This window comes from Panthera tigris, chromosome C1 (genome assembly GCF_018350195.1).
Source record: "Panthera tigris isolate Pti1 chromosome C1, P.tigris_Pti1_mat1.1, whole genome shotgun sequence".
Classification (NCBI taxonomy): domain Eukaryota; kingdom Metazoa; phylum Chordata; class Mammalia; order Carnivora; family Felidae; genus Panthera; species Panthera tigris.
In genome coordinates this window covers 15,708,598-15,777,585 of record NC_056667.1, presented here as the reverse complement: position 1 = coordinate 15,777,585, position 68,988 = coordinate 15,708,598, and the positions used below count along the sequence as shown (strand labels likewise).

At 56.9% G+C, this 68,988-nt stretch overlaps 1 protein-coding gene across 4 annotated transcripts; it reads left to right on the top strand.

Moving 5' to 3' along the window:
* The first annotated feature begins 38,676 nt into the window (after positions 1-38,676).
* On the top strand, positions 38,677-61,711 carry LOC102950376 (RAP1 GTPase activating protein). 4 transcript variants are annotated; one of them, XR_006221232.1, is made up of 24 exons: positions 38,677-38,744; positions 40,869-40,904; positions 41,998-42,045; positions 42,975-43,013; positions 43,479-43,664; positions 45,806-45,909; positions 46,171-46,249; positions 46,608-46,661; positions 47,743-47,826; positions 48,033-48,133; positions 48,267-48,396; positions 49,435-49,590; positions 50,027-50,098; positions 50,742-50,828; positions 51,276-51,413; positions 53,275-53,406; positions 55,188-55,265; positions 56,172-56,281; positions 57,216-57,329; positions 58,873-58,996; positions 59,991-60,093; positions 60,408-60,542; positions 60,820-60,861; positions 61,265-61,350. XR_006221232.1 is itself a non-coding variant. In XM_042996552.1 (24 exons), exons 2-23 carry the CDS (start codon positions 40,887-40,889, stop codon positions 60,826-60,828), a joined length of 2,070 nt encoding a protein of 689 aa, XP_042852486.1. In that variant the 5' UTR covers positions 38,678-38,744; positions 40,869-40,886; the 3' UTR covers positions 60,829-60,861; positions 61,265-61,350. The 4 variants fall into 4 exon arrangements, 3 of the variants coding, with proteins under 3 accessions (XP_042852485.1, XP_042852486.1, XP_042852484.1); XM_042996552.1 differs by having other exon boundaries at positions 38,678-38,744; positions 60,439-60,542; XM_042996551.1 differs by lacking the exon at positions 60,820-60,861 and having other exon boundaries at positions 61,265-61,335.
* Positions 61,712-68,988: the final 7,277 nt, after the last annotated feature.

Below are 68,988 nucleotides of genomic sequence, written 5' to 3'. Positions count from 1 at the left end.
AGAGGCACAGGGGTGCTCGTGGAGAGGCACCCCAAAACAGGGAGGTCCCACTGGAAGAAAGGAGCCAAACCTATGATGCACCTGCCGTGTGCTGGTACGACGGCAGGAACCTCATTGGCACACTTGGTAAGCATTTATTGAGCAGGGGGGGTGTCCTAGGGGACTGGGACGGGCCCCAGGGACAACAGAGATGAGCTGGGTGTGGCATCATTCGGTCCCTCCCACAGCCCAGTGTGGTGTTACTGTGGCCACATTTCAGATGAGGAGGTAAGGCTCACAGAGGTAAAGTGCTGTGCCCACTCCACTAGTAAATACCTCTGCCAACATGAGCCACCCTCCCCCGGGGAAGCCCTGTGGAAGTCGAGGGCCTGAGGTCAAATTCTGACTGCCACTGAATAGCTGTACAACTTAGGGCAAGTCATTCCCTCTCTCTGGGCCTCCATTTCTTTATCTGTAAAGTACAGATCACCCACTCTGTTTGCCTGATGGGGTTGTTCCAAAGGTTAAGGAGACTAATATAGGCAAGTACCCAAGGCAGTGCCCAGCTCATGGTAGGTATTTGTTGGCGACTGAAAGGAGATGGGCTGGGCGTTGTCAGGAACCCAAGTCTGGTCTCTGCCGTGTGGCTTTGGACAAGTCACTTACTCTCTCTGTGCCTCCTTTCTTTCTCCATGGGACAGGGATGGTGAGCCCTTGTTTGCCTGCCTACCTGGGAGCGTTGTTTGTGCAGATCAGACATGATGGCTGGGAGCTGCTTTGAAAATCACAGAGCCGCACTCAGAGATAGGAATGCACAGAAAAACAAACGCCAGAAAAACGTGAAGAAAGATCTATTTTAAAAAACTTCAAATATTTTACTACAGCAAGAAAAAACAAGCCTTTTCTTCAATGTTTTGGGATAGTGGGAATTTTTCCCGTAACTTCACATTGCCAAGGCAGTTGGCATTGCAATCACGGGAGATGGGTGGTCTCCCCACCTGGGGGAGTCAGTGCCTGGCACACAGTAGTCAGTCAGTGGTAATGGCAGCTATTAATGGAATTAGGAGTTGCATAGTGATGGGGGTGGGGGTGTTCCTGGGGCGTGACTGGCTACGGTGTGAGAGGTGGACATCAGGTTTGGCGGAGTGGAAGGTGTGTGTAGGGATGAGCTGGAGTCTGGGTATGGAGGGCCTTGAATGCCAGACTGAGCAGTTTGCATTTCCCTGAAAGCCAGCGGGGAAACCATCAGAGGGGCTGGCCGAACCTTCCGTGGGCAGGCCGTGGGTACCTGCTCACCAGTCAAGAAGGAGGAACTAGCCTGGCACCATTCTCTGCCCTGTCCACTGTGTAAGAACGGCTCCACTGCCTGGTTCCCTGCGTCTCATTTTCCTCGTGTGTGCCAGGGAGCATCGTCCATCCCCGGGACAGGCGAGAGGACCAAGGCACCGACTGCTCAGGGAGCTAGGGCATTGCCATCTGTGCTGGAAGTCAGCAGACCCATGTTCCTCCTCTGATCCCACCCCACTAGCTGAGTGATCTCAGGCAAGTCACTGACCCCTTCAGGCCCCCCTTTCCATCTGTAGAATGGGCGGATGCAGTTTCTGCCTTTCTAATGTGGCTCCAATGAGACTTGAGCGGGTGACCGTGCTATATGAGGCTCGGGTGTGTTGTGTCTCTTGGGGGAATTGTGCTGTTTCTTGCAACTACCTGTTCCTCAGGCTCCCCTGAGGATTTGGGGCAGCTGGGATTTGGGGTATACAGTGGGTGAGGACAGACTCCTGAGCCACCAGAGAGGCAGTGACCTGCTCAAGGCCACAGGAGCCACCTGCCTGTCACAGCCAGGCTGTTGTGGGGAATGGAACGGAGACGCATGTAGGTCCAGCCCTCTGTTCTGCTCCTGAGTTGTGGCCCCAGGTCTGTGAGGGAAAGATACCCCGAACCCCTGCTCAGAGGACAGCCTTCTCCAAGGTCCTGATCCTCTAAGTTAGGGCTTTCTGGGTGGGATGGAGGCGGCTGATGGAAGGTGACCTTGGGAACTTTTCTCTTGTGCTGCCTGCACGCTCAGTGCCAGAACTGCTGAGGCAGACCTGATCCCTCCGTTCGCAAAACTAGGGTGTGTCATCTACCTGCAAGGTACTGCGAGGACAAGGCCAGCCTCGCACCCTCCTGCCCCTTCCTGATCTTGGAGGTCCAAAGAGAGGCCATCCGCTCCTGGCAAACTGCTGTGGGCTCCAGCCTCATCCCGTTCACCACCTGCTTCCACCTGAGATATTGGGGCTTTTCCAGGTGCATACGGGTGCCCTCTCAGCCCCTCCTCCAGGGCTTCAAGCTCCCAGAAACAAGACTGGACAGAGTCCCTGGGGCAGAGCCTTCACCTCTCCTAGTCACCAGGCAGGCCCCCAGACCTCCCTGGCTGGGGAGGTCTGGCCCTTTGTGGTCTTCTGATGGGCAGAGAAACCTGGGACCTGTCCCCTACCCCTGCCCTCATGCTACATTGTCGGGGCCTGCCCTGTGTCAGCCAGGGTGGGAACTAGCTGACTGGCTCAGGGATTCCAGGAAGGTTCTGGCAAGGGAGAAGCAGAATAGAGGCCGAGTGACAGAACACGGGTGGGGGGGAGGCATTAATTGAGCACTTACAGATGTGGGGCTCAATGCTGAGCACTTTTCATGGATCTCATTTAATCCTCAGAGTAACCGTTATTGGGTCCACTGAGGCTCAGAGAAGTTAAATAGCCTGCCCAAGGTCACTCAGCTGGTGTGTGGCTGGAGCTGAGATTTGAATTAAGGGCTGTCTGACTCCACTCGTAACCACTTTGGCCTACTGCATGTAGAATTAGATGGGGCTAGGGGAAGGGTGCAGTAGAGAGGGGAAGGGATAGTTCTGGGATAGTTCTGGGCAGAGGCAGGGATGGGGTACAGACTCGGGCTGTCCCCACACTTTGAGAACATGGCCCTGAACCTCCCAGGTCCTCCTCCCTCTTTTTCCCTTTCCCTGTGGCCTGTAGCTGAGGCTCAGCACCCAGGCTGGGTTGGGAGAAGGGATGAATGAATGGGGAGATTTGTTTGCAGAGGCTCCTGGGGATGTACAATCCCGCAGACCCTGGCTTCTCCTGGCCTGTGTCTGCATGAATTCCCAGCTTGGAAACAGAAATCCTCAGCATCAGAGCTGGAGAGGAGCCCATGGGATCAGCTGGTCCAACCCCCTTGTTTTACAGATAATAATTATTATGATTATGCCTGATGGTAGCAATTCACAAAGGGCTTTCACATCTGGGTTGCCTCTTATGCACGCCAGAGCCCTTGAGGCCCGAGGAACTCGGTGGTGGTTGTTATTCACCTCCTTGCTTGGCGGCTGAGGAAACTGAGGTTTAGAGCAGCCAAGAGATGGGCCCGGGAGCACAGAGCTAGCTATGCTACTGGACTCCAAACCCAGATCTCTTCTCCCCCGTTGCACCATCCTGGGACCCCTGAGGCCCAGAGCCCACCTGGTATCCCTCCAGGACCACCTCTGCGTTAGGGGCAGGGCAGGGGGCTGTGTCTTGGGGGGCTGGTTCCGTTCTGAGAAGTGTGGAAGTGGGCATAGGGCAGGTATCAGGGGAAGCTCTGGGTCTCCCAGTGATGCCCGTCTTTCTCCCTGTCTTGGGAACACACTTTCCTTCTCCATTCTGAGAGTGATAGACTGAGGGGCAGAGCTGTTCCCTGGAGGCCTCTTGCCCGACACGCCAGGCTGCCCCAGAAAATCAGACTGAGAAGGTGCCTTGGAGAGCCCTCATTATACAGAGAAGGAAACCGGGCCCAGAGGGATGGGGACCTGCCCATCATCACACTGAGCCAGTGATCCAGTGGCAGAGCTGGGCCTAGGACCGGGGTCTCATGACTCAGTATATGGCTGTGCTAACACATGGCCAGTACCAGTACTAAAGACGGGCCCTAATTATTGAATGTCTACTGTGTGCCAGGGCTGAGCACTTGACGCTGAATCCTAAGAACAAGCCTATGAAGTACTATTATTATCATTACCATCCCTTTTACAGATGAAGAAACTGAGGTTCCAAGAAATTTATGAAAATGGTCAGAAGTCACAAACCAGAAAGTGACAGAGGTGAGGGTTCCAGCATAGGTCCGTCTGACTCGAACCCATGCCAGTGTTAACCCCTATGTGTAATGTGATAGGAATAAACTAGGTTTTATCTTTCTCTTTGTTCATAGCCAAACTGGGACATCATTCGTTCATTCATTCATTGCGCATTTATGGAGCACCTACCATGCTAAGGAAACCAGGGAGCTCATCCGGAGTCTGAGACGGGGAATTGAGAGTCACAGATGAGGCAGTGAGATTGTAGGTCTCCAAACATTCCTAAACTCCCCGCCTCCACGGCTGCCTCTTCCCCCTCCTCCTGCCCCCAATCCAGCCACAGACTGTGCATTTTTCAACCTCTTTCCTTGTCCTGCAGCTTGCCTATGGTGTAGTTGCAGCCTGCTTTACGCTGTGGAAATGGGGGCATGACTCAGCAGGGGCTTCTGGATTTTGCACATCCCAAAGAAGACTGCTGACAATGGCATTGGCAACCACTAGCGTGCAAGCCTTCTGTGGGCATAAGGCACTGGGCTAAGTTCATTCTCTGCGCACATCACCTCTTTTAAGGCTCACCACTGCTCTGTGAGCTACCAGCTAGTGTATCTCCATTTTCCGGATGTGGGAACTGAGGCTTAGAGTCACACAGCTCAGGGATGAGCTGGAGCTCTGCTCTGTCCGGGTCTCATGCCTGAACCCTTACCTCGTGGCTCACTCTGCCCTGTTCTGTGTCCAGGCTCTGTGCTCAGGCTGTGTGGTTTTGCATTTAGAAACCTGGTTCTTGGAAGGCAGGGCTTCAGCCAAGCAGTAAGTGTATATTAAACACCTACCGTGTGCCTTAGGGAAGTGCTTTGTGAGGCCAAATTTTGTAAGGATGGGGAGATAGGAGTTCCTCTGTGAGGGGTCAGGAGTCCGGTGCAACCGCCCCATCCCAGTCCTGAAGTACAGGAGGCTTTCAGGCCTCCAAGTCAGGGCAAGGCAGCATGTGCTGTTTGAAGGGTTTTCTTCTTGGCAGAGTGTCCCTGAGAGCGACTCACAGCAGAGTTAAGACCTCAGAGGGTCTTCACAATCACTTCTACTTCTACTACCCCTGGGGCAAGCTGCTTAGCCCCTCAGGGCCTCAGTTTCCTGCTCTGTGAACAGGGCGTGATAATTGCATCTAATTTGCAGGGTGATCATTAGAACTGAACCAACCGGAGTGCGTGGTACAGGGCCTCGGGAGCTAGTCGTTGCTCTTACTGAGCTGGGGCATATGCGTGTGTGATGGTGGCTGAGGTCTTCAGGGGATGTCAGAAGCTGGCTCTGCTCTGTTTACAAGCCTCAGTTTCCCCATCGGTCATGGTTGCCGTATAACTCTTGCATGGTCTGCATCATGGGGCTTTTGTGGGGATCAAAGAGGTCCCAGAGCGCGTAGGTGCGGCCCTGTGATCTGCACATCGAGAGAACGGGTCCCGGGGAGAGGGGGCGGCGGGAACATGGTGGGCGGCGGCGGTACAGGTGCAGCCATTGTGGCGCGCAGGTGTGCCATTGTGGGTCGGGAGAGGCGCGGCAGTTCGCTCTGGGGAGAAGGGAGACGGCAGGCTCTAAGACCACCTCCGCACAAGAGAAAGAGTGAGGAGTGCGGGGGGCTGGTGGTGGCAAATGCACAGCCGAGAAAACAAGACGGTCCTTCCGGGCGCCCTCAGGGTCTCCACTCGCCCCAGGAGAGACGCCCGGGGCGCTGTCCCGGGGCGCTGTCCCTGGTGCTGGAGCCCGGCTGGCCCTCACCCTGAAGTTCCTGTGATGGCCAGCTGAGGGCGTCCGGGACCGCGGCGGACTCCTCAGGCCCGATTCAGAACACTATTTACAAGCGCATTCTTTACTTTCCTAACGGCATTCCTAGATAATAAGCCTACCTACACACCCACTTCAAAAGCCAAACAATATAATGCCCTAAGTGAAGTAAAAGCCCTCTACTTCCATAGCTAAATACCCTGGCATGATCACACCCCAGGACCTAATGGAGTAACCAAATGCTTGCACCTGTGTGATATGTATGTGTAACCTTTACATTTAAGGGCAGAAAAATATTATAACTATACCTGATTTCTAGTTCAGAGTGGCTTCCAGTAGTTGCATCTTTGGAAGACTCAGTATGTATTAAACCCACACTAAAAAATACTCGCATGTAAACCAGAGTTAGGTTCTAGGAAGGGATAAACAGGCCTTTCATCCACGTGAATGTCTGCAAGGATATTTGATGCATGGCAGGTCTTCTTCAGGTGGGACTCTCCTGACAAAGCTCTCCTGGCCTCTACCCACTGAACGACAGTGGTCCCTAGTAATTGCTAAAGAGCAAAACCACCCTCATGTATTTCTTTAATGCCCTTTAGGGGGCAGAACCACCCCTGTTGAGAACCACTGTCATGGTGAGGACCTTGGCCAGGTGAAGAGGGGTTCACAGAATCCCAGAGAGGCTGGGTGGGAAGGGCTGGCACTTTAGGGAATTGTCAGGGCATCCTGTCCCCCACCTTATTTTTTTTCTATTTTTTTAAAAGTTATTTATTTTTGAGAGACAGAGGGAGAGACAGAGCACGAGTGAGGAAGGAGCAGAGAGAGGGAGACACAGAATCCGAAGCAGGCTCCAGACTCTGAGCTGTCAGCACAGAGCCTGATGCGGGGCTTGAACTCACGAACCGTGAGATCATGACCTGAGCTGAAGTCGGCGTTTAACCGACAGAGCCACCCAGGCGGCTTTCCTGTCCCCCATCTTAAAGATGCACCAGCGGAGGCTCCAAGTGGGAAGGGTTTTGTGCTAGGACACATGAGTGACCAACAGAGCTCGGCGGGGGGAGGGGGAGGCTGCAACCCACGTCTCCTGCCCCCAGTACAGGGTTTGGTCAGCCCAGCTGGCCTGGGTGGAGCTCTGGGCATCTAGCAGTCTTCCTTCCAGTTCAGCCTACCTGAAAATGGGCAGAGAGGGCCATGCCATTAGCAGGGGGGCAGGAGAGGGAGGCTGGCTGGATTCCAGCTTATAATATGTGAGAGGGGCCTCGGCCTCCCCTGTCCTTGGGGATGCAGCAGTTGCATGGACCACCCCCGTCCACCTCCCCCAAAGCCATCCTCTCTCCAACCTCTATTTCTTCCAATAGTTAGCTGGCCACACCGTGTGTGTGTGTGTGTGTGTGTGTGTGTGTGTGTGATATGTGTATGCACATGTGTCTGTATGTGTATGTTGTGTGAGCATAGTGTACTCTAAGTGCGTGTGCATGTATCTGTTGTCATTGGTGTGTGTTCACAAACACACAGATGTGTATACAGATGCAGCCACAGTCAGTAGGTGAGTGCACACTGATTTGGGGCCTGTGTGTAAGCTCAATTTGACCTTTGTGTATATGTATGGAGGTGCTTTGCGATGTAGGGACTGACGTTTATGTAAGCATGTCTGCATGCATTTGATCTTGATATGATCTCTATAGGTGCACGCTAGACGTCTCTGGGCACAGTACAAGGGCGAGTGTACGTGTGGCCTGGTGGAATTTCTGTGCAGGTGTGCATGCAGCCGTGCCACCAGCATTGTCTGTCTCGTCCATCCCCTATCACTAGTGCCTGAACAGCGTCAGTAACACAGTAAGTGCTCAGTGTGTATTTGTGGAGTGACTGAAGGGAGAAAGAATTACCCTCATGGTTGTGTTTGTTTCCAGAAGGGCTTTGCTCTCAGGGACCCTCCAGGCACACAGTCCATATGGTGAACAGAGACACATCCTCAATGGTGGGGGTCTGAGTGGAGGCATTTATTCTGGTCATTCTGGCCAGGCCAGGCCAGATTGTCCTGGTCTCTGGTGGGGACACTTTGAGTTCTCAGGAACCCACTGAATGAGACAGAGGTCCCAGAGCCAGGACAGGGCATGGCTAGGTCAATAACCTCACTAGGAAGCTGCTCTCCAAGCAGCTTCCTCCCTTCACAGGGCCTTGGGACTGCCCCAGGAGACTCCTCTGGGAATTCAGGGTTTATAGCATCTTGGGATTGGGTAGGTGTGGCTTGGCCAGAAAAGCCATGAGCTAAGGATAATGATGCCTTGAATCCATGGAATTCTCTAAAGGCAAGTACATTTTTCCATTATTATGTCTTTAACCCATCAAAATGAGTGTGGGTGTTTTAACAGATGAGCAAACTGAGGCCCAGGGAGGAAAGCTGATTAGTGTGGAGTGACACAGGAGGCTGCATGGCTGGGCAGGAAGCCCAGGACCGCCCTGTCTCCTGCCCAGGAGGTTCCAGGCAGATATCCTGAATGGGAAACAAGAATTGACCCCACCAGCTCCATCTGGAGGCTGGGCTGGAGATCTTCCCAGGAGTCTGCCCCTCCCTATGCCCTTACATTTCCCTGCTGAGGATTGAGAAGGGGGAGTTGGAGGCAGGTAGGTGGGACTCCCAGAGTTCAATCAGGGGTGAACTTGGAAAGGGAACTCTGCACCCTTCCCTCCTCCTTCGCACAGTCTGGCACCTGTTTGAACAACTTGGGTACAAATCTAGGAGGCCCAGAAGAGGAAGCTTCCACCAAGGGAGGGCCTGAACCCTGGGGGGAAGCCTGGCTCTGGTTTCTAGGCGAGAGGCTGGAGGGAAAAGAAGAAGGGAGCTCTGTCCGACCTCAGAGATGGCAAGGACTTCCCAGGGCCAGTCAGGGAGCACTGGGTCCGTGCTGACCTGAGAGTATTGAGTTCTCAGTGGAGGCCAGGTGTCTGGGGGGAGCGGGGGGGGGGGGGCGTTAAATAATGTGTTTGAGGTCACACAGCTAGGAAGCGTCAGAGCCTGGTCCAGCGCCTCAGCGCCCACGCCCTCACTGCACTGCCTCTGTGTATGTCTGTGTGTCTGTCTGTCTTGGAGGTTATTTCACTTGCCCACACATAGATCTGCCCCATTCTTTCCAACAGCTGCATGGTATAAGTGGACCTTAATTTATTTATCTGGTTCCCTCTGGAAGGTCATTAGTTTGTTTTGGAACTCCTACTAATAAATCTTCGCTAACTCTACAAAAATGATGACTTCGTGTAGTTCAGCCTAATGAAAAACGAGGCTGCAGCCGGTGTTTTATTTAACCAACACATGCTTTTCAAAGACTCTCTGCAGTGCTTTAGAGCTATCAATGTAGTTAATCCTTGGCAAAACCCTTTGAAATGGGTACTGTTATTTTTGTCATAAACCCCATTTGCAGATGAAGAAACTGAGGCACAGAAAGATTAAGTGACTTGCCCAAGGTCACCCAGCTGACAGGTGGGAGAGCTGGGATTTGAACCCTGGGAGAGTTGATGAAGATCTAAGCACCTGCCTCCCTGTCCCTTTGTCCTTGGCCATTCCTCTTCAGGCTTACACGGTGTGATGTGGCAAAGGGGTAAGTTCTCGGAAGTGGTCTTGCAGTTTAAAAAAGTGCATTTAAATTCTGCTGTTGCTGGAGGGACCAGAAGCTGGCCAGGGAGTGTCCTGTGCGTCCCTGGCTGAGGGAACGTGACCCCCACCCCCACCCCACCCCCAGCTCTTGCCAATGAGGCAGCTGCAGCTGGTCAGAACCCAAGAGGCTGGAGCCCACACTGGGCTCTTTGTCTTCGGTGGGAATCCTGCAGCCCCCACAACCCCTCTCAAGGGCCCACTGTCCCAGCACCAGCAGGGCCTCCCGGGGGCCAGGCCCGGCTGGGAAACTTGGCACATTGGACATTGCTTGGCCACCCTGCCAACTGGAGATGCAGAGTCCACTCAGAAATCATTCCCACTGAAAAGACAGACTGATGAGGCTGAGGGCCATGTCCAAGGGGGTACAGCAGCCTGGAAAGGCCTGGAGTCTTGGGCCCCAGTTCTGGCGCTGTGTATACCCCACCATGGCCCAGGCCCAGCTCCTGGTCCCCGTCTCTCCCAGCGCTCTGGGCACCCCTGCTGCTGCTACCGCTTAGGAAGAGAAGACTTCCTCCTCTTTAGGCCAGCCTCTGTTCTCCTAGGGGCTTGCCCCTCGGGAGCCCTGCTGGACTGCCCTGTGGGGAGTGGGCTTCCTACACTGGCCTGGGCTGGTCCCTCCACCCAGGAATCTGTGGGCCTGCCCAGAGCAGAAGGGGCCCAGCCCTGGCTCCAGAGCACCCTGCCAAGAGGGAACCAGACGCTCCTCTAAAAACCGAACCAAAGGGATAGTTCTAGGCACAAGAGAATCTCCTTTGCCCTGCCTGGCTTCTGAACAAGGGGCTCTTGAGGGCTCCTCTGCCCATCAGAGTGTGCAGGGAGAAGGGGCCCAGGGTGGGGGTAGGGTGGGGGCGGGGGGGATCTGGGGGCTGACCCCCCAAGAGAGACAAAATTACTGTGAACCAAGGTCTCAGTTTCTTCATGTCTGAGATGAGGAGATCCAGCACACCACAGCCCTCTGCCTGAGTGAAGCTAACTGTGAAGGTCGATACCCAGACCAGACATTTCCCAGGGGAAGCTGGGGCTAACTGAGCCCTGGCCCAGGGCCCAGGCGGAACCATTCCTGAAAGGCTGAAGAACCCCTCCTACCCTAACTCCCTGCCCTATCGCTGTACCCTTGGTCGTCCTTCCCCCCCCTTCCCCCACCGCATCTGTTCTGTGCATTCCCTTAATCAGAAAACCCCACAGAAAACCTCAAGACTCTGAGGGCCTCCCTGGGGTGATCCCTCCCTCTTCGGGGGCCAGAGCGGGCATTCTGGAAGGGGTGGGTGAGTCCTCGGGGCAGGACCAGTGTTCGGTGCCTACTGACACATCTTTTTCTGGGGGTGGGAGAGACTGCTTCCTGCAGGGTGGAACCCTGGGCTGTGAGCTCTGGGTGAGCAGCAGGCAGAGGAGAGGCTCAGAGCGTTTGTTGAGTGAGTGACCCGCTGTAGGACTCAGAGCGCAGTTCCTGGTCGGAAGGTTGCTGAGGGAAGGAACCTAGTGGGGCATCTCTATTCCTGCCCCCTGCTTCTCCTCCTCACTGGGCAGTGGGGGGCACCTAGGAGAGGGGGATGAGAATGGGCAATAGAAGGGCATTCTGGAGACTGTTCCTTCCTTCACTCATCCATTTGTGGCAAGAGCAGAGCGGGACTCTTGTAGGAGCTATTTATTAAGCATTTCTTGTGTGCCAGGCCTGGGTTGGAATTAACTCATTCCATCACCGTCTGTGTGTGTGTGTGTGTGTGTGTGTGTGTGTGTTTGAGGTGGGGAGGGTGGTTCCATTTTATGGGTGAGAAATTAGAGGTGCAGGGAGGGCAGGGACGGCAGGGACTTGCCCACAGTGAGACCATTTTGACCCTGGATTCCTGGATTCCAAGTTCTTGACCCGGCCCACTGTGAGCTCCCCCCTCGTGATGGCGGGGGACAGATCCGCCGGCACAGGCCAACGCCTCTAGGGAGATGGAACAGGGTGTCGCCCCCAGAAGAGGGTCTGCGGCTCCGTGCGCCCCTGATCTGAGGGGGTGGAGGGTCCCTTCCCCACCGAAGTGCAGTCCGCCCCGCATCCCCCATCCCCCCTCCGAGGTCCCCGCTCGGAAAGTCCCGCGAAGCCCCCGCCCCCGGCCCGCGGGCGGCGCGAACAAGCGGCCCTTTCTGCGCGCGGCGGCCCCCGGCAGCTGGCCCGTAGCCCGCGGGGGCGCGGACAATCCCGGGGCTTGTGGCCGGGGCGGGGCGGCCCGAGTTGCCAAGGTGACCCGGGCGCGGGGAAGGCGGCCCCGGCGCGGCGCGGGCGGGCGGCGGAGGCACCATGAGCGGCCGGAAGCGCAGCTTCACCTTCGGGGCCTACGGAGGGTAGGTGCGCCGGGCGGGGGCGCCCGTGTGCGCGCGGTGGGAGCCCCCTCCCCGCGCCCGGCCTGGGGGTCGGGTGGCTCCGCACTCGCGAGTTTGGGTTTGCGTGTGAGGGGCGCGCTTTGGCGGGGTGTGTGTGTGTGTGTGTGTTTGCGCGTGTGCCTGTGGGTTCCAGCTGGCAGCCCATGGGCACGCGTGGGCACGGTGGGCTGCTCAGTGCGTGACAGCGCTTACGCATGTGACTAGTGTGCGGACCCGCCGGCCGGGCCTGTGTGTGTGCACTCAGGTCAGGGGGAGGCCCTGCAGGAACCCCCACTTGACGTCTGAAGTTGCTGGAAGGAGAGAACTTGGAAGCCATTAGCAGGCCCATGCCCACCCTAGGGCACCTGGGCTGCCCCTATCTCGTGCCACCTGGCTCACAGGAGCCTTCTCCTCCCGGGGGTTCCTGGCCGTCGGGGCTTGGAGAACTAAGGCTGGGGAGGCGGAGTGGTGGCCGGTCCATCTTGGGGGTCGCTGTCTCTCCTGACCCCAAGCGGCCACATCAGAGGAGTGTTGGGGGGATTGTTGCCTTAGGCAGGGATTTTGTAAATTGGAAGAAGGACTGGGCAGAGAGACTGGGGCTGGGGCCCCTTCCCTGTCCGGCGGAGTAGTTGCATAACCTCCCGCCAGGCCCTGCCTCCTTGTGGTCAGAGAAGCACACAGGACTCACCTTTGAGGTGCAGAGCAATTGGAGCTCACACCTATAACACCACCAGTGCACAACAGGTGCTCCTTGGGCTGTAGGGGTTGTGTTCAAGGTGCCACCCCTTGCCGAATGCCCAGCCTCTAAAGGGACCCTGGCAGAGAGGCTGGGTGGGGTGGGGGATGGGAGGGCTGCCCTCCTTCTCAGGGGCTCTGCTAGCCGCTAAGCAATGAGAGGAGCCTGGGCCAGCCTGAGAGTCCTGGTCAGCTGACATGGAGGGGCACCCCGGTTTGTGGAGCTGGGTTCTGTCGTGGGAGCTTGGGCAAGGCCTGGCCTCTCTCGCCTCACTTTCCTTGTCTGCAGATCATGAGCTGATCCCTAAGGAGACCCCAGCCCTGCCTCCCCAGCTGGCAGAGTGGTTTGGGGCCCCTTCCCCATTCTCCTCTGGCCTCTGGGCAAGAGGCAAGAGTTGTTTGTTGTCCCAACAGCTGCCCAGCCCCTTGGCCCTCAGCTGGGCAGGAGGGTGGAGCTCTCTCCAGCCCTCCCCCCCCCACCCAAGGTGCCCTCAGAGGGCAATGTCCACACCTCTCTCTGAGGCTGGACTTGGAGGGATTTGGGGGAAACAAAGCCTGAGCTCCTGGGGTTTAAGGTCTTCCTCTGGCTCTGCTTTGAGGGGCAGGGTGTGTGTGTGTGTGTGTGTGTGTGTGTTGGGGGTGGGGTGGGAGAGGAAGCTCCTCGTGAGCTCCTGCTCTCAGATCCCCAGGCGTTTGTCCCCTGGGTGAGTATGAGTGAGCTCCAGCTCCGGGATGGAGGCAGGCTGCCAGGAAAGGGGGGTGGCTTCTTCCTGCCCACCGTAAACCATAAACACCCACACCCTTCAATCCTGTCTGGAAACACTCTAAGTTGGCCCGTGCTGCACCCCTACATCTCTGCTCTGACCCCAAATTGCTTTAGTCACTGTCTCACTCCACTTATTCCAAAACCTCCCACGCTGACCCCCACTTCTGCTGCTACCCCACTCTCTGGTCCTGGGCCCCTGCTCCCCGACCCCTGTGCCCCCAACCCTGCCTTTATTCCATACTCTCTCACCCCACACCTTCCCATGTCCCTAATCTAACATTGGGGCCCCTGCAGCCTATGGGGGATGGTGATAGTGCATCAGACACCCAAGAAGCAGTATCTCCTCCAGGCCCTTCTGGGAGGGTGGGGGGTGAGTCGGGATTGGCCTGATGTGCTAGGCAAGGCTGAGTGGGAAGGGGCTGCCCCCTCAGCTGCTGCCCTCTTGCATGTATGTTTCAGGGTGGACAAGTCCTTCTCCCCTCGCCGGAGTGTGTGGTGAGTACTGGGGGCTCTCAGGAGGGGCTGGGCTGCTTGGCTGGACCTTGGGAACATTCCCAAACCATTACCACCCCCTATAATGACAGACCAGACCCCACCAACCCTTCAGCCACGCTCTCCAGGTGACGGCGTGGACGGACCCCCTTATCCGTTCTTCCCCCACCGATCTTCTCCTACAATTCTTTCTAGAGCTCCGACTTGGAGTCAAGGCAAATCAGGTTAAATATCAGCTCTGCCCACTGTCCGGGTGACCTTAGTGATTCACTAACCTCTCTGAACCTCAGTGTTCTCATCTGTGAAATGGGGACTAAAATGCCTACTTAACAGAGCGTAAAATTGTAAACAAACAAACCTAAAAAAACAAAAAACAGGGCCTGGAGTACTGAAGCCCCTCACCAAAAGTGCTTCCTTCCTTCTCTATTCCTTCCCACCTCATGGCTCCTCGGGGGGTGGGGGTGGGAGTGCCCTTAGCCTTTTCGCTGAACCCCAAGTCCTCTAGTCACACTCCATACATAGCCTTCAGAACCCCCTCCTGCAGCCCGTGACCTAAGTCCAAGGCTGTCCTCGCTTTGGAGGAAGAGGGGGAGCTGTGTCTGCAGCTTCCCCAGCACTGAGAGCAGCGGGTGGAGGTGCAGCCTCACCTCGGGATTCACAGCACCCCCGATGCCCAGCAGGCGGGTGCCTCCCAGCTTCCTGGCACCAGCATCACATGGGCCCAGCTGGCTGCTCCTGCGGCAGCTTCAACTCCAGTGGGAAAGCTCGCATTTCCTGCCCCTGCTGGGGGCTTCCTGGGGTCCCTAGGCCTTGCAGTGCCTCCCAGGTACTAGGTGACTCCTCTCCGACCCCACTGCCCCACCTGCTGCCAGAGCCCCCCTAGGAAGCCACATCTGGGGTGGGAGGCACACAGGTGCCCAGGCTGAGCTCCAGAGCTTGCCCTTTTATTTTCCTTTGATGCTCTCTGTGCAACCTAGGTCCAGCTACTCCCCCTCTCTGGGCTTTATCTCCTGCTGCTGGACCCAGTTAATCCGAGCCTCTACGACTAGGGCAAGACCATATGCTAAGCCCAGAGCAGGGATAGGATGAGGGGAGATACAGATAAAGGTGAGGAAGATGCCATCCTTTTTTCAAGGACTTCATTAATACTATCCTGGCAACTGGGGCACCTGCATGGCTTAGTCAGTTAAGTGTTTGACTCTTGATTGTGGCTCAGGTCATGATCTCACAGTTCATGTGTTGAAGCCCTGTGTTGGTCTCTGCACTGACAGCATGGAGCCTGCCTGGGATTCTCTCTCTCTCTCTCTCTCTCTCTCTCTCTCTCTCTCTCTCTCTCAAAATAAATAAATATAAAAAAAAAAACATCTTAACAACTGCCACTTGTTAAGCACCTGCTGTATACCAGGTACTGTTAGCTGCTTGCACTGTATCATCTCACATAATTTTTACCATCTCCCTGAATTACGGACTATAACCTCTAATTACAGAGGAGAACAGTAATGCACAGAGGAGGGAAGTGACTTGCCCAAGGTCACACAGCTATTCGGGGCAGAGCTGGGATTTGAATCTTAACCTTCCAGACTGCAGAGCCCAGAGTCTCATGCACTCTGTCCCAGGACCTCCAGGCCACAGGGTGGGTCTGAGCACTTGAGGGAAGACTTGAAGATGGAAGGGTGACCCAGAAAGCCCTCTCTAGGGAACCCTGAAGGAAGTGTCAGAGATGAGGGCCCAGAACTGAGAGTAAGTTACCAGCTGTGTGACTTTTGGCAAATCCATTCCTCTCTCTGGGCCACAGTTGACACAACTCTAAAGTAAGATTTTGGAATCACCAGGATTTGCCCATTACCCACAATGCCTTGCCCCACACCTTCCTCGCTGGAGATGCTGTCCAAGGTGCTAACCCCTGAGGCCCTCTCTCCTAAGCAACTGCTTAGCTCCCAGCCTGTGCCTGGCATATAGTTACTGCTCTGTAAATGGGAGTCATATTGATTATTATGATTTCCTGGCCTGTGATTCAAAGCCTTTATCCACTTACCCTTTTCATTCTGGAACTCATGTCCCTCGTGACCTACATTTCTTAAAAAACATTTTTTTCTTGTTTACTCAATTTTGAGAGAGAGACAGAGAGACAGAGAGAGACAGTGTGAGCAGGGGAGGGACAGAGAGAGAGGGAGACACAGAATCCAAGGCAGGCATTAGACTCCGTGGTCAGCACGGAACGCGACGCGTGGCTCGAACTCACAAACCGCGAGATCATGACCTGAGCCCAAGTCAGACGCTTAACCAACTGAGCCACACAAGGTGCCCCTTTTGTAACCTGCATTTCTGATCAATGGGAATATGGCCCCTGAGAATACCACCTCCATACCTTTGCTCACATTTTCCCATCCCCTTGGCACGTCCTGCCCTCCCATTTCCACAAGCCCCCGCCACACCTCCGGCCTACCTTTATCACTGTCTGTTGAGGGTTTTCTTTCCTGATCCCCACTCCCCATCTTTCGATCCTTAAAATCCCTCCCTCTGCTCATTATGCCTCACATTAGTCTCATTTCTGGGATAGTGGAAAGAGCACGACCTTCAGAGCCTGACTTGAATCGGCCTCTGCTGCACGTTAGTGGTGTTACTTTAGGCAGGTCACGTCCCCTCTGAGCCACTTGCTGTGCAATGCATGTTGAATTGGATCTCTCAGTCCAGTTGAATGTGTCCACATAATGCCGTGGTACCAGGCAGGCTCCAAGATCCTCGAGAACAGGGGTTCCCTGGGTTACTTTTGACTTAGGCTCATTTTCTAGCATGAGTCACCAAAAAGCTGAGCTGTATTCCTCCCATCTCTCTGTCCTCCACACAGTCTTACACAGCTGCCTGAACCCAGTAAATGCTTAATAAGTGTTGGTGGAATTGAATTAAATGTGGCCAGAGAGTGGAACAGTTGAAACTTTGTCAAGTAGGCTGTGAGAGCTTCCTGGAGGAGATGTGGTTTCCTCTGCCCCTTTTTAAAAAAGGGTTAAGAGGGGTGTCTGGCTGGCTCAGTTGGTGGAGCTGGAACACGAGACTCTTGACCTTGGGATCGTGAGTTCGAGCCCCATGTTGGGTGGAAAGAATACAAAAAAGATTTTTTAAAAACTTTTCAATGTTTAAAAAGGATTAAGAAGTTGGGGCTTAAATTGAGGAGGAGTCAGGCCTGGTAGAGGCCAGATGTGGCCAGATCATGGCTGGATTCCCCTACCCCCTGCCCCTCATCAGCAGGTTACCTGTGGTGAAGAAGCTCAGAATAAGTGTGAAAAAAGAATGGGGCCCAGTGGGAGGATTAGGAGCCAGTGGGACAGTGGGTGACTCTGCTTCTGCAGACCTAATGGGCATTGGGCATTTAAGGTGGATTCAGATGGTGAGGGGAGGAAGGAGGTGGAGTGATGTCGGGGTGGGGGAATGGCCAGGTAGAGTCGTGCAGGGGAGGGGTTCTGGAAATGGCCTGAGAAGAGGACCTTAAAGCTGGGAGCCTGGGAGGAGGAGGCAGGACCCAGCAAGGATTAAGTGCCAGCGGGTGCTGAGCATTTTTTCCCTAGGCGTTTGTTTATGGTGGTCTCCGTTGTGATGACACTTTTTTCCAGGCATTTGTTTACGGTGGTCCATTATGATGACACTCTTGCAGGTTGGCAAGAGCGCCCCCGTTTTGGAGGCCAAAAGCAAGACTGAGAACTGGTGAGGGCTGGATTTGAATCCAGCCATTTCTCCTGCCAAGGAAGGGACCTTGGCCAAATGAGGAAGCCACAGGAATGAGGGAAGCTCTGATTATGGGCTGAGCTGATCCCGAGCACCTCCAAAACAGAGGCCGCTGCCCAGCCCCACGTATCCCACTGGGAGGGCCCATCTGGTCGCCCAGATATCTCCAGGAAATGCTACCATATATGAAGCATCTCCTGGGTCTCAGGCCCTGGGCCGAGCCCTGCAAATGAATCACTTCATTCCATCCTTATACCAGCTTTACAAAGTGGAGACTGTTACCATCCATTCACCATTTTACAGATGAGGAAACTGAGGCTCAGAGAGGAGACGTGGCTGGACCAGGGGCACACAGTGAGCGGTGAACCAAGACTGGTAGTGTGGTCAGCCTGAGCCCCTGAGCCCAGACCTTTCGCCCTCGCTTTCTCGGATGCTGTGTGTGCTGAGTGCGGGGCTGCGGTGGGTGGCCCCTGTCCTCAGGTGGCTCCTCTCTGTAATCACTGAGCTGGAAGCCCTGGGGGCCCATGTGCTGCTGCAGGAAGCATGAGGCTGGCCTCATTAGTGGCTCTGAAATGCCAGGCAGGCACAGCCCGCTGGGCCTCCTCATCTATTATGCATCTGGTGGGCAGGCCCCCGGCGGGCAGCTGGCAGAGCACAGGATGGGGGAGCCAGCAGCTGCTTCCTGAGCCCACACCTGCCACCACACCTCTGGGCAGGGACTCCCCCAAGGCATGCCAAGGCAGCTCCTGCCTCATTCCCCCTGGCCCAGCTAGGGTGAGGGGGTCCCACTGCAGCCAGAGGCACGGATGCTGATCCCCAGCTCATTAGCCTGCCTGTCCCCGCAGCCACTCCTGAGAGAGGCTGGGACCTTGACTGAGCTGGGCTCACTTGGGGCCAGGGTGGGCAGAGGTCGGCTGAAACAGAATCTTAGGTGCACAGGCACCTGACTGCACAGATAAAGTGTGGTCACTTATTCATCATTCATTCATTTATTTATTCAGCCACAAGTAACTACTGAGCAACACTACGTGCCAGGTACATTCTAGCAGAAAATGAGACAGACCCAGTCCCGATCTCCAGAGAGCTTGGTGTGGCCAGTATTTCACCTCTTCGAGCCTCAATTTCCTCATCCATAAAATGGGGAATAGAGGAGACAGTCTGTCAATAGATAAGGACAGAACAGCAGTGGTTGTGCTCAATTTTAAAGATTTTATTTATTTTTTTCAAATATATACTTTTAATGTTTATTTATTTTTGAGAGAGACAGAGACAGAATGCGAGTGGGTTAGGGCAGAGAGAGAGGGAGACACAGAATCGGAAGCAGGCTCCAGGCTCTAAGCCGTCAGCACAGAGCCCGATGCGGGGCTCGAACTCACGAGCTGCGAGATCATGACCTGAGCCGAAGTTGGACGCTCAACCGGCTGAGCCACCCAGGCGCCCCTAAAGATTTTGTTTTTAAGTAATCTCTACACCCAACATGGAGCTCGAACTCACAACCCCAGGATCAAGACTTGCATGCCCCACCAACTGAGCCAGCCAGGTGCCCCAGTTGTGCTGAGTTTTAAAGCAAGGATTCATGCTACCTAGATCTTACTGTGTGCAGGTCTGTGTTCCAAAAGCACTTTCCATATATTGATGGATATAATCCTCATAATCACCCCATGAGGCAGCTACTGTTATTACCCCCAGTTTAGGGCCGAGGAAACTGAGACATAGAGGGGTTACAGAGCCTGTAAGTTCTCTTGGCAAGACTGAAATTTGAACCTAAGTAGCCAGGCTCCAGTTTGCATATCACCCTGTGCTGTAAGGCTGGAGGATGATGGAGGGAGTCGTGCAAGGCCTTTCTGAGGTAGCGTCTGAACCAAAACCTGAACAATGAGAGGAGCTGGATGTGGGAAGAGATAGCAGGGGGAAGGAGGCATTCTTGTCTGCAGGAACAGCAGGTGCAAAGGCCCTGAGGCAGGAACAAGCTTAGTGTGTCTTGGGAACAGAGAGGAGGCCAGTATGGCTGGAGGGATGAGGGAAAATGAGATCCGGGCGCGTGGGTAGCTCAGTTAAGCCTCCGACTCTTGATTTCAGCTCAGGTCATGATCTCACAGTTCATGAGTTCAAGCCCCATGTTGGGCTCTGCGCTGACAGTGTAGAGCCTGCTTGGGATTCTCTCTCTCTCTCTCTCTCTCTCTGCCCCTCCCCTGCTCATGGTCTCTCACTCTCTCTCAAAATAAAATTTTAAAACATCTAAAAAAATGAGATCAGGTGTGGGTTTGGAGAAAGAGCAAGAGCTAGATTGAGCAGGGGCTTATAGTCAAGGTAGGAGTTTGGATATAATGTCAGTAACTGACATGCAGAACAACTGAGTCTCAGACTCCTGGCTTTGTAAAATTCTAGAATCAGAGAATTTGGGCCTTCTGGAATCTTGGGAGATGGAAGAGACCTTTGAGATACCCTCCTGTGGCCTCCCACCTAGCAAGGAACCCCTTTTTTGGTTCATGACCATTTTGAGTATTGGAATGAGGCTTTGGGAGGGGTCTCCTGCGAAAAATGGGCTTTTATTTTCAAGACCTCTCAAAGCCCACCATCCCTAGTTGAGACCATCTTGACCTCCGAGCAGCTCCTTGACTAGCCCTTCCTTGCTCACTCCTAGTGATAGGAGGTTCACTACCTCAAAGTAGCCCACTCCATTGGTGGATATCAAAAGTTCTTCCATACTTACAATCAGCTGCTTGAGCCTGGATGTAGCCTCTGGGGCCTCCCATTGCCCACAGTGGCCCTTTAACAAGATACGGGCAGTGATGTTACCTCCCCAAGTCTGTTGTTTCTACACTCCACAGCTACTTGTCCCAGCCCTTTCTCATTCTCATCCTCTCTTCAGCTCAGCTCTTGGACTCCCTTATCTTTCTATGGGCCCAAGAGATGCCCCCTTCTGAGAAAGGTCATTTCCTTGTGTGTTGGGGCAAGGGGGGGGGGGTGGGAACTCCTGGGAGAGACCTCAGACCGGAGAGACCCCCCCCTCTTCTTCCAAGAAAGAGCCCCTCTAGCTTAGGAGACAAGAGAAGGTCCCCCTCCAGATGGTTTTGTTCCTGAGACTGCCACTGTTACTCTGTGTGATCTTGGGCAGTGAGTCCCCATCTCTGGCTAGTTTCCACATATGCCTACATTTGGCACAACGAAGAGACACAGGAGGTCCTCGAGCACTCTTGCTGCTCTCAGGTTCTCAGTCTGGTGGCCCTGCTTGCTTCTCCGTCACAACGATGTCAGACTCAGGTCCCTTTGTAGGTGGTACATGGGAAGATTTAGGCTCTGTTTTTAGGCAGACCTGAGTTAGAACCACCTTCGGGTTTTCTTACTTGCCGTGCGGCCTTGCAGAAGGCAGTTTGGCTCTCTGAGTCTCAGATGGTCCATAACAATGAGAACTGTATTGCTTACCCCATGGGAGTCTTAGAACGAAATAAGTCCAGTGTGTGTACTCGGTGGATGTTTTCCCTTTCGCAGAGCATTTGCATTTTGAGAGAAAAGACTCATTAAACCAAAGAGAGACTCATTAAGATTCTAGTACTAGAATTTTAGGCGCTGTTGAGGTGGTTTGGTTGAGAAGCAGTGGTTAAAAAGGGGACTTTGCTAATATTCCCAAATCTCCTAAAGACTTTCCTCGGGGCAGGGTCTTCCCCAAGACAGTCGTTCATTCATTCAGCAGATTAATTCAACAAATATTTAGTGTGGGGATGCCCTCTGAGGGCCAACCAGACAGTGGGGACATGGCACTGGAGATGACAGACAAGGCCACGCCCCTTGTGGAGTTCTCAGTCCAGAGCAGGAAATGAGGAAAGAGGTGGTTCTTTTTTTTTTTTTTTTTAAATTTTTTTTTCAACGTTTTTTATTTATTTTTGGGACAGAGAGAGACAGACAGAGCATGAACGGGGGACGGGCAGAGAGAGAGGGAGACACAGAATCTGAAACAGGCTCCAGGCTCCGAGCCATCAGCCCAGAGCCTGACGCGGGGCTCGAACTCACAGACCGCGAGATCGTGACCTGGCTGAAGTCGGACGCTTAACCGACTGCGCCACCCAGGCGCCCCGAAAGAGGTGGTTCTAATGGAGGTGATAAAGCATCGGTTGGGAGGCTATGGGGAGTTCTGAGAAGGACTCCTCCCCCACACCTAGGAATCGGGGGAGGCTTCCTGGAGGAGGTGACCCAGCAGCAACATGGAAGAGAAAGGCGTGTGATGGCACGTGCTGGACACAGGACAGAACTGGACCCGGCAGCTGAAGGTGGCGGGGGTAGCCGTCAGGTCACATCCTGCAAGCCCCACCGGAACTCCCTGTGGGTGCTCCAGAGGGTCTGAACCCCCAAATCACCACTGGGCAGAGGCCTCCCATGGCCCCCATCACCCGCTCTCCTCCCCTCTCCTGGAACTTCTCTGCCCTGTGCTGTCGGTCTAGTGCTGTGTATAATGTAGGTTCACTTCTCTGGGTCTCGTTTTTTACACCTGTAAGTCAAAGAAAACAAAAGCACCTACTTCGAAGATTATTGTGGGGATCAAATGAGATCATGTATTCCAAGGTGGAAAACCAGGCCTGGCCCAGAGCGATGCCGGCGATGGTGGTTAGTGCCTGTCGTCCTTATGTGCTGGGCCCGGCGGGAGGGGCAGCACTGTGTGGATTCTGTCCTCTGGAGGCTCACCAGCTGCCAGGAGGTGAGAGCTGCCTACACATGAGCGTGTTCCCCAGCCGTGGACGCCAACTTTGGCACTGTCCCTAAGAACACTGGCTTATGCCGCCCGACAGGCCTGCACTGAGTCCTGGCTGGGTGACCTTGTGCAATGCCCCCCCCTCCCCGCCCCGGCTGATCCGTGGTTTCTTCCTTTGTCCGGTGGGGGTATTAGCAGTCCCCACCTCAGCGACAGTGAAAGGAATGACAAGGCACTTTGAAAGGGCTGGCCAGTGCACCAGCTTCGAGCCACATGCTGGAGGAGGGTGGAACATTCTGGGTCCCTCCCAGGTGTCCTGGAGAAACATCACCCTCGCTCTCTGAGGCTCATTTTCCTACCTATACCATGGGAAGATTGGCTACAAAACACTTCAGTGTGCTGGGTTTCTAGCAGAGGCAGATAGTCCCTAATCTTGGCCTGGTCTGACTGCTGTGTGATCTTGGACTAAAGACTCCACCTCTCTGAACCTCAGTTTCCTCACCTGTAAGTGGGGACAGTCTTCACCTCACAGGATTCTTTCATGGTTTCCATTAGCCATTTGTCCATCCAACAAACACTCATCGAGTCCCTACCGTGTGCCAGGTAGCGTCTAGGAATTGGGGATCCAGAGGCAAACCTGATGGACGTGGTATCTGGCCTCGTGCAGGTTGCCCCACAGTCCAGGAGACAGATGCAAAATGAGCTAACAGACAAATTAGGGAATTTCAGATGGATGATGAGTAATGAGGGATGGGGTGGGTGGGAAGGGGTCCCCCTTTTCTTTTTTTTTAAATTTTTTTTAACATTTTTTAATTTATTTTTGAGACAGAGAGAGACAGAGCATGAACAGGGGAGGGTCAGAGAGAGGGAGACACAGAATCCGAAACAGGCTCCAGGCTCTGAGCTGTCAGCACGGAGCCCGACGCGGGGCTCGAACTCATGGACCGCGAGATCGTGACCTGAGCCGAAGTCGGCTGCTTAACCGACTGAGCCACCCAGGTGCCCCGGGGTCCCCCTTTTCTAAGGGTATCATGGAGGGCCTCTCAAGGCCTAAGTGGGAAGGAGCTGGTCGTGGGAAGCGTAGTTCAAATAGAGGGCAGAGTGAGTATAAAGGCTTTGAGGCAGGAATAAGATTCTTTGCCCCATCCCAAATCTGGAACATTCCAGATCACCTCCTGGCAGCAGCTGGAAGGCAGCTGAGCAGGCAGGGGGTTTGGAGGCCTACCTTCTCTCCGATCAGGAACTGCTGTTCACAAGGCAGGTCCAGGGGAGGGAGTGGGCAAGTGGGCAGGCATGCAGGACCAGGCTTGGGCTGGGCCCCAAGCGAGCAGAAGGTCCTCTGAGCTGGCGCCCGCCTGGCTGCCCTCCTGCCCAGAAGTATTCTGGGGTCTGTCACAGAGACCCTGAGCCTGGCTATTTTAGGAGGGGCTTGGGGCAGGGAATCCATGCTTGCTTTCTCTCTCCCCCCAAACCATCCTGGGTGTGGACACTGGCCACAGAGTGCCTTGGCCTTTCCCACATCTGGCCCATCCACGGGGCCAGAGTTTCTTTGAGGTGACCCCCTCACACGCACATGCACGTGCACATAATTTCCATACTTATGCTCATGGACTTGACTCTCATCCAGACGGCTTTGTCATGAACACAGAGTTATTAACACACACAGTCCCTCCTGGAGCAGAGCATAATTGGACGTCGACAGTGTGCCAGGCCCCCAAACAGACCCTGTCTTCACCCGAGGAAGCTCCATTTCTAGAAGGAGAGATGGATCGTGGTCTAGGTCCCACCAGGACATGTGCAAACCAAACTGGCCAGTCTGCGATGGCCCAGGTCAGGCTTCTGGGGAGGCTGGTCAGGGTGGTGACAGCTTGCCCCAGTGTGAGGCTCCAGAAAGACTGGATAAGAGGGTAGCTTATGTGGTGTGACGGGGGAAGACGGGGAGAGTGTAACAGGTAGGGGGTGTGGGGCCTGCCGAGGCCTGGGGGTGGGACAGACACGCAGGGCCTCGTGGGCCACGTGCAGCCCGCATGCAGTGAGAAGCCACCAAGGGCTTTTAGGCAGGCGGGTGACGTGATTAGATACAAACATGCTCACGTACAAACCCCCGCACGGCCCAGACACGAATGCTTTCTCTCCCACCCACATTTCACGTTCCTGCCAGGCCTCCATCTACAACCTCCCCCACAGAGACACTCACCCTTTCTCACCAGCGGGCAGAGCTGCAGAAAACCCTGAGGGGGCTACTAGAGAAAGTGTCAGACATCTGCCCCGCCTGCTTGCTGACCGTGGGTGGCAGGGCCCTCTGGTCCAGCCAGGATCCGCTGTCCACTCCACAGGCGCACGGATGCGCACGTGTGCCTTGCACGCACACGTGCAGGATCGTAACCCTCCCCTGCACGTGGAAGGCGGCTTCTAGCTTAAGGAGTACGTTGACATGCATTATCTCATTGAATTCTCTCAGCAGCCCTGCAGGAAAGCGTTGTCCACACCATTTTACAGCTGAGGAAACAGGTTCCAGAGAGGTGAAGTGACTGGCCTCAGGCCACACAGCTAGAGCTTGACCCAGCCAGGATTGGAACTCAGGTCCGTCTAACTTCTAGATGTGTTCACTGGCCCTTCCAAACTCGGGCACAAGTGGACGTGCTTGTCACCTTTCCAGCCTGTCACTGGAAATGTGGCAGGCGACCTTCAATGACAAATTCTTCAAGAAACAGGCTGATCAACATGGAAAGTTATTTGGAGCCCCAGTGCATGCCCACCTGCCTAGTGACCCCGCAGCCTCGGGGGGTGAAGTCAGTGGAGGGGCTGGGCACTTGCCAGCCTGCCAGCCTGGGGCAGCTCAGGGCATGGAGCTGAAGCCAGGAGCAGAGCCTGCATTTGCATTTGCAAATGAAGCAGACAGCCCTGTCCCCAGTGGGCTAACCCCAGCTGGCCTGGCTCCCAGGACATGACAGCTGAGGTCCCGGGGGGCACAGCCCTGTGCCCAGCTGCCTGGGCTGCTTTTCTCCTGTTTTCTCTCTTCCCTGACCCTCAGAAAAGGTTGCCTAATGCTTAATGTAGGGGAAAGAGCGTGGGCTTTAGAATTAGCCAGAACTGGGGATACAGCCCAGCTGTCACGCCTGGCCAGGGGACTTTGGCCATGGCATTTAACCTCTCTCCATATCAATTTCTCCTTCTTGGACTAAGGAGTAAGGATCTCCTTAAGATGATTGAGAAAGGTAAGGGTCAGGTAATCAGAGAGCTGACTTATAGTAAATGCTAAGATTTCCTTAAAAACAAAATCTCCCCCCCCCACCCCCAACTACAAAAATAATAAGTGCTCATTGAAAAATTCCAAACGGGACACCTTGGTGGCTCAGTTGGTTAAGTGTCCGACTTTGGCTCAGGTCATGGTCTCATGGTTCTTGAGTTCAAGCCTCACATCAGGCTCTGTGTTGACAGCTCAGAGCCTGGAGTCTGCTTCAGATTCTGTGTCCCCCTCTCTCTCTGCTCCTCCCCCACTCACCCTCTCTCTCTTTCTCAAAAATGAATAAACATTCAAAAAATTAAAAAAAAAAAGAAAAACTCGAAACAATGCAGAAAAATATATCCTATAGAAGGCAGGAGTTCCTGGTGGTCCCGCTTCCTAGAGACAAGCCATGTGAACTTTTGCATTTAATTTTTAATTTTCACAAGTGAGATTTTGGTTGTGCAACTTGCTTTTTTTTTACTTAACAGTATGCCTCAAACCCCTTTTTCCATCAGGACAGAGGCCCCCTTTGTGATCACTGCATGGTCCCCGACTGTTTGCATGTGCCTTAATGCATTTATCCAGCCTCCTTTTAATGGACCATTGAGGTGGCTTCCAGATGTTGGCTATTGGAAACACTGCTGTAGTGAATGTCATTTGTTCATATATTCTTGTGCATTTGTGTATAAAGGGAGTGGCTGGGCCAAAGAGTATTTACATTTTTGTCCATAACAGGAGTGGCCAAAACCTCTACAGAGAGGTGGTAGCAATCCATGTGCCCCAGTAGAAAAGTCTACTTCCTCAAAATAATGGAGATTTACCCACTGCCTCTGTCCCTGACCACAGAGATCCCAGAGCCATCAAGAGGCAGAGATTCCAAGTGGGGGAGGTGCCTGAGAGGTCATGCTGCCCTTACTCCTGTCCCCACACCTGTCTCCCCATTACATCCCTGGAGGCTCTGCCTGCCTTTGCTCAGTACCTTACACGCTCATTGTTTTACTCTTGGGCAGCTCTAGTCTACCTTCTCACAACCTCCACCTAGGAGTCCTGCCTGAGTCCTCAGCAGCCCACAGAGGAAGCGAAGAAGGAAGAAAGGAGAGAAGGGAAGGCCAGGAAATGCTCATGGTTAATGTTTACATACTTTGCATGTAATAACTTACTCAGTCCTCATGACAACCCTTGAAGGCAGGCATTGTTGTTATCCCCATTGCACAGGTAAGGAAATCGAGGCTCAGAGAGGTTAAGCAACTTGCCCAAGGTCACACAGCTGTTAAGTGGCAGAGCTAGGATACAAACTCAGGCAGTCTGGCTCCAGAACCTACACCTGTGATGTTACACTGCCTCTCCCAGCAGGAGCCAGTGATTTATTGAACACTTACTATATACTGACTAGCTCCAGGCTAGTCAGATTGTACGTATAACCTCTAATTTATTCTATACAACAACCCTGCAAAGGAGGTATTACTGTTTCATTTGGGAGATGAGGGAACTGAGGCTCAGAGAAGAGAAGAGGCTTAGAGGAGCTGAAGGGCCCCTCCACAGCCCCTGCTGGGCAGAGTAAGCCCTCCAGGGTTCTGGTTCACTCAGTCCTCAGCAGACCCAGCTCAGTGGAGTGTCTCATCTTCCTGTTCATCCTCCTGTAGGATGTCAGAGCTGCCCCTTAGCACCATCCAGTCTGAGTCCCAGTTCCCAGTGGAATCTGCTTGGAGAGGTCGTGGTGACTTAATTCTGTCCACATGGTGATTTACAGACAGAGCTAAGGCTTCTCCTTGTCACCTTCTGTTAGGAGATGGTGACCTTGTCCCCCTCTGTCTTGGCCTGGCAGGGACTTCTGCTCACCAGCTTGGCCCGGGGCCCACGAAGTGGCAAGCCCACCAGCTGGGGAGGGAGAGGGATGGATTAAACAAGACCTCGGCACTGGAGGGTTCAGTGTCTGGGCACTGAGGCCCAAGGAATGCGGAGAACAGCTGGAGAACAGCTAGAGAACAGTCGGGCGGGTGTCACTGGGGCTTTGCTTTGAGATGGGGGAGGCCTGGCTCACCCCGCTCAGATGCCCATGCCCAGCAGCACGGTCAGGCCCAGAGCAGGCAGCAGGACGTGAATCCTGAATGAATAACTGAGTGTAGGAGTGAAGGGCAAGTGGGGGAGCGGGTAGATGACGGAGCTTGAGTGCGTGAGTGAAGGAATGCATGGAGCTCAGAAAAGGGACACCGACCCCCTGGGCTGCACAGACAGGGAAGGACAATAAGGTTAACGAGGGAGGTGCGGTGTAGGTGGCATGGGCCCCAGCTCACGGGTGCCGGGAAGGGCCTTGCTCATGGCCTCTGGCTCACGCTCTCCCTGGGCGCTGAGGGTGGCAGCCTGTGGCAGGCCCATCAGTGGGAGCCGTCCTGCAGCCGTGGGCCAAGGAGTGGAGCAGTGGGTTCCAGCTTCAGGTGCGGCACGTTGGGAAAGTCACCATTGCCATCTTGGCTTCAGGTCTCTTCCGTGTGGAATGGAGATAATGTTACCGCCTTAGGTTCTTTGTGAGGCTGTTGAGGGGGCCTAGTGAAAGGACACTCTGTAAAGTACCAGGCTGGGTCAGCAGGTGTTGTTATTACCCAAGCAGGAAGAGGCTGGGTGGCTGGGTCACCTCAGCATGGCTCCTCTCCCTGCCCCGTGTGCCGGGAGGAGTCAGTCCCGGGGAGGCGGGGAGGGTCAGGCCCAGGCCACAGCCTGGCTCTGGCACCTGGGCAGGGGAGGTCCTGGCATTCAGCAGGTGGATGGGAGGCCCGGTCCTTAGGTGCTGCGCCCCCAGGAGGGGGCCGGTCCCATGACCTCCTCTCCGGGCTGCCAACCTGTTGTTTGCTCAGGAGGCCACTACCTGGCCCGGCTCCGGCATCCGGGTGTTTTGGCGCTCAGCCAGCATGGAGTGAGGGTGGGGACTCCACGTGCTACGTCCCTGCCCACCCCCTCTGTGCAGCGTGGAGACTGAGGCCTGCTCCCCACTCCCAGGGTGACTCTGCCAGCTCTACCATTTGGTGGTTGCGGGACCCCCTGGCCCATCTTGCAACCTCGATGAGCCCCTGCTTCCTTATTTCTGAAACAGCGATCTGGGCTGTGCCAGTTACGGATTACGGGACATCACAGCGCTCGGCTCCCGCCCACCCCCACACTTCCTCTTGAATCCTGGTAGAGCGGTGGAAGGTGCCTGGGGAAAGGATAGTCAAGAGCAGCCATGCTTGTGTCCCTCCCCTCCCTGTGGGCCTTGGGTGGAGGGGGCTGGGCTCCCTGGGCCTAGCTTCAGAAACTTGCTCACCGGGCTGTCCCTGGCCACCTTCCGTGGCATCTTGGCAAGACAGAGGCAAGAGGGAGGGTGGGGGGAGGCAGTGCCGGATGTCTGAGCACTGGAGACAATGGGCCTCTGTGGCCCCCAGGGGAAGGGGCAATTCCAGTGCAGCCTCCAGTCTCTGGTTTCAGGAGATCAGAGTCCCCTCAGACACGATACCACAGCTGGGAGACATAGGCAGCCCCCAAGCCCCATCCAGAGTGGCCTCTCTCGGGGGGGTGAGGGCCCACAGGAGTAGCCCTCTGTACCTGCTTCTCGCCTTGAGGTCTGTACTCTCTGCTGTCCCCCACATGAGTCACCAGATTGGTAGAACCAGCTGGTTTCATGGAGACCAGGGAGATTCAAGGGACCCTGTCCTCTGGTGACCAGTGCTGGGCTCGTCTGGACCTCTCAGGACCCTATCCTGGGCTAGCCTCCCTCACAAGTCCTTCTTGGCCCTGTGTTCCTTGGCTAGCTGAGCACCTGCTCTGCCCCCCCAACCACCCAAGTCTGGTTTCCCAACTTGTGTGTGTGTTGTCCTGTACCTGTCTAGCTCCCCTGCTCCCCATCACAGGCTTCCTGCCTTGGTGGTCATGTGTTCTCTGCTCTGGCCACCAGAGTTTCACCTGTTTAAAATGAACTTTAAAGCATGAATAGTTCACCAGGCAGCCAAGAAGGAAAAGGGAGCCCCCAGCCGAGGAAACAGCCTGTGCCAAGGCTCAGCAGTGTGAAACAGCGTGGCTTATTTGGAAAACTGCTTGCAGCCCAAACAGGCTAGGACAAGGTGCCTGGGGCAGGACAGGAAGGGGGTGTGCGTGGAGATGAGGCTAGGAGAGTCAGCAGGGGCCACACCCACCTGGGGACCTCCATCCAGGGCAACTATCTTTGGGTGGCCAAAGAACCAAGTCATACCCAAAGGACAGCCCAGCCACTGCTCTAATGCCCTGAAAGGGTGAGGTTCCCGGGAGAGTGGCTAATATTAATAATAATTAATCATAATAGCAAATACTTCTATAGTGCTTACTCTACTCTGTGTCTCACAGCAGCCTTATGAGGAGAAAGACAGGACCCTCCCATCAACTCTCCAGCTGGTTAACAGTGGGGAAACAACCCAGGAAGGCATCTGGCCAACTGTCCTCAGTCTTACCTATCTCCCCCCCACCATGCCTGTGGTTTGGCAGTGTGGGGAACCACCCGGAGATGCCCCCTACCCCAGTGTGGCATCTGGAGCCCTGGACTAATGGAAGGCCTGGGTTCTGGTCCCCAGTCTACTTCTGCCTTCCAGGGTGACCTCAAGGTGGTGGTTTAACCTCTCTGAGCCTCAGTTTATCCTTCCAGGAATTGGGGATCTTAGCGACTGCCTTATCTCCCACTCCAGTTCCGGTGAGACTCCCAGGAGTGAGCAGATAAACAGCACTTTTGAAAAGTACAAAAAGCTGTACTCATGACAGTGTGATTATTGTTGTTACCTCGATGTGGAGATAAGGGATGGGAGGAGGCGCAGTGACAGTTGCCAAGAAACCCAGGAGCTGTCAGCAGCAGCTTCCGGCCTGGCCCATCCCACTCAGGAGCTGGGCCACTGGGCCCCTCCCCCACCCCCTTGCTGCGCCCTTTCCCTGGGAGAGATGGGTGCGTTGAGAGGGTGGGGAGCTGGGGCCAGCTGGCCGGCAGCCACGCACCTCCGGGGCCTGAAGGTGACCCTGAAATGTGCCCGGCCCAGATGCCAGGTTGGCTCAGGCTTTCTGTGTGACCTTGGGCAAGTTACCTCCTCTCTGGCTGCCACCTTTTTCTGTGTCCAGGTCTTCTGTACCTGTAGGCAAGTGTCCAGACCAGACAGGAAAGGATTGGAGCTGGACCTGGAAGATGCTTGGCGGTAGCTGCAGGAGCTGGGGAGGGCTGCCATGGGGAGGCCACCGGGGGCCAAGGCTAGGTGACAGGGCTGAGGTCCTGGGTTGAGAGCAGCTGTGATGTATACAGGAGAAGAACCTTGAGCTGGAGTTAAACCTCTGTTCTCCCCTTTCCCTGGTGTGACCGTGGACTTGTCACTTAACCTCTCTGAGCCTCAGTTTTCTTATCTGGAAAAAAGGTGGATAATAGCCAACCTCACAAAGCTGCTGCGGTGATCAGATGAGACACTAGACTGCAAGAGTGCTGTGCAGATATGACTTCGGTCATGGCAGGGGGAAAGGAAAAGGGGAGAGTTCCCTGAGTCCCAGCATGCTCCAGGCACCTTCCAGCTGCTGCATGTGCAGAGGGAATGCAAAGCACTTTTAAAATATATTTTTTTATTTTTAAGTAATCTCCACACCCAAAATGGGGCTTGAACTCACAACCTGGAGATCAAGAGTCACATGCTCCACCGACTGAGCCAGCCAGGTGCCCCAGAATGCAAAGCATTTTAAGCTGAGCCAGGCCATTGGGTCTGGAAGGTTTTCAGAGAAGCAGAGAGGGCCAGACCCCACGTGAACAGAATAGTGGAGATTAGAAGGAAGGAGGCGAGGGTGGGATAGAGAGGGGAGGAGAGACAGAGAAGTTCAAGTTCATGAGAGGGAGGAAAATGGCCAAGTTGGGGGAGGTCCACAGAGGGCAGAGGCAGAAGGGGAATGGAGGATGGCTAGAAAGGTGGGGATGAGATGGGTGTGAGATGAGGGAGGCTGACAGGGGGAGGGGAGGCTGGGGAGGTAGGGAGGGAGGTGGCAGGTTGAGTTTATTCATCCCTTCCAGGTTATTTATTGAGCAACTAGTATCTGCTCAGTCAGTATAGTATAGCATTAGGGCACAGTACCTAGACCTGGATGGTTGAGGGTTCAAATCCTCTGTATTTCACTTACTGCCAGCATGACCTTGGACAAGTTGCTGAACCTCTCTGTGTCTTAGTGCCCTCCTTTGAAAGAAGGGTGTTCAATGAGTGAATCCAAGCGAAGCAGTTAGAGCAGAGCCTGCCCGGGGCAGGTCGGGTATCAGTGTTGGCTGTCCTTTGCTGTTGCTGTTTTCATTACCTCTCGAATGGGACTTGCTAGGTCTGCCCCTGCTATGAAGTTCAGATCTTGGGCTCTAGAGTGACAAACCTGGATTCCAATGTTTGCTCTGCCTCACTGTGTGACCTTGGGCAAGTTAACATACCTTTCTGAGCTTCAGTTTCCTTGTGTGTAAAGCAGGCAGTTTTTGAGCACCTGCCTCACTTGGGTTGCTGTGGTGATTAAGTGGAATCATACAAGGCACAGGTAGGCTGTGGCTTTTGTCATTACTGTCCTTCTGCTCCCTCGGGGCTGGGATGGATGGGGGCAGGCAGGGCCCAGAGCGCCCAATTCCTGCTCTGTCCCCATTGTGGAGCCTCTCCCTTCCCCTGCCCTTTAGGGCCTCAGCAATGACCTCGTAGGTGGAGGAGTTGCCTGGCAGGGGGTGGGGTGCTGGGTACTGCCTGTGAGGGGCCTGCTCTAGCCAGCCAAGAACTGGAGAGTTGAGGGCCTTACGGCAGGGTCCCCGATGGAAGCCAGACCGCCGCCCGCCTCCTTGTCTCGAGAGACCTCCCTAGTCCTGTGCCAGCATGAGCAGCCCTGTGCAAGACGGATAAATGGCCACGGGGCAGCTCAGACGGAGCGGGTTCTGGAAGGGGAGTGCGTCAGGGAGCTGTTGCCAGACTGACCTGCAGTGGCCATGGTCTGAGCCTGGGGGCCTGAGTGGGGCAGGCAGAAGAACAGGGCCCAAATAACTCCATCATAGGCGACAACCTCCGCTGGGCAGCCAGGGCCACGCCAACACCACTGTCCCCGTGTCCCCACCACTAAGGGGATCCAGCTTCAGCTGGGCTGCAACCCCAGCACTTCCTGGTCCCTGGGCAGCCTCTGCTTTCCACCCCGCTGGCGCCGGCCTTACTCAGTCAAGGGCGTGGGCTTTCAGTTCTGGCTCTGTCACCCATTTGCTAGGGGAAGTGGCTTCACCTCTTTGAGCTTCAGTTTCTCCATCTATAAAATTGGGGATACATGACGCCAATCTCCCAGCACTGCAGTGAGGGTGTAAAATGCTTGATACAGTTCTAGGCACGTGACCCAGGTCTTGACAAAGAGTCCCCAGGGTGACCTCAGTGGAATTTGCCTGGACCATTTCTGTGGGCCTCTCTCTACTCCCCCAGCTCCAGTCTCTCCCCAGGTCAGCATACCTGGCAAACTACGGGGACCTAAGTACAGGCGGTTCCCTTGCTCACACACCTCCAGTGGCTCCCTACTGCCAGCCTTCATTCAGTCACTGATTCCTTCAATCATTTACCCATTCAACAAATACCTGAAGAGACCTAACTTGGGGAGCCAGAGTTTACCATGAATGAATGAATACCAAAGAACTTATTGAGTAAATACCTACTAGCTACCCAGGCTCTATGATGAAATTTTTTTGGAAGCAGAGGCTAGGAGGGGTGTGGCACTGACTCAAGGTCATACAACAGGTAAGTGTTCTTCTTCACAGTGATGCCATGGCTTGAAATGCCACTGCCACCATATCTCTTTTTCTGGGTCAAGGGCACTGCTTAGTGCAGGCCCCGCTTTTAGATGCCAGCAGCCCCCGAGAGGTGGAGAGGCTTCTGGTGCCTGCAGCCGAGCTGTGGATGTGGACGGCTCCTCTCAGCTGTCTCTCCTAACCAGAGAGGCTGGGCCGAGGAGAGTGGGCAGGGGGGTCCGAGGGTCCTCAGGGTCTCCTTCCTGGGCCAGGTTCCTGCAGCCCCTCCCCCTTTCAGGGAGGGGCAGTCCCAGACTGGCCTGACTCAAGCCCGCTGCTGTGGGCCACGGAAGATCTGGCAGCTGGAATGACTCACCCTCTCAGGACCAGCCTCCGTTGATGGGACCGGGGCGGGGTTGCAGACACGTCAGGGTGGCCCTGGGCAGCAGGAGGGAGCCCAGGGCCGGGTGAGCCGGCCTGGCTCGCCCGGCCCTGGGCTCCCTGGGTCCCAGGAGCCACTGGGCATTTCCTCTCCCTGACCCCAGAGGTGGCCTCCTCAGCAGGCTTTCTAGGGTCACAGGAGCTGACTTCGCCCTCATCAGACCTGCTTCCTTTCCTCAGGGAGGGGTGTGGGTGTGGGCAAAGAGGCTGAGCTTGGAGTCAGGCCTTACTCAGAGGCTGGCTCTGCCCCTGACCAGCTGTATGACCTCTGCATGCCTCTGGGTCCTCATCTGTTAAATGAGAATACCAGTGTGGTGAGGAGTCTGTGCCCTCAGGCCTGGAAAGAGGGGCTTGGCACAGGGCCTGGCACATAGTAGGCCCAGTGGCTGTCAGCTATTACTATTGTCATTAGGAATAGCAGTTGCCAGGGGCGCTTGGGTGGCTCAGTCGGTTAAGCATCCAACTTCGGCTCAGGCCACCATTTCGTGGTTCGTGGGTTCGAGCCCTGCATCAGGCTCTGTGCTGCCAGCTCAGAGCCTGGAGCCTGCTTCAGATTCTGTGTCTCCCTCTCTTTCTGCCCCTCCCCACTCATGCTTGTCTCTCTCTCAAAAAAAAAAAAAAAAAAAAAAAGAATAGCAGTCACCCAAGTGTCCTCTCAGCCCTAAGGCTGTGTTTCTCTGAAGGCTCAGGAAGGGGTCTATAGAGGTTGAGCTCCCTGCTTAGTACAGAGATCAGGACTCAGCCCTTTACAGCAACCCTCACTGCCCCCTGCCTCAGTTTACCCATCTTCAGAATGGGCTTCAGAATGGGCTGTGGACGTCCTCTTGACAGGAACGTGTTGGGCAGGCCTAATGGAGAACTCGGGGAGATGTCCACATCTCTGATCTCCGGGGAAGGAGAGCCTGTTTGGCAACCCTGCTCCAGAAGCCCCTCCTTTCCCTCCTCCTGGGCAACCCATGACCTCCCCTCCATGAAATCTGTCCTCCGACTCTGAGAGCGATTCTTCCTCCCAGAGTTCACAAACCTCCCAGCCTGGAGCCTTCCTTGACCATAAGACCCCTTCTTTCTTCCAGGAGGAGTGATGGGCAGAACCAGTGCTTTCCTCACGCCCTAGACCTACCACGAGTGGACTTCGTTCCCTCCCACACTGCTTCACTCCACCCCAAGGTAAGTGCCCCCTCCCCATTGCCCCTGGTCTGGAGACCCTGGGGCTGACAGAGAATTAAGAATGACTAGCGGACAGCGGTCAAGTGTTCATGCAGATGCTGCTTGAGGCTTAGCTCCCCGAGGGGACACCACTCCTCACCCCTGAGCGCGTTGGGCCGGGGCCTATGTCACTGTTGGGGAGGGGGCAGGACAGCTGGGAACAAACTGGCCAAACAGCTATTCTCCATCACCTTCATTATCAACATCCCCATCAGCTTCCTTGTCTGTAAGCCCGGAATAATGATAGTACCTGGCACGGAGCTATTGTGAGGATTTAATGAAAAAAGTGCCAATAAAACATTCCACCCATGATCTCTGGCACAGGGGGAGAGCCCTGTGAATGAGATCATCAAAATCAAACGTGTTCGCCGAGCACTTGATTTGTATCAGACTTTGTGCTGGGCGCTGAGGGGCCAGAAATCAATTGGACACAGACCCTGTCCTCAAGGAGCCATAGTCCAGGTAAGAGATAAATAACTGAGCAACTTGTGCAGAATACCAGTAACGACCACCAGCATTTATTGAGAGTTATTGTATGCCAGATGGGTACTTAATGGTTTATAGGCAGTATTTCATTTCATCCTCAAACTGGAAGTACTACGTGATAGCTACTACTATGAGTCCCATTTTGTAGATGGAAAAAATCAAGGCTCAGAGAAGTTAAGTTACTTGCTCAAAGACACACAAATAGGTTATGATGGGGCTGGGGTCGGAACTCAGGCTGTGTGACCAGAGTGCCTGGCCTTGTGGCCTCCTTGATGCAGAAGGAAATGAACCCTCTCTTTTGCAGTATACTTTATGGTTTCTAAAGCATGTCCACAGACATCATCATGCCTCTTGGTCATTTCATCAAACCTTGGATGGCAGGCATTCTCCAGGTGAGGATTCAGATGCTCAGAGAGGTTTTCCTAAGGTCACACAGTCAGAAAATAGCAAGCACAGGGCCTAAGCTCTTCTCCCACACTCGGGCCTGGAAGAAGGGCCATGTACCTCTCCTTGGCCAGGAAGGCAGATGGCCAGGGACTGGAATCCTTGTGGGATTCCACCACCTCCAAGGGGGATCCTAGGGCAACATCAGGGGGCTCCTGAGACCATCTCCTGCTCCCTGTGCCTGGGCCAAAGCCCAAGATGGGGCCATGTGGATCCTGGGGCTTGGCAGGAAGGGAACAACCCAATGGCACCTGGGTTCATGACTGAGGCCCCCTAGTCCCTCTCCCCCTAAGCATACAGGAAGAGGCCTTGATTCTCACCACGGGCTGTGTGCCTTTAGACCATAGCTTCCCCTCCCTGGGCCTCCGTCTATCTATCAGGAAAATGAGGATTGAAACAACCCCTCGCCCTGAGTCCTGCCTGCTCAGACAGCCTGGGGCTGGCTTTCGTGGATTAGCTCTGAGCCGCCTCCCCTCAGGCTTCCTGGCCTCTCCACCCAGCTGGCCAAAAGCCTCCATTTGTGCCAACACAGCCCAGACAGCGGGCTCCAAGCCACTCCCACCCTGACAGCCCACCCCTACTCCAGAATCAAGACCCAGTCTGTGGGTCATCCTCCTTTGACGGGGGTAGGGGGAGGACAGGTGGAAATCAGGGTACAGAGAGATTGAGTGATCTCCCTGGATGCCCAGCAGAGCAGTGGTGGGGCTGAGGGGACTCAGGCCAATGACACATTCTTCATGCCCCTCCTCCAGCACCCCTAAGTCTGTGAACATTTATCATGTTGATGGAGCCAGTCTGAGGGGCAGGTGACCTCCCTGTGCCAAGGGTAAGTCCCTGGCCCTCTCTGAGGCTCAGATTCGTCATCTGTAAAACAGAGGTGCCAATTTCTTCTCTACTCACCTTGCTGGCTTGCAGCTGGGCGATGACCATGAAAGTAACTTTGGAAAGTGGAAATCAAGACGCCAAACTGTATCAGCAATGCTACATTTCCAGGGCAGGACAGAACACCCAGAAGGGACATTCCCCTCTCATTGGAAGACCACATTTGTACAGACACTGAGCTATTCGGGGCCCTCCTACCTTGCGCCCCATAGGGGTTTCTCCACTTAGGAATTCAGAAATCTGCACACATGTACGTGCACAATCTGCCCACACCCATGTCCATGGACAAATTCACATGTCTGCAAACATATTCAGAGACTTGCACATGTACACATGCATGTGTATACAGATACACATGTACAAACACAAATACAGGTACCCATGATGTCCATGCACACACAGCCTCATCTGGTCTGAGAGTCACACACACACACACACACACACACACACACACGCACGCACACACACACACACACACAGCTGCATGCACATTCTCCATGGAGTGTGTACATTCTCCACTCCACCTGTCACACAGACATCTCCAATGATGTGAGCAGGTCTCACCTCCTCCCAGTATGGGAATGGACATTTCTCTGGCTGCATTTCGATGGGTGCCCGGAAGCGCTCAGGCCTGGAAGTGCCTGTGTAAATCAATATTTGCTGCTGTTAATTATTAAAAACAAAGCTACACCGTGTCTGGAACACACATCTCCAGAGTTCCCGCCGGCTGCCGGGCTCCAGCCTGACCGAGGGCCAGGTCTGGAGGAAAGGAAGGTCCAGTGCCTTCCTTCCAGGAGCCCTTGCCTTGGAGATGGAGGGTGAGGGGCAGCTACTGGCAGCTTCTCCAGGAAGCTGAAGAGAAATTGTGCACTGAGCTGGTGGGCAGGCCTGCCCCTGCAGGGTCCAAAGCAGCAGGTGTTGGCTTGGCCACAGCTCAGGAAGCAATTGCCGCTTTCCCAGTATGTCTGGGGAAGGGGTGCTGAGGCTCCGGCCCCCCACTGCACAGTGGCGGCAGACACAATGCAGGGTCAGCCGGAAGGGTCTGCAGAGGTGGGAAGACTGGTGGCCTTCTGTTTTACAGATGGGAAACTGAAGCCCGCAGAGGTGACAGGGACTCACTCAAGTCCACTCAGCAAGTTGTGGCAAGGCCAGTGCTAGAACCCTCATGTCCCGAAGTGCACTCTGTACGGTGGGGTCTTGGCAGTCCCTGTTTCCTCCCTCCCCTAGGATCAGGGGCAGTTAGGGTCCGGTGTGGGCACGGGAACCGGGGAAGGAAGGAAACCCACCAGCCACTGTCAGGCATTAGAGGGTGAGGGGAGATGAGGAGGGAGGGGAGAGCAGCTCCAGGCCTTTCCCTGGATTCCCAGTTCTGCCTCTTCCTAGCTGTGTGAACCTGGGCATGATCTTTCACCTTTTGGAATCAGTCTTCTATTCCGTAAAATGGGGATGATACTCGTACCTCCTGGATTGTGGGGAGAGGTCATCCTCGCCAAGAGTCCAACATTAAGTAGGTGCTCAAGGAAAGCTCTCTATGAAGTAACCCTCTCTCCTCTTCCTGCCCGGCTTCACAGCCTGTCCCAAGAACCCCGTCCTTGAGGCCCCGAGGCGGATCCCCAGAGTGTGGGAAGACAAAGAAGGCGGGATAGGGGCGCGCTGAGCAGAGCCTCGGGTCTCCGTAGGGCCTCACGCGCCGAAAGCTTGCAGCGCGCCGGCGAGAGCGCGCAGGCGCAGTGTCCGGGAACCGCGAGCCGGGCCCGCACGGTGGGGGGGGCGGGGGCTCCTCTGTCCCCGCCCCGGATCTCAGAAGCCCCGCCCCCGCGACGCCCGTACCTGGCGCCCCGCCCCCTCCGGGCCCGGCGGCCCGGCGAGCCCAGCTCAGGCAGCGCGCCGCCGGGATCCCGGAGCGGGGAGCGCGGAGCTCGGCGCTGCGGGGCCCGGGCAGGGGCGCGCGCGGGCGGGAGCCGGCCGGGCCAGCTGAAGCGCCGCCGGGGCGGGGGCCGGGCCGGGCCAGGCTCGGGATGGCGCAGCCGCGGCCCCTGGCGCCCCCCGGCCGTCCGCGGAGGGGCTCGCTGCCCGCTGGGGCCGGCTGGCAGGTGAGGACCAGAGCGAGGGCGGCCTGCCCGAGGGGGTCCGCGGAGCCGGCTCAGCCCGACTTTCCCGGAGCCGGGCAGGCTCTGCCCCAGCCAGGGCGGGTGTGCGAGGCTCCGTCATGGAGGGCGTGTTAGCTTCTGGGCTGACACCCGGCCACAGCGGCCACAGGGCGCAGCCCTGCCCTGGGGTCCCGGGCCTGGGGCTCTTTCTGCAGCTGTCCCCGGATCAGAGTGCCCGTGGTGGCACCGTGGCTCTGGGCTGAAGTGGTACTGTGCGTGCTTGAGTCCGTGTGCCTGTTAGCCTCAGGGACCGCTCCACCGTCCCCTGCCCCCTTTAGGAGGGGTCTGGATGTCGCGGTGTAACTTTGAGTGGTGCTCTGGGCCACTTTGCTCACAGTCTTCCATGTGTCAGGGCGTCTGCTGCGCCTGTGAGGCTGTAACTGTGGGTGTCACTTGTTGCTGTGTGTGCTCTCTGGGTGACAGTACCATGTGTCAATGTTTATGTGGCTGTGACTCCCGGTGCATTGTTCCTGGTCGCCCTGAGTGGGGAGCTCTGGGGGACATTAATGCGCCCACATCACTCTGGTGCCGGGACTGTGCTGAGCTGAGACTGTGTGACCCAGGCATAGATGCCGATGTTGCTGTTGTACAGGGTGCTAACAGGCAAATTTGTCTACCTGGACTGCAGGCGTCCATCAGTGGTTTCTGCTGTAGCTCCTATGGAATTGGCTCTTCCAAGCTCAGAGTGTTGCGTGTGGCCATAGGTGACCATAGGTCAGTGTCTCCTCTGGCCTCCCATAGTGCATTTTACAGTGTGGGTCTTGCCTCTGTGGCGGGCCTTCGAGTGTGCACCTGGGGTGTTTGTGTCTCGGGATCTTTAAGCTGTGTCTTTGTGATGGGTGGTGTGCACTCAGGTGGATGTGAGGGGGCGTGTGTGAGGACCAGACCTGTACCCCCATCCTTGCCGATTGACCACTTCCACGGTGGCTGCGTGCTTTTGTTTCTTCCTGCTTCTCAAAACTCATTTAACGTTGGGGGGTCAGGCCTGTCCTGCCTGTTACCGGGCTGCGTGACCGATAGGGAAAGGTGAGCTTGTATGTGGCAGCGGGGCTCTGTGGCCAAGTTGCTGTGGACACAGCTGCCTGTGTCTGCGAGCGCCTGCGATCGTGTCTCTCGGCGCACAGGTGCGAGAGTGGTTTTGTGGTGTTTGTGTAGCTTCGTGTTCGATTACTGGTGTGCACATTTGCACAGGGGTGGGTTTGCATCTGTGTGTGTGGCTTTGTGGTACGTGGGTCTATGCGTGTGTGCTGTTGTGTAATTTCGGACGCTGCCGTGTGTATTTGTTAGCGCACGGTTCTGAGGCTCAGGATTGGTGTGCACAGATCCCCTGGGTTTGGGGGCGGGGTGTTTATGTCTGTTTGGTTTCTTTGGTACAGTGAGAGTGTGTTTAAATATTGGTGTACAAGGCTGTGCGTTCAAGCAAGAGAGAGAGAGAATGTGTTTCCTGGTGCACAACCCCATAGCACATGTATGTGAGCTCAGGCAGTGCCCCCACTGGGCAGCAGGAGCCAAAAGAGTTGAGGCCTTGGAACTGCTGGGGGAGGGGCACTGTCCTAGAGACCCTGGGGGCTTCCCAGGCCCAACCCCCAACCCCACCAGCAGGCAAGGATGCCGCCTTCCAGGAGGCTGAAGCTGCCAAGCACAGCTGGCAGATGCCCGGATTAACCCTGTGTGTGCCGTTGGCTGGCACTGGGAGAGGCTGGCTGGAGCAGGAGGGGGGAGGGGGTGCATGTGGACTCACACAGCTGTTGGGCCAATGGGACATCCCGGCGCTGTCTCTCCCAACAGCCCCCCGCACCCCCCCCCCCCAGTCCATACTGCTTACAGGGCCGGGGGGGACCCCTGGTCTGACTTCACTGAGCAGTTGGTCAGGGCCTGCTGGTCAGCTGCACGGAGCTCCCTTCTGCAATGCCCTTTCCACTTCCTCTTGCTGCTCAGACAGGCCCACGTGGTTAGTCAGTGTTGGGGGAACCAGGAGGGCAGAGGTGGGTGGAGACTCCTCGGGGACTTAGCAGGGTCGGCTGGGCCACCTGACGACTGACCCGCCCTCCCCCGTCTCTGTTGCAGAGCACAGATCTGTTTGACATGATTGAGAGGATGCAGGTGAGGTTGGCTCTGTCGCCCTTTTCGGGGAGCCAAGGAGAGGGGTGGGCTGGGGTGAGGGCCCTTGCTCTAGCTCCAGTCCTGCAGCCTCTCTGAGGACAGGCCGGGAGCCCCAGGCAGACTGTGCTGGCAGGAGATGGCGGCGGTGAGTTTCCTGAGCCCTCGGTCTGGGGGTCAGAGTAGAGGATGGGGACCGGCAGTGCTAACTCCCTGTCTGACCCAAGGCCCGGGCCCCACTTGTGTCTCCCTTCTCCCATTCCTGTGGAGGTCCCCAGCAGGGCTGGGCTCGGTGCCTCATCCCCCCATGCCCCCCCACACACATCCGCACACACATCTCCCGCACACACCCACACGCACACACACCCACACATTCACAGACACATTTCCCATCCCCCTGAGAGGCGTCACAGGCTCTACAGGACCCCCATGTAGAATGGGAGAAGGGACAGATACCAGGCACAGGGTGACCAGAAGCTGTGCCACAGGCAGGGGGAGGTGCCCCACACCCTCGGCCTGACCCCTGCCCACTTTCCATGCCCAGCCCTGGTCTTCCCAGGCCTCTTTCTGGTGCATGGGTACATGTTGGGAGGTGGGCGGGGGTGGGGGTGGGGCAACTTGAACAAACCTCAGGAGCTTCCCCCCCATGTCAGTTCACCATCCAAACCCTCTCTTCTGCCCCTTCCTGTTTCTCTGCCTCTTGTAGTTTTTCTATCTCTGCCTCTCGCCTCCTCTGTCTCTCTCTCTCTCTGTCCTTTTCTCCTTCTCTCTCTTAAAAACACACATCTGTGTAAGTAAATTTAAAAAACACACATCAGTGTAGATGCAATGGCCTCTGCCCCATACTCACACACTAGTGCGTGCCCCCAACCCTGTCACCACCCCTGCCCCCAGCCCCAGTGGCACACACTCCTGCACAGAGCCCCCAGCCCTCCCTGCAGAGGCCTGAGTAACAGAGCCGGCCAACACCCTGCCCTGGGAGTACCCCCGCACAGCCCTGGCTTCCCCCTTCACAGGAAGAGGTATGAGCCTCCCATGGGAGCGCTGGCAACAGGCATGGGGGGGTGTAATGGGACGTGTTACCTTCTCTTTGCAGGGAAGCAGGATGGATGAACAACGATGCTCCTTCCCACCACCCCTCAAAGTAGGTTGGAACCGTGGCCCCACCCTACCCTTCTGTGGCCGTCTGCCTGTGCTGCTTCCCGAGCAGTGTCTCCAAAGGCCTTGGGACCTGGAGGGGTTGGGGAGACTCTCTCGCCAATCGTGATCAGCAGTTACAGGAAGACTCAAACCCAGGACCCAGGAGGCTTCTGCCTGGGAAGGCAGATGGGGAGGGGAGGAGAGGAGGAGATGGGAGGAGTGGCCTGGTTGCCCCCCAGCCTGCTGCGAGGAGACTGAGAGGAGGCGGGGGATGGAGGGAGATGCAGGGAGGCTCTTGTTTAGACTCAGAATTTTCTTGGGGTGGGAGTTGCACATCCCCTCCAGATAGGCATGTGGTTCTATGCTGGATTTGGGACCTCAGCAATCCAAGAAGACTGGTGGCTGGCCTGGGAGGGAACAGGGGGACGCCCAGGGCTTCAAGGTGAGGGTTGAGGAGGGGGCTTGTGAGCATATGCCTGATTCGTTGTTCAGAGCAGGGTTCTCAAAGTGTGGTCCTTGAACCAGCAGCAACAGCATTACCTGGAAGCTTGTTACAATGTAAATTCTTGGGCCCCACCTAGACCCTGGGAAACTGGGGATGGGGCACAGCAGTGCGTGTTTAAGGAGCCCTCAAGGCCATTCTGATGCACTGAGAATCACTGGTCCCTGGGTTTCTTCTGGGGAGGCGGTGAGCCTCCTTTTCCCCAGGCAGAGAGACACCCAGGGGAGACTGCCAGCACTCAGTGAGCTAAGCTTGCTCAGCCCCTGCCTCATGGGGTCACCCCTGGGAAGCCCTGGGGAGATGACACAGCCCCATCCACACTCCCAGCCCAGGTGGCTGGCTGAGCAATGGAGCATTCTGGGGAGACTGGAAGTAAGTAAAGGGTGAGGGTCCCACCCCAGCTGGGTCTCTGGCCTGCTTGTGTTTTGTAGACAGAGGAGGACTACATTCCCTATCCGAGCGTCCATGAGGTAACTGGCTGGACCCCCTGAACCCATCCTCACCCCGAGTCTGGACTCTCAGGTCCTCCTCCCTGCCAGGAGCCTGACCATAGACCTTGCCATGGGCTCTGGGGCCTCAGTTTACTGACCCAAGTCTTTAGAGTCCATGTGAACCCTTAGGCCTTTAATCCCTACGTTTCAGCCTCTTGGCCAAGGTCATTCTCCCAGCTCTACTTTCCCGAACCAAGTCCCCATTCTTGAAGACTGGAACAGGGGGTTCCATGTGGCCTGGGTCTGTGCCTGCAGTAGGAGGGAAAGGGCTGGAGCAAGTAAGCTGGGGGGGGGTGGATGCAAGCCCTGGGGTCCACGTGGGCTCTGGGTTGTTCCCTAGCTCTCCTAAGCCGTGGCAGAAGTGACCCTGGGTCTGAGTTGGGGGATGTCCTGGGGCCCTGGTAGGGTGCAGTGTGGGTGGCTCTCAGCTGAGTCCTCTGTCAGGTCCTGGGACGAGAAGGACCTTTCCCCCTCATCCTGCTGCCCCAGTTCGGGGGCTACTGGATTGAAGGCACCAACCACGAAATCACCAGCATCCCGGAGACAGAGCCGCTGCAGTCACCCACGACCAAGGTGAAGCTCGAGTGCAACCCCACAGCCCGCATCTACCGGAAGCACTTTCTTGGCAAGGTGGGTGGCCCGCTGGTGTTGGGGGCTGGGCCCGGGAGGGAGCCAAACCCAAGGGCTGGGGCTGGGTGGTAGTCCTGAGTCCCACGTCCCGGAACATTTGTGGTGGATTCACGCTTTCATTCAACAAACATTATGGCATAGTGGTTAACATCAGAGACTCTACCGCGGCACGATCCTGGCTCTGTCACTTGCTACGTGGGACAATGGGCAAGTCACTTACCCTCCCCGTGCCTCTGTTTCCTCATCCATAAACACGGAGAGGGTGATAACACCCACCTCAGGGGGATGCTGCACAGCTTTAATGAGAACGATGCTTGTAAGGTATTTAGAATGGGGTCCAACATAGAGTGAGTGCTCAGTCAAGGTTAGAAAATAATGAGCACCAGCTGTGTGCCAGCCGTGTTCTAGGCACCAGGAGTGCAGCAGCAAGCCAAACAGACCCGGGCCCTGCCCTCAGGTACCGTGAGGTCAGGGCTGGGAGACTAGTGTAGTGTCATGGCCTGACCTGGCTTGGCACAAACCCCTGCCCCGTCTCCAGCCCCAGAGCAGGGATCCTGCCCAGTAACAACTGGTCAGAGTGTTACCCAGCAGTGCTCCAAGCAGAAGTTACCGGGTGAGATTGTGGTAGCTGGAGGGGAGGTCCCATGCTGGGATCTAGTGCGTGCCAGGCCCCATGCCAGCTGCTGTACCTCTACCCATCTCCAGCCCAGCTGGTGGAGTGGGGTGTGGGTTCTGGAGTCTCATGGCCTGCGTGTGTATCTTGGCTCTTCCATTTATTGATGGTGTGACCTTGGGCAAGTCGTTTGACCTTCCTGAGCCCGTTTCCTCATCTGTAAAAATGAGGATAATAAAAGTACACGTGAAGTATAGAGAACCATGCCTGGCACATAGTAAGTACTTAATGTTAGCTATTACTACATTTTCATAATTACTGTGTGAGATCAGGATTGCTCTAGTGTTTACAGAAGAGGAAACTGAGGCTCATAGAGGTGAAGTTCTTGGCCAAAGTCACACAATTACTGAGCCAGGAATTGGACCTACCTCCAGCTGACCTTCCATTAAGACGTGCCGGGAGGGTTTATGCTCTTGGCTCAGAGGACTCGAGGACTTCAGCGCAGCCCTCTTTGCCAAGGACCTGCCACTCCCTCTCTGCAGATGGTGCCAAGCATTCGGGGGTTTCCGCCACTCTGTCCCCAGGCAGAGCTGGGGGGGACTCTTGGCTCCAGGCTCACTCAGACTGTCCCCGAGCTGCGGATTTGTGGGGCACATCCCCTGCCCCTGCCTCCTTCTCTTCCTGCCCTCCGAGCACAGGTGTTCACGTTTCAACAGAACTGACTTCCAGGATGACTCCTAGGGTGTGGCTGGGAGCCAGCCCCACTGCCAGGGCCAGGGCCAGCAGGGGGAGCCCAGGGCCGGGCTGAGGTGGAATATCTTGGCACTCCTGGCCTGCCCTTGATTTGAGGACTTCCCCCTCTGGAGGTGCCAGCCCCGGGCTCCTCTCTGGGGGTACCGTTCCTGCCACAGCTTCCCCTCGGGCCTTCTGCAAGATTTCTTCCCAACCCTGTAGCTTCTCCAGGTGAGGCAGGAGGGTGGGAACCTGTCCGGTGAGCCGCCCAGTGTGTTCATGAGATGTTTCACTTCCTGTTTCTCACGAGCCCTGGCTTCAGGGGCCAGAGAGCCACAAATTGAGCAATCAATCAGAGTATTTTTATTGAGCACCTACTGTGTGCCCAGCCCCGAGAAGGGCAGGAGCGGGGAGACAGAGATGCAGGTACAAATGTGGTCCTGACTTTGATGAGGACCCCGACAGCCAAAGTAACTAACCTTCACTGAACGCCTACACTATGCTGGACTGTTCATCTCTTTCAGCCCCTGCCACCATCCCACTAGTTGGCCTCCCGTTTTACAGAACGGGAAACTGAGGCACAGAGAGGTGAGGTGACCTTCTCAGGCTCCCCAGCTGGCAGGTGGCAGAGGTAGGATTTGAAGGCAGATCCGTCTGATGCAGAGTCTGCCATTAGCCATGACACCGGCTGCTGGGTGAAAGCCCCCCATCTGGGAGCGAGCTGGCTCTCTGGCCTGGTTTCTGGAACCCCAAGCTCAGCTCTGCCCTCTGTCCGCCCCCCCTCCTCCCACCACAGGAGCATTTCAATTACTACTCACTGGACACTGCCCTGGGCCACCTTGTTTTCTCACTCAAGTACGAGGTCATCGGGGACCAGGAGCACCTGCGGTTGCTGCTCAGGTGAGGGTGGGGTGAGGGGCCTTGCGACAGCAGCCGGGGCTGAGGTCTTGCCATCTAAAAGCCCACTCTTCTAACCAAGGCCCAGGGAGGGCAGGGAATTGCCTGAGGCTGCTCAGCAAGTTAGCACCCCAACCAGGCCTGGCCCCGTCGTCACCTCTGGTCCTCCCCGGGGTGTGTCCCCTCTGCCCCTATTGTGTGTGGAGGGCCTTCCATCTCTCCTTCCCACTGCCTCGCCCCTCAGCGCGGGCTTTCTCCTCCCAGGACCAAGTGCCGGACACACCATGATGTCATCCCCATCTCCTGCCTCACTGAGTTCCCCAATGTGGTCCAGATGGCAAAGGTGAGGCCTCTTTGGGCACCCTAGGTGGGCACACAGCTGGCACGCTGTCATCTTTAGCCCCACATCCCAGCCCTGCGTGCTGCAGCCCTGTCTCCAAGGTCCCACCTCTCACGTGTCCCATGACGTTGGCATGCTGCCACGTGTTCTGGGCTCCTGTCCCCTGCCCGGTGCTTTTGGGTCACTTTAGAGCACCTTCGGATACGGGAGACCCCATTCTGAGCAACAGCGAGCCCCCAGTCCTGCTGCAAACTCCCTTGTTCCCTCTCCTTTCTGCTGCTGTCCTCTCCAGCCCGCGCGGCCGGTGGCCAGGGAGGCCCTGAGGCCCCAGCCTCAGCTTCTCCCTTCTCTCTTCCTGCAGCTGGTGTGTGAAGATGTGAATGTGGATCGATTCTACCCTGTGCTCTACCCCAAGGTATGGCTGCATCTGGGCCCTGCTCCCTGGGGTGGGTAGGGAACGAGGGAACTGGGCGTTCACTGGGCACCTGTTGCGTACCGGGTGTCTCCCCTAAGTCCTCTCAGTTAACCCTCACAACAATGCTGCAAAGTCACCAGTCTGCAGAAGAGGAAGCAGAGGCTCAGAACTGTTCTGTGTCTTATCCGGCGATGCACAGTGGATAAAGGAGGCCTGCCTTCAAACTTGGTATTGTCCGCCTTGGAGGCCGGCCTTACTCTCAATGCCTTTTGGGGACCCTCCCAAGGCAGTCAGTGTGCCTGAGCCAGGGGACTCCACTGGCCTTGCCTTCTGACCCAAGGGGAACAGGGGAGGGGGAATAATAACACAGGCACCTCTGTAAATGCTGCCCCATAGACAGCAGCCACGCTCCCAGCTCTGGTGCTGGGTTTGAGGTGCTATGACCATGTGGGGAAGGGATGGTGGCTTGTCTTCAGTGAGTCACGGGTGCTTCCCGGAAAAGGTGGCCCCAAAAGGCATGTAAGCCCTTGTGGCTCTGACTGAATTCTGGAGCGAGGAGAGGGGTGGTGGGGTCCAGGAGAGGTCCCCCAAAGGAAGGGGCCTCAGAAATCAGACGTTACCTCTTGGATACAAAAGAGGAAACTGAGGCCCAAGGTGAGGGAAGGGGCTACTTCTCAAGGCTCCACTCAAGTTGGTGAGACTTGGCTCATTCTAGAATGACGCTGTGGGTTTATAGAGGAGCCAAGGAACAAGTCAGGTGTTACAGAGTGGATGGAATAGGGCAGGGGGCCTGTGGGCAACACTCAGGAGCAGTGAGTTTACGCTTTGGACATGAGTTCAAGTCCCAGCGCTGCCACTTGCCAGCAGTTGACCTTAGGCAAGTTACAAGTTACTTAAGCTCTCTGAACCTTGGTTTCTTCCTTTGGGAAATGGGGACAGCAGCATTGTCTCCCTCGTGGGCTTGTCCTAAAGACTGAATGAGATGACACAGGTAAACTTCGTGGCACAGTGCTTGGCACGAAGAGCAACAAATGGCAACTTAAAAAAGCGGCCTATTTCACCCATCACCCTCTCCCCCCAGGCTTCCCGCCTCATCGTCACCTTCGATGAGCATGTTATCAGCAATAACTTCAAGTTTGGAGTCATTTATCAGAAGCTGGGGCAGGTGCGCTCACCTTCTCCTCCCTGCCCTCCGACCCGCCTGGCTGTGGATCCTTTGCCACTGGGAGCACCTGCCCAGGGACTCCGTTTCCCAGGACCTGGGGGTGGGGTGCGAGAGGCTCCCAGCCTTCTCTGGGTGCAGGTGGGGGGAGGGACAGCAGCTGCTTAGCAGCGCCAGCTCGGTGACCTCAGTTCTCCATGTGTCCCCAGACCTCCGAGGAAGAGCTCTTCAGCACCAATGAGGAGAGCCCTGCCTTCGTGGAGTTTCTTGAATTTCTCGGCCAGAAGGTCAAACTGCAGGACTTTAAAGGGTGAGCATTAGGCGGGACAAGCATCGATTAATTGGACCCGTGCCCTCGGGCAGGGAGGGAGCCCCTGTCCTGGCCCCACAGAGGCCTGGCTGGGGCTGGAGACTGAGCCATGGCCTGGGGGGGGCCGGGGCAGGTTCCGAGGAGGCCTGGACGTGACCCACGGGCAGACGGGGACCGAGTCTGTGTACTGCAACTTCCGCAACAAGGAGATCATGTTTCACGTGTCCACCAAGCTGCCCTACACAGAAGGGGACGCCCAGCAGGTAGCCTGGGCACCACCCCCACCTGCTTCCCACCTGTCCTCCTGTCCCTCGCATCTACCTGTCTGTTCAGTGTTCACCACACCAGGTTCAGGGGGCCCTGGGATATAGAGATGGAAATGATCCATTCTCCCAACTCGTGGGCTCTAGCTGGGGCAGGGTGACAAGCTGCTACAGTGTTGGGAAAGCCTCAGTTTCCACATCCATGAAATGGGGATGATAATGGCACCTACCTCATAGATGAGCATAAGACGGGATGCATCTAGAGTGGCTGGTACAGTCTCTGGTACATATCAAGAGCTCCATAAATGTGAATTAGTATTTTTACGGGGGAAGGGGCATTGTGGGGTGACATGGGGGCACTTAAACGTGGCAGAGGTGGGAGTCAAAAGCTTTCCAGATAAAGTGATTTTTAGCCTGCAAAGTTGCTGGGAGAAGGAGGGGGAATGTTCCAGGTGGAGAAAATGGCTTCCACCTTCTTCAGAGGCCTGGAGGCAAGGAAGTGGGGGGCATATTCTGGGAGCTGAACTCCTGTCCTAGGCTGCCTGCAGGGCTGTCTACCTTCCTCCGTGCCCCCACCCCAGGGGGATAAAAGGGTAATGTGAGAAAAATGGAAATATTTGTTTTTAGTGTCTTTTGATTTTCTTCTAAGAAGATCCTCCGTTCATCTCAGCAACATGAGTGTATACCGAGCAGAACCCGTTTGCTCATGAGAGGCCATGTGTGGGGCATTTAGGAGAAGGGCTGGGAGGTAGAGCCTGGGGACCAGGAGCCCTGAGTTTGTTCGAGTCCTCTGACTCACCGCAGGGCCTCGCAAGTCACTGCTCTCTTGGCCTCAGTTTCCTCATCTGTCGCGGGATTCCAAGCAAACTAAAATAATTTTGAAACAAGTTTCTCACGACCTTGTTTTGAGGGGAAGCAAATTCTTAGACGTGCCCTTCTGCCTACCCTAAGCCCTCCCACACTCCTGCGGGCACCCTCCCCCGTGCCCAGGGAGCCCCTCTCCGGCCAGGTTGTGAAGGCCTGTGGCCCTGTGCTCAGTTGCAGCGGAAGCGGCACATCGGGAACGACATTGTCGCTGTAGTCTTCCAGGATGAGAACACACCCTTTGTGCCTGACATGATTGCATCCAACTTCCTGCATGCCTATGTGGTGGTGCAGGCCGAGGGCGGGGGGCCCGATGGCCCGCTCTACAAGGTGGGTGATCGTGGAGCTTCCCAGGGCTCTCAGCCACAGCCCCTCCCTGAGTCACTCTGAGACCTCTCTGAGCCTCAGTCTTCCCACCTGTAAATAGGGGGACTGTCCGGAGGGCTCTGAGCACCCCCCTTGCTCTGTTGACGGAGGATTCCCATCCCACCCTCCCTGCTCCCCCAATTTTCCCGCCTCAAAGGAGCTGGTTGCCCTGCTCTACCCTTTAGCCTCCTAGGCCTTCCCTATCCTCTATGACCTCTGAGAGCCTCCACCCTTTCTCACCATTCAAATTCAGGACCAAGGATGGACGAGCTGAAATCCTGGGGTTCACTCACCCAGTCTGCAGTCACTGAACCTTCCCCAGCAGGGGGCAGGCCAGGGATGAATTAGGGGTCTCTGGCTGGGGTGGGGACTCCACAGAGACTGCTGCTCTCCCTTGCAGGTCTCTGTCACCGCTAGAGACGACGTGCCCTTCTTTGGGCCCCCCCTCCCGGACCCTGCTGTGTTCAGGAAGGTGAGGGGCAGCCCCCAGCCCCAGTCATGGACAGAGTAGGACAAAATGGGTGGGGTCCGAGGGGGGGGTGCACAGTCTGCTGTAAGAGGTCCTGAGGCCCCACTGTGTGCCAGGGCAGCTGGGCTCCCCTAACCATGTCACCGGGGACTGGCTTCTCATTCACACGGATGGATACACACTGTGATCTTTATTTATAAAGTCAGGGAACAATCTGCATCATTATTTTAGATTTCTCATAGAGGCTCTGTGGCCCTTCCTAACTTGTATTATCTTTTTGACAATTACAGTCTTCTTCCTTCTAAAATGTTTGGGAAGGGGGCAACACATTTCTCTCATCTCTCAGAAGCCACACCTCGAGCCTTGGCTTCAGACCCCTCACTTCTCCCCCAGACTGAGGCAGTGGGAGATCCCAGCCAGCCCCTTGCATCTGTGAGGTCTGCTCTTCCAAGGGGTGGGCAACCATGAAGGGCCTAGGGGGCCCTCACAGGTACCTGGGCTGGGGGGCTGAGGCCAAGGAGGCCCCCTTCTGAGAGAGACGAGGATGGCCCCAGGGCCCCAGCAGGGTGCGGCTCAGGAGCTCCAGCCCCTTGTCTCTGTGTTCACCCGAGCCCTTTCTCTCCTCGCCACTCTCGGGGGCTCCCAGGGGCCTGAGTTCCAGGAGTTTTTGCTGACAAAGCTGATCAATGCTGAATATGCCTGCTACAAGGCAGAGAAGTTTGCCAAACTGGAGGTGAGGATGGGCTGTTGGGCTGGACCCCTGCCTGCAACCTGGCATTTCAACCCTGCCCCTGGGGAGGGAAATGCCAGGTTCAGACTTTGGTCTCCGGGAGAGCTGTCTGGGGTGGGGTGGATTTAGGGGCAGCAGGGCTGTGGTCCAGGGAGAGGAATTAGGGCATTTCTAGGGGTATGTGAGGAATGTCCCAGGAGGTGCTCGCAGGTGGGCAGGCTGGCACAGAGGGCACCATGAGGGAAGGGGCAGACTGTGGGTTGGGACATGAGCAGCCTTGAGTGCTGCTGGAGCTGCGAGGTGGGGGTCCCAGGGAAGCCAGCATGGGCTCCTGGGGCCCGGGGCCCAGGCCCACTCCCTACTGACGCAGAGAAGGTGGCCAGGATTCGAATTGTAGAACCAAGGGCCGATCACTGGGGTCTCTCCTGATGGCCTCGACCTGGCCCACAGGAGCGGACACGAGCTGCCCTCCTGGAGACGCTCTATGAGGAACTGCACATCCACAGCCAGTCCATGATGGGCCTGGGCGGTGACGAGGACAAGATGGAGAATGGCGGCGGGGGCGGCGGATTCTTCGAGTCTTTTAAGGTGAAGGGCCAGGGTCTACCTGGGGCAGAGAAACTGGGACCTGGCTGGGGTGGAGTCGGGGGTGGGACTATGGACGAGGCTTGGAGGGGCGGCTAGAGGCGGCTCGCATTGGGGGTGGAGTCGGGTGGGGGCGGAGCTCTGGGTGGAGTCTGAGGGTGGGGCTGTTAGACGTGAGAGGAGCTAGGAGCTAGGTGGCAAGTACCTGGGGGTAGAGTCTGGGTGACCGCGAGCCTCAGGACGGACCTAGGCTTTAGGGTGGGGCTCTGACTTGGGAGGAGTTAATGGTTGGAGGCGGGGCCTAGGCTTGGGGGTGGAGTCTACCTGGGAGTTCGGCGAAGGTTCGAGCCCTCTGAGCGGCAACCAAGTGCCTCTGGTGCCTCTGGTGGTGGCTACCAGGTCAGCAGGCAGAGAAGAGAGGAGGAGGTCTCCGTCCTCACTGAGGGAGAGAAACAGAAGTCTGAGATGCCATTTGTGAACCGAGTGGCTGTAGGAGAGGAACCTGGCCTGTATGACCTTAGGCCTGTGTGACCTACCATGGCTGTCTCCGCATTACCTTAGAGTTAAGGGTACAGACGGCCTGGGTTCACTTACCAGCTTGAGCATCCTCTGAGCCTCAGTTTCTTTCGTTTCTTTTTTTTCAAGTTGTATTTGTTTAAGTAGTCTCTGCACTCAACATGGGGCTCAAACCCACGGCCCTGAGATCGAGTCGCATGCTCTTCTGACTGAGCCAGCCAGGCACCCCTGAGCCTCAGTTTCTCTATCTCCTGGGTAGGGCAATGGCCGTTTACTTCATACAACTGTTGAGAATTATTTGTAAAGCAGCTAGATTAGTGCAACGTAAGTTCAAAAGCCAACCTACCTCAGCAACTGCTGTCCAAAGTGAGAGATGAGGAGGGAGTGTCTCTTTCCCCCGTAGGGCCTGGACGCCCCCAAGCTGCAGGTCCCTAGGCTGTGGCTCCTTTGCCACCTTCTCCACTCCCAGGAGGGGGGCTGCCCATCCTCTGGGTGCCCAGCCAGGCTGGTTGGGCCTCGCCATCACCCCAGGGCAGACAGCAAAGCTGGAGACGCGGGTTTGCATAAGGGGATTGGCCCAGCTGCCCGGGCCTGCCCTGGACTTAGGTGAACAGACTTCCTTTGAGAAAGGGGACTGAGGAGAGCCCTGCCTGTGCCCACCAGAGACCGGGAATGGGTGGGGTGAACATGGGTCTGGGGGCTCTTGAGGGAGGGCTCCAGTGGTCTCAAATCTAGTAGGTGCCGGATTAGGTCAAAGAATTTCTTAGAGGCCGTAGAGCCCACAGTGCAGGGCATGTGATTTGGCATCTGGGTTCCAGGCTCATCTCATTTGTAAAAATGGGCATGATAATAATGCCCACCTGGTAGGGTGCATTGAGTGAGAAAATGAGAATAAAGTACCTGGCCCCATAGGAAATGTTCAGTGTAGATTGGCTGAAGAAAGCAAGGAAGAAAAGGAGAGAAGGAGGAAAGAAAAGCAAGGAGAGGAAGCCCTAAAGGACCCTAAAAGCAAGAAACTGAGGTTTCTGGAGGGCTCTCTGCGTGCTCTGGCTCATGCCCCAGCATCTTCTGCAGTCCTTACAACAGCCACATGAGAGTCCCGGGAGGCTCTGAGAGGTGAAGTGGCTTGCCCAACGGCCCCCAGCAGGCTGGTGGCAGAGCTGAGGCCCAAACTGCCCTTCGGCACCATGTGGACTCACCTCTCCTGGGGCCTCACAGGCAGGGACTTCCGGGGGTCCCCTGGAGTGGCATTGGTGGGGAGGGGCCAGACGCCTGGGCTCCTGGGTTTCTGTGGGGGGTGGGACCTCACGAAGTCTGTGCCGCCTCCACTCCCATCCCACCTTCACAGCGGGTCATCCGGAGCCGCAGCCAGTCCATGGATGCCATGGGACTAAGCAACAAGAAACCCAACACCGTGTCCACCAGCCACAGCGGGAGCTTTGCCCCCAACAACCCCGACCTGGCCAAGGCAGCTGGAATAGTGAGTGCCACCCCCAGTAGCCCTCCGCTCTCCCCGACCTCCGAGGCCCGGCCCCGCCTCCTCCCGTTGCCCTGGCATTTGAGTGCCCAGCCTGGGTTCTAGACTCAGTCTAGCCACTGCTCTCCATGGGGGTCCAATGTCCGGGCCATGACGCTGGGGTGCACAGAGCCTGCAGCCCCCTTCCCTCCTCCTGGCCCCTTATTCAGGTGACTTTCTGTGGGTCAGCTCTGGGGCTATCTCTATCTGACACTCTTTATCGAGCACCTACTGTCTATCATGTGCTGGGAATCGGGCTGCTTTGTGGGCACCTAATGTCAAGCCTTGAGTTGCCGGGAGCATCTACTGTGTGTCAGGACCTGGATTTCTGTGTGAGCACCTGCTGTGTGCCTGGCTCTGAGATGCTGGTGGGTGCCTCCTGTGTGTTGGGACTTGGGCTGCTATGTGAGCACCTACTGTGTCAGGACCTGGGTTGCCGTGTGGACGTGTACTGTGTGAGCATCTACTGTGGGCCCGCCCTGAGTTTCCATGAGCACCTACTGTGTGTCAGGTCCCGGGCTGCTGTGCGGGCATCGACTCTGTAAGTATCTACTGTATGCCCAGCCCTGGGTTATTCTGTGAGAACCCAGCGTATGTCAGGAGATAAACTCCTGACTGAGCACACAATATGTGCCAAGCCCTGGATATCAGTGAATCTGCACTCTGTGCCAGGAAGTGAGCTGTGTGGTGTGAGCATTTATTCTGTGAGCATCTATTTCTGTGTCCCTGGCCCTAGACTGCTGTGTCAGCACCTACTGTGTGTCAGGGCCTCTGTGGTTGTGGCTCCCTATTGTGTGTCAGGAACTGGGCTTCTGTGTGAGCACCTGCTGTGTGATTACTTCCTGTCTGCCAGCCTCTGTGGGATTCTGCTGCTAACACTGAGCGGGGGTGCTGGGCGCACGGGGTGGGTGAGGCCTTCGGCTGTGGGCTCATCGGCTTTCCGCCGCCTAGTGGCCACCCCTGGCATTGCACACGCAACTCTGCTCCTCCTTGTCTGTCCATCTTTCTTCCACTTATCTGTCCGTCCTTACTTCTGTCCTTTATCGCTGTATGCTGCATGCCAAGCCCTGTGCTCAGTGCTGTAAGGCCGTGTCACATGGCAGGAGATTCCCCACCCCCTAACCCCCCAGCCACCCCTGCCCCATGGTCTGGCCCGGCCCGGGGAACGAGGCGGGACCTCTGCCGTCCTGCAGTCACCAAGCCCACTGTCACTGGAGAAGCGGGCCCACCCCCTCCCTTCCCTCCGAGTGGCCTAGCCTCCTGTGGGTGCTGTAGAAGGGGCCCCGGGGCCGGGCCAGGCCAGCAGCACCCACCATGGCAGTAACCAGACCCATTTCTGTTTTTGTTTTTTGTACAACTCTCTTCTCTCCTGCTGTTTCCTTTTCCTTCTACCGTCTGCATTTTCCCTGGTTTCCCTTCTCTTTCTTTCCCTCCTGCTCCCCCCACTGACACCTTTGTCCTCCTCCTCTTCTTCCTCTTTCCCCACACTTTTCTCTCCCTGCTTCCTCCTTTCTGCCTCCCCGTTCTTTCCATCTCTGTCTCTCTGTCTGTGTTTCACTCTGTGACCTCCGTGTGTTCCCCCACGTGTCCCTACCTGTGTCTCTATTGGCCAATCTTTCCCCCGTCCTCTGTGCCGCCCCTTCCTGGCCGTATCTCTCTCTGTCAACCCCATCTCAATCTCTCTCTGTCTTTCTCCATGTCTGTCTGTCTGTCTCTCTCTGCCCCTGCCCTCTGCTGCTTGCCAGTCATTGCTTATTCCTGGGAAAAGCGCGAGTAGATTCGGACGCCGGGGCAGTGCCATAGGCATAGGAACGGTGGAAGAGGTTGTCGTCCGCGGGGCCGCCGGCTCTGGAGGCTGCCTGCACGTGCTGTTCTCTGCTCGCTCTCAGGACGGAGGCCATATTGGGGACGTTGCCCCCCCCCTTCCCCCGGGCTGGGCCCGGGGGTGTGCAGGATGGGGTGCCGGCAGCTCTGATGGCACTCAGCACCTGCTTTGGGGCCTGGTACCTGTGTCAGAGCCAGCGCCCCCCACCTGGGGCTTCTGGCCCTGCCCTGGCCCTGGGGACCCTCACCCAGTCCCTGCCAGAATCTGGTGCCCAAAGACCCTATGCCCAGCCGCACGTCCCCCAATATCGCCAGTTCTGCATGGACCTCCATCCCTCTCCTCTGCCCTGATTCCCCCTCCGCACCATGAACTGGCCTAGGGTTTCCTGCCCCTCCGTGCCTCCCTGGGGCCCGCCTTCCCGCCTCCCCGGAGAAGCTGGGGCATGCTTCTGGTGCCTGGGGCATCCCCCACCTCGTGTGGTTAGAAACCGGGGGAGGGAAGGTATCTTGCAACTGCTGGGCCCGAATCTCCCCCAGCCAGTTTGGAGATTCCGAGGTGGGGCAGGGGCTTATGTTGCTGCATCCACTGTCTCCCCGCTGCCCTGAGGCTTCAGGTCCCATGATACCCCTGAGGGGCCGAGAGCCGGTAGCCATTCTGAGGACTCGGCCTGGGATGCGGTTCCAGGCGCTGCCCTGCTATGTGATCTCGAGCGCCCTCGCCCTCACCGGGCCTGCTTCCCTCTCTGTTAACTTGCAGGGCTGTCTCTGGAGATGGGCGTTCCTCTCATTCTTTCTTGTTCACTGCCTCTGCTTCAGGGCCTGGGGCAGCAGGGCCCCAGGTGGTATGTGGGGGACAGTGGCTCTCCCAGGGCAGGTGGGCACTGAGTTGGGCCCTTTCCCTGCAGTCACTGATCGTCCCTGGGAAGAGCCCCACGAGGAAGAAGTCGGGCCCGTTTGGCTCTCGCCGCAGCAGCGCCATCGGGATCGAGAATATACAGGAAGTGCAGGAGAAAAGGTGGGTGGGATGGGTCCCCTGTCACCCCCAGCCCCTTCCCTGACCCCCGTGCTGTGGCAGAGGTACGCAGGCAGGAGGGAGTGCCCACTCTTCTGCTCCCTGTCCCTTACTGGGGACAGTCAGGTACCTGCTGTGTGTCAGGCCCCAGGGCCAGCTCGTCACCTAACGTGAGATGCCTTCATCGGTTCAGCGGTTCTCTTGGCTCCCCAGGGGGTCACACCTTGCACGTCAAGATGCTGTAGGGGAGAGGGTTCAGGAGTTGCCTGCCCAGGTCACGCAACCAGGGAGAGGCAGAGCCGGGATTTACTGCCTGGTCTGTGGGGGTCTGCGGATGCGTCTGTGCGGGCAGGGTGCAGGTGGCACGCCATGCGAGCAGCGGAACAGCCCCTGGGAAGTGGAGGATAGTTCCTGAACGAGTCCTGTCTCTACCACACTGGGGCTGTGTGACCCTGGAAAAGTCACCGTACCTCTCTGAGCCCCACTGTCCCAATCCGGAAAATGAGGACAAGCACATGAGCAACAACCCGGGGCTGCGGCAGAGGTATGGTGTGCCCCCCAGAGCGGAGGTGGTGCCATCCTCACGGCCACGAGAGCCCAGAATCCTGTGAAGCCTGGATTTAAGCCTTGGCTTTGCCATGTCCTAGCTGTGCGTCCCTGGACGGATTCCTTCCCAGCCCTGGACTCCAGTTTCCTTATCCGTACCAGGGATAAGGAGGGTGCTGTCTTACGTGGGCGTTCCATCACTGCCTGTTCCTCTCGTCGGCCAGGCCAGCCAGGGAGCTGCAGGGACTGCTCTGGGGTTGGCCCCTGAGGATCTAGGGTGTGGGGACGAGGCAGGAGGCGCCCGTGACCTTCTCTCACCACCTGGGCCTCGTTCTACCCTTGGTGCCAGGCCCGGTGCTGAATCCCCCCGCTGCCCCCCTGTGCCCCGCAGGGAGAGTCCCCCCGCCGGCCAGAAGACCCCAGACAGCGGGCACGTCTCACAAGAGCCCAAGTCGGAGAACTCATCCACTCAGAGCTCCCCAGAGATGCCCACGACCAAGAACAGGTTGGGGTTTGGGGCACGCCGAGCCAGGGGGCTCGGACTCACCCTTTCCAGTCCCTGCGTGGGCCTGGGGCTGCCTGGGAGCATTGGTGCTGCCACATCAGGGCGTCAGGGGGGCCTGGGTACTCTCACAGGCCGTCCGTTGACACGTACCCATACCCACTGAGAGCTTCATTCATGCCGGGCCCCATGCCAGGCTCCAGATCCAGCAGTGAGCTGGGCACACACACCCCCTGCCTCGTGGAGCTGACAGTCCAGCGTAGCATGACCTGATGAGCTATTTCTAGACGGTGCCACAAGAGAACAACAAAGCTGGGGGTGCAGTGGGGAATGATCAGGTGGGCGGGGGGTAGATGGTGCTCAGGGAAGACATCCAGAGGTGGGGGAGGCTTCAACTGAGAGCTCAGTGAAGAGCCAGCCCTGCTAGGACTGGCATGGCAGAAGGAAGAGAAGCACAGCAGGCGCAAAGGCCCTGAGGCGTGCTTGAAGGATTGAAAGAAGGGTGGTATGGTTGGAGCTCAGTGAGCGAGGAGCTGGGCCCCGGCAGACATTGTGCTGGGTGATGTCGGGGATGAGGTCAGCACGGTGGGCAGGGGCTAGATCCAGGCTTTGGAAGCCATATTGAGAACTTTGCGTTTTACTCTAAGTGGGGCCAGGAAAGAGCCTTTGGGATTTTAGTTAAGAGGAGTGAGACTTTCGAACCTGACTGTGGGTACGATGTGAAGAGGTGGGGCGGGGAAGAACGGACGCAGGAGGGGCCACCCCTCCCTTCAACGCTGTGGCTCTAGAGGACTGTGCTCTGCTGAAGAGTCAGGCAGGTAAACAGAGAAGCGGGAATGGATGGCAGGGACAGGGAGAGACAGGGCTCGCACACCCAGAGTGAGGAGGTCTATTCCCACCTCGAGAGGAGGAATCAGGGAGGAGACGCTCCAAAACCTTGGCTGAGTTTTGAAAGATGAATTTGCTTTTTGGGAGTTGAGGGAAGGAGTGAGACTCCAGGTGGGAGACACAAAGTCCTGGGCCTGGAGCAAAACTGAGAGGGTTGAGAGTAGAGTGTGGAGTTGGAAGGCCTGGGTCCAAGCCCCTTTCTTCCACCTATGTCTGGGTGACCTTGGGCTGGGCACCCACCCTCTCTGAATGGTGTTTCCTCAGTGTTTCCTCATCTGCAGAGCGGGTCTAATAATGATAGCAATGAGACCACTCGGGCAAAGGCACTTGAAACAGTGCCTGGCCCAGTCAAGCATGCACTAGACCATAGTTTTATTGTTAATAGTTACTATTATTACTGAATACCAAGCCAGGGAAATTAGACTGTATCTGGGACAACGGGGAGCCACGAGAGGGCTTTGTACAGGGGAGGGGCATGCTCAGATCCATGAATTAGGAAGGACAGTGGTGGTGAGGGAGCCTCAGAGGCCTAGGCAGCCGTCATGGGGGGCACAGAGGTACTTGGCTGGCTGCAGGCTGGGCCTCCGGGGCAGGGAACCGGGGTCTGGCTCAGGAGGAGCCCAGAACAGACGTGGGCTCACGGGGTGCTGTCTGGCAGAGCGGAGACGGCAGCCCAGAGAGCCGAGGTGCTGAAGGACTTCTCCCGCTCCTCGTCCAGTGCCAGCAGCTTCGCCAGCGTGGTGGAGGAGACCGAGGGTGTGGACGCGGATGACACAGGCCTGGTGAGAGGCCCAGGGAATGTTGGCTCTCTACAGTGGCCCGGAGGGGGGCTCTTTGGTCCCCGTAGATGCTGCAGGCAGAAACATGAGCTTGGGTGTGACTGAGATGAGATCAGGGGACCCAGTCCAAAGGAGCAATGCAGACTAACCCTCCCTTACTGTAAAGCCTTCCATGGCTCCCCAGTGTTGCCCACAGAGCACCCAATCTCTGAGACCGTTGAAGATCTGGTCCCTCCCTACCCCTGCATCTCTCACCACTTCGGCCAATCTGCGCTCCTTTGCAGTCCCTCCAACATACCAGGCTTACCCTACCTCTGGACCTTTGCACTTGCCATTTCCTCTGTCTGGAAGACTCTGCCTGCCTCCTCTTTCCCTCTCTGTCCGACTGACTCCTACTCATCCTTCTTGACTCAGCCTCACATCACCTCTGAAAGCCGCCTAGTCCTAGGGTAGGTTAGGAACCACCCCCACCGCCCCCCCCCTTTAATGTTCTCGCAGGCCCCCCTGGGGCTTTGCCCCTAGCACCCTTGTGTCATTCTTCATTCATCAAACCTTTAGTGGCCACGTGTTTCTTGCCAGGCCCTGCTCCAGGTGCTGCAGGTACAGCAGGGAACAGGGCAGACCGTGGCCCTGCCCCATGGGGCTCAGACTCTAGGATTGTAATAGTTCTTCACAGTCTGTCTTGCCTCCTAGACCTCACTGTCTGAGGGCGGGAACCGGGCCTGATTTCTCTCAGTGGTTTGGCCCAGGAGAACATCAGTGAATGTTTGCTGAGTGAACGCGTGGGGGTGTGTGGTGTAACGGCCGGGACTGTGCCTGTTCCTACTCTGCCCTCCGGGTCTCCCCGGGGCAGACGTTGCTGGGCCCCCATCCTCTTTGCAGGGGCACAAGGGTGAGGGTTTGTGGGTTGCAGCAGGCAGAGGACGCTGGGAGAGGGGAGGGAAGCAAAGCCAGTGCCACGGACGAGGGCTAACCTCCCTTTTCCTCCCATCCCCAGGAGAGCGTCTCGTCCTCAGGGACGCCCCACAAGCGGGACTCCTTCATCTATAGCACGTGGCTGGAGGATAGTGTCAGCACCACGAGTGGGGGCAGCTCCCCAGGTACCAGGCCGCAGACAGCTTCCCCTGCCAAGCCATTCTTGTGGCAGGAGAGGGACAGGGATAGGCACAGAGGGTCCAGACGACTTCTCATGCCCCAGGGGGTGGGTGTGTGATGGGACCTCCCCTGACATAGGGGACAGTGGGTGGGTCATTATCTGGCCTAAGACGGTTGAGGGCTCATGGCTTCTGGAAGGGTCTCGGAGGATGACAGAGGGGTGGGTAAAGACGGGAGTTAAGGGTGGGGCAGGGTCGCGGAGCACCAGTGCCTACCGCCCATCCATGCGTCCGTCTCCTTGGTGCCTCCCCGCGGCCAGTGAGGTGGCTCCCTCCTGCCCCCCTCCCCAGGACCCTCCCGGTCACCCCATCCCGACGCCAGCAAGTCGGGGGACCCTGCGTGTCCCGAGATCAAGATCCAGCTGGAGGCATCTGAGCAGCACACGCCCCAGCTGGTACGTGCAGCTGCCAGAGGGCTGGCCAGGGCGGATGTGACCAGCCTAGAGGCTGCCTTGTGGGGACACTCACCCAGGAGGGGGTTAGCTGTTGGGGGAAGGGGATAGGTGTCCAAGGGGACCAGGGGTGGGTGCTGGACCACGAGGTCCCCCTGAGGCCAGGAGGGGTTGGGCTCATCTGGCCTGGGCACAACCAGTGTCTTCTGCTTGCCTGTGTCTCCTGCCCCATGTCTTCACCTATCCTGTCGCCTGCCTCGCTGCCACTCTGTCTGTGCAGGGCTGTTAGCCAGGCTCCAGCTCTGAAGGTGAAACTGAGCAGGTCAGACCCAGTCCTCAGCTCTTGTTTGGGGGGAGAGGGTGGGAGTGGGGAGGAGGGGGGTGACTCCTCCTGTTCCTCTGTCACTTCCTTGGGCTGAGAGCTGTGTACCTGGATTCGAATCCTCTGCTACTTAAATGCTGGGTGACTTGGGCAGGTCATCGGCCCCTCTCCGGAACTCAGTTTCCTTATCTGTGCAGCCGGGCTAATAAATGCTGCCTCACCTCTGCCCACGAGTCCGCGGGAGGATTTGGTGGGAGCCTGCAAGGGACTAGGTGGTTGCCGGGAGGGAGGGGCCTGGAGGGTCCCCAGTGGGATGGAAAGACCCAGAGCCTGGATCTGGGGCAGGCCCTTCCCGCTCCCGTCTCCCCGCATCGTGGTGTGTTCCTCTCTCTTAACCCTGCAGGTGAGGCCGCAGAAGCACAAGGTGAAGACGCAGTGTCAACTCCAGGTGGATAGGACCTCTGCCCCCACGGCCAGCACCAGCCTGTGGGCTGTCCCCTGCCCCCGCCTTGGCCACCTGTCTGGACTGTCTCTGCGGGGCGGAGCCATCCGGACCCAGGAGGGGGAAGCTGCTGGCATCATCCCCACCCCCCAGGCTGGGACAGGCAGTGGTCAGTTGAAGCAGAACTCCAGGCCTGGCCTGCCCCCGCTCTGGGCCCTTTGTCACACCCGGGTGCATCTCCGGACCCCTGGGGAGCAGGATGGGAGGGCAGGATTGAGATATCTTGGTGTACACAGAGCCCGTTGCAGAGGCGGTGGGACGTGAAACGTGGTGGGATGGGCACTGGGCTGGGAGTCCTGAGTCCTGGCTTCCAGTATGGGTTCTGCTGTGTGACTTTGGGCAAGTCAGTCTCCCTCTCTGGGCACCTCTGCTACACGTGGACAAGATTATTTCAGAGGTCAGTGAAGACTGTGATTCCATGCACCTCCCCCAGAATGGGGGATTGTCCTCCCAGGGGCCCCCATTGCCCTCCCTTGCTTCTTGGGCTCCCTGGGACCCCAGGTGGGCTGAGGGGCTGGGAGCTGGCTCTGCCTGTTGCCCCTCCTGGACCCTCAAGCTCTACCACAGATCTGCCGATGCCATGGCCACTGCCTCCACGTGACAGACAAGTGACCCCCTTAGGGGGAAGGGAGACCTCCCTGGCTTCTCAGCCAGCACCCAGCTTAACCCCTGCCATCCCATGCTCTGGGCACTCCAGGTCGCGGGGTCTCACTGGCCTAGAGTTATGGGCCTCGCCTTTGTGACCCCTCCACCCAACTCCCACGGAGGGGCAGCCAGGCACAGCTGCTGTGAGTCCACATCCTTGTGTGTGTCTGTCCACACTTTTTAGGCACCACGCCAAAGGCCAGCCTTCCGGCCCCAACACCCATTTTGGAAGCCCCCGTGGCTGTGTGTATGTCGGTAACAGTTGTACAAAATAAATTCTATTTATCGCTATTGTACCCCGAGTTGGGCCTGGCTTTGTGTGAACCCTGCCCCGCCCGACTCCGGACAGATCTCAGTGGTGCCGAGGCACCAGCCTGCCCGTCCCCCGCACCCTACCCTTCAGAGCTGCTAAGCTCTGGGGGCACCTCCGCGGTCAAACCATGGGTGCTGTGACCACCGGGCGTGCTTCCTTTCCACCGTGCTGCCCTCCCCTCCACCCTGTTCCCCTTCTCCAAGGGAGGCGGGGAGGGGTGGAGAATACAGCTCTGAAGTCAGGCAGACCTAGGTTCGAGTCCCCGCACCATCTCTTACTAGCTGGGTGGCCTTGAGAAACTTGAGCCTCGGTTTCCACTTCTGTGAAATGGGAGCGGTAGTACCTCTCCCAAGGGTTTGTGATGAGGGTTCGCTGGGCCGGTGTATATCAAATACCTGGCACAGCGTCTGGTTCACGGTGGGTGTTCAGAGACCAGCTTCCCTCTCTCCTTTCTCTTGCTCAGTGAAGTCCAAGAATTTCCTCAATGTGGCCACCAGGGGGCGCCAAGGGATCGCTTACCAGGACTGATGGGGGCAGGGGTGGGGGCTCAGCCGCGCAGGGCAGTTACAATCAAAGGTACTGAGTGACACGGGGTTGGGGGCGGGGGGGGGGTGTGGGTGGGTCATGTGCACAAGGCGGGGCCCAGGCTGGGTGAGGGAGACATGGAGAAGACTCCTCAGCAGTGGTGATCGAGCATCCTGGAAAGGCTTAGGAAAGTGTCCCTAGGGCAGGAAACTGCAGGTGCAGAGGTATGGAGAATGGAACTGGGAAGGTAGCAAACAGTTCTGAGTGATGGGAAGGTGACAGGGTAGAGATGAAGCCAGGGGCCACATGGCCTTGAATGCCAGGTCAAGGGGTCTGTGCTGAGGGCAGCGGGGAGCCATGGAGGATATGAAACTGGGAGGGATTGTCATAGCAGTTGGGAACTGCTGGTGTAGACCAGCTGGGCAGTGTCAGGCAGGGAGGGGAGGATCAAGGTGGCAGATGTTGGGGACAGAGGGCAGGAGGACAGTGGACAGGCCTGGAAGGACGGGGGTCGGGTGGGGCGTGAACATCTGGGCGAAGGACCTGATGGGATGTGGGGCTGAGTGGGGAGTCCAGCCTGGGTACTGGGTGAGGGGGGCCCCCTCTGAGGATGGAGTGCAGGAGCAAGGGCAGCCTGGATGCCCACGTACCCTGGCCTCCCTGACAGTTTTGCAGCCCCCTCCCCCCCGCCACCAGCCCCCACGCCCTCCCCAGGACGGCGGTAAGCGCACCCACTGCCATGCTCTTCCTGCCAGGGCCCTTCTGTGGCGCTAGGATGTCTGGGGCCACCCGGGGGCTGTGACTCACACCCGATGCCTAACCGCACCCACCTGGTTTGGCTCTAGGCTACCCTGGGCTCTGTGGGTCCCCTACTAGCCCTAGCCCTTCCCTGCACAACCGCATCCCAGTTCTCCAGCCATCGCACCCCCTCCCATTCTCCATCTCTGGTCGGGTCTCCTCCCATCCCACCGCCGAAGGGCCGGCAGCCACAGTTCAGCACCAAGGTCAGGAGCTTGGCTCTGAGTTCCTTTATCTCCTCTCCGTGCGAGTTGGGGCACATGATTTTGGCTCTCTGGGCCTCAGTTTCCTCAACTGTACAGTGGGAACGCTAAACCCTGATGTGAAGATTCAAAAGTGCACCCTGGCACGTGATAGGCTCTGAGAAATTGTGTGCATGTTGGGAGTGGGAGCCGTGATTAGCCATGAATGGGAACCAGACCTACAGCCCACATCAGAGGATGTGGGGTCAGCTTTCTGTGTGGACGATGGAGTGATCGGTGTCGGGCCTGACACGGGCGTCCGGACACGAGGCTTTGGGAACATACGATTGCGGGTTGCTTCCTTGAGCCTCAGCTCCCCAGGCCTTACTGGGACTGACGATCCTTTTATAAAAGAGTCTGGGCACCCCTGCTCATGGCCCTTACTCCCTCGTGCAGCTCCGACCCACAGCAGGGCTAGAGCACTGGGGGCTGTCGTGGCAGAAGCAGGCCTTGCCTTTGTCCCCCTGTCTGCCCGGTCTGTGCCGGCCCCCCATCTGTGGCAAGGACAGGCCTCTGGGCTGGCTTTCAGGCTGGGCCCCAACCCACACCCACCTCTCCAGGCTCCAAGATGGGGCCAGGGGAGTCTGAGGAGGAATCTGGCCTCTGGGATCAAAGTGTCCAACGCTGTTTCTCTTGTGCCTGCGCCAGTGCCGTGCTCACTCTGGGCTCCGAGGTGGGGAGGGCGAGCCAGGACACTGACCCGAGGCTGGAATTAGGGCTTGGGTGGGGGGCACCGGGCTCCGGGAAGCACTGGACTCTACTTAGAAATAGCTCTGGTGGTGGAAATGGCAGCCAGAGGTTTCTCCAGACGCAGGAGGCAAGAGGCCTCCCGTGGAGGGACTTGGGCACCTGGCTGACCTACCGTCCCCGTCCCCCGTGCCTCAGAGCTGGTACCTGTCTCTCCAGGCCTCAGGTTCGTTGCCTGTCAAAGGAGGACAAAGCCTTACCTATTGGTGTGAAAAGACTGTCATGGCTTCTAGGGTGCCTGGCCTAATAGGAGGGGTCCTCCCCTGTCCCCTGGGGTGTCCCTGGACATTCATGGTTAACCCTGAGGCGACTTTGCCAAGGAGACGGCCGCAGGCTCAGGCCCGCCCAGTGCCAGGGGACGGGGACCTGGATGTTCTCTACTGCTTAGGCCACAGGGGGTACTTAGCCAGGGACCCTGGAATGTAGAGGTCCCTCCCTCCCTGTACCCGCCCTGCCAAGGGGACAGCCAGGGACGGAGTCTCCTGAAATAACCAGATCTGGTTAGTGAGGCTAATTTTAAAAGCCACTCTGGCTGCCCCATAGGCCCTTCTGGGAAGCCATGAATATCCCTGTGTTGCCCCTGGGAAGCAGGGTGAGGGGAGAGTGACAGGGGCTGGGGCTGGACTCCCACTCCTGTTAGTGCGGGAGACCCCAAGCTGCCTCCCAGGGCCTGCCCATCCAGGACCCAGAGTCCCAGGCCCAATGTTGGGGCTCGGGGGCCCAGCCTCTGTCCCGATCCACTCAGGGCGAACTCCCGTGGGCTCTCAGGACCCTCCGGCACCTGCACTGGTCTCCCTGAAGCAGCACTGGACGGGGGGACTTAAGCTCTCTGGCTCTCTCCCACTGTCTCCATTGCTATGTTCATCTCTGGATCTCTGCCTGTCCCTGTCTCTGACGCTCGAGGTCCCTCTTTGCAGCGGTGGCTCTGTCCCTCTCTCTCGGGGCCCATCGTGAAGGAGGTCAGACAGCATTCCTGACAGTCCATAGGCTGGACTCTGTGTACCAGGTGGGAGTGGGTGTCCACCTGGGAGCTGAGGGCCCGGTAGGGGAGGACAGCAGTCCTGGGGGCGGACAGGAGCTATAACTGGGCAGGCAGGGGGCCATGTCCAGGCACGACATGGGCCATCTGGACAGTTGCCAGCAGAAGGAATGAGCTCCAGGGGTAGGATTGCCAGATTTAGCAAGTAGAAACACGGAGCCCAGTTAAACTTGAATTTCAGATAAACAAGAAATAATTTTTAGTTTAAGTACACCTCATGCAATATTTGGGACATACTTATACTAAAAAATCATTCCTTGTTTATTTGAAATTCAAGTTTAACTGGTCATCCTATATTTTGTCTGGCAACCCTATCCTGGGAGGCTCTTGGAGGGAGCGGAGAGGTTTCTTAGGAATGACAGGTTTTATACACAGACCGTGGGAGCCCCAGCCTGGTGGGGGTAGCACAACCATACCCCAGTGTCACAGCGCGGGCATACCTCCTGCCCAGAGAGATTTCAGTTCTCTGGGGGTGGGGACAGTCCTTGGGAGGCCGTGACCCCGACATCAGTTACCTCCTCAGTGGAACCATGGACATCAGAAGGGAGGGTCTGTGTACGTTCTCTGCTGAGCCCAGTGCCTAACCCAGGGCCCGGCACATAGTAGGGGTTTCATAAATACTTGCTGAATGAAGAATCCTCCCAACCCACCCCCATGGGGATGGGGATGCTTGGCCAGCAGGGGGCTCCAGCAGCCTACCTCCCAAGCTCCTTGAGGCTAACTGGTGAGTGCAGTGTCCCCACCCTGGGGACTCCCAAAGTGCACTGCAGGAAGAGAGTGAAGGGGCAGACGGAGAGAGGAGGCCAGTTTTTCCCTATCACACCCCTGCCCCAGACCCCAGTTGCAACTCGGAGTTCAGCCTGGGCAAGAGTGTGGAGGGGGGTGGGGATGAGGGCAGGGTGACTTTTGGCTTCTGGCCTTGGGGGGCTGCTTGGGACTAAGGTGGAGGGGCAGGCCGCAGGGGTGTTGGCAGGGCTCGTCTGCAGGGCACTGGGACAGCCAGGGGGATTCCTGGGACCCAGAGGGTTGTGAGTTCTTGTTTCTGGAGAGCTGAAATGGGCATTTTCCCGTGGACTATCAATCTCAGGGGTCTCCCTGGAGGGGATGACTATGCCCTCCCACACCTCCCCAGGAACAGAGTCCCTTAAGTAGCCTTTTCATTCACTCACTCATTCATTCATTCATTCATTCGCTGACTCACCCACTGTCACCATTTGCTGAGAGGAACTCACTTCGGGTCTGGCGCTAAAGGACCTTAGCTACTTGGCTAGGCTTGAACACCTGTTCCACTGCCTGCACTTGCCGCCGGCTCCCGGTGGATCCTGGGCAAGAGACTGAGGACCTTGGTTTTGCCCTCCCTGCGGTGGGGTCGACGCCAGCAGCTCCCTCCCGGGGTAACTAAAGACAGGAGTTGATGCCTGCCCACGGTAGGTGCCGCAGGAAGGGGGCCCTCATGGTCACTGTCATTATCATCAGTATCATTTCGAGGTCCCTCTGGGCTGGGCAGGGAGCTGTCACTGGCCCCGAGGCCCTGGCTTCATGGCCAGTGTCACCCTGAGGCCCCACCTCCTCTCAGGGGTTTCAGCCACCTCAGCCCCCATCCCTCCTTTTCAAGAAATGTCACCTCTTCCAAGGTGTCTCTGGCTTCTAGATGCAGCAATGCATCCTTCAGAGAAAAGCAAAGAGATGGGGACAGAGCCTGGAGCGGCCGTCGGAAGGCAGGGCTTGGGCCTGGCCCCCTCTAACCTGCGCGTGAGCTGGAGCTTGTCCCTTCCTGCCCTGGGCCTCGGTTTCCCCAGTTGTACGGCGAGGGTGTGGGGCTGGACATCCTCCATGCCCGGGAAGGGACCTGTGTGGCATCCTGTTAGTAACGGTTTAGCTCCCAGCCTATAATCACATCTGCCCTGGGAAGAACTAACACAGCGTTTCTTTAAATTGGGCTCTAATTGCGGCTTTTAGTGGAGTCAGCTGCTCCCCTCCCCCAGCTGCTCTGAATCAGGGAGGTTGTCCCAGCCTGCCCCGCCAGGCCCAGGAGTCCCCTGAGATTACTCTGGCTGTCACTGAGCCGGTGACGGGTCAGGGACTGATGTCTCGCGAGGACCTACTGTGTGTCATGCCCTGAGCCGGGCACTTTCCCTCCAGAGGACTCTGGGTCACCTCACTACAATTGTGGGCGGCAGGGGCCACTGAAACCACTTTTCAGAGAGGACATTGAGGCACAGAGAAGTGTAGTCACTTACCCAAGGCTGCTCAGCTAGGATGTGGCAGAGTCCGGATTTGAACCCAGATCTGTTGGATTCCAGGGCTTTGTTCTCAGCCTGAAGCTGAGATGTGCCCTGCCCCGGCTCAGTCCAGCCTCCCTCGTGGGGGACTCTGCAGGGGCAGCCAGCATGGCCAGAGCCCCGGTCGCAGCCTTCTCCGTCCACAGGTGACCACAGCCGTTCTGCTTCTTCCCTACTGGCTAGGACTGGAGAACAGGGTGTTGGTGGACGTGGCCAGAGGCAGCCCCCCTCTCCTCGGGTGGGGCAGGGGCCTGTGGTTTCCCTGTTTGTTCTGGAGATCCCAGCCGCTTCCCTGAGGAGACAGCTAGCGGTTCCCAGGCCACAGCCCCTCGGGTGGAGCCAGACCGCGGCTGGCCAACCTGGGAGCACTGCCCACCAGCCCCACTGGGGTCTGCCAGGCCCTGGCGCTGGGTGGTCTGGGCAGGGGCCAGGAGGGGCCTCGATCTGGGCTGCGGGACAGGAGCCAGGCTTGGAGTCAGGCTCAAGGCTGCCCTGCCAGGGACTCGGAGGGCTCCCGAAAGCTGGGGATGGCTGGACAAGGGGTAGAGGCAGGCATGGGGCAAACATTGTCTTGAGGGGAGCCCAGGAGGGAAGGCCCCAGGCCCCAGTTCCATCTGAGGGCCCCAAGAGAAACATCCATCCCCTTCGGGATTGTCTCCTTTGGATGGCTTCCACTCAACCATTGAGCTGGTTCAGACAGGAGCCTACCTTAGAGGCTGGTGGAGAAGACAGGGTGGCAGGCAGAAGACCTAGATCCCAGCTCTGCCCGCCTCTGGGCCTCAGTTTCTCCATCTGTACCATGGGAAGGGGACAGGACTCCACGTTTGACAAGAGCTCCTCTGGCTGGGCAGGCAGGAGTTGGGGGGGTGGGTAGCCCAGACTGGAAGGATCTCAGTTGTTCCTGGATTTATTTTCAGAAGCTTCCGGCACCACCTCCCTTCCTCCCTCTCCCACCTTGGAGGAATCCCAGAAGTGAACACCTGCTGGAGTGAAAAAGGCTCCTGTGGGTTTTGGAGCCTGACGGACCCCGGTTC

Coding starts and splice junctions, on each gene's coding strand:
- LOC102950376 (XM_042996550.1), top strand. Junction 56,282..57,215: donor CAGGAAGTGCAGGAGAAAAG/GTGGGTGGGATG, acceptor TGTGCCCCGCAG/GGAGAGTCCCCCCGCCGGCC. Junction 57,330..58,872: donor ATGCCCACGACCAAGAACAG/GTTGGGGTTTGG, acceptor GCTGTCTGGCAG/AGCGGAGACGGCAGCCCAGA.